Source organism: Equus caballus, chromosome 15 (assembly GCF_041296265.1).
Source record: "Equus caballus isolate H_3958 breed thoroughbred chromosome 15, TB-T2T, whole genome shotgun sequence".
NCBI lineage: Eukaryota > Metazoa > Chordata > Mammalia > Perissodactyla > Equidae > Equus > Equus caballus.
The window spans coordinates 69,572,426-69,644,514 of NC_091698.1; the positions used below are offsets into that span (position 1 = coordinate 69,572,426).

The window sequence follows — 72,089 nt, forward strand, 5'->3', positions numbered from 1 at the left end:
GGACGAGCCCACCAGCCCAGGAAGTCGTCCATTCCTATTTACTGGGCATACAACGGTGAGGAGAAGCAGACATTAACCAAACGCCCTCATTGCAAATGTAAAATACAACTGGATTAGGACAATTAAGCAATCGTGGCACTAGAGAGAGCCTGGCCCTAATGATAGCCAGCTAAATCTTAAGGAGACCTTAACTCCGTGTCTGACACTTACAGGTGATATCAACGTCTCAACTTATTTAAAATTCACAATGATTGTCTGAGGTAGGTGCTATTATTGGTCCCATTTTACAGAAGACCAAACTGCAGCATAAAGAAGTAAAATGATTTGCTCAAGGTCACAAAGCTAGAAACCAGCAAGGTCAGAGTACAAACCCTGACGCTGGGCCTCAGAGCCGGTACTTTCAAGCGCTGTGCTATGTTGCTGAGAAGTCAGGGCAGGCTTTCTTGAGGAGGTGACAATGAGGCGAGATCTAAGGATAAGCAGAGCTGTGTTTGGGCTGCCATAAGAAAATACCATAGACTGGGTGGCTTCTAAACAAGAGAAATTCATTTCTCACAGGTTTGGAGGCTGGGAAGTCCAAGATCAAGGTGCTGGTACGTTCAGCGTCTGGTGAAGACCACTTTTTGGTTCATAGATGATCATCTTCTCTCTCTGTCCTCACATGGCAGAAGGGGCAAAGGAACTCTCTGGGGCCTCTTTTTTAAGAGCACTAATCCCATTCATGAGGGCTCTACTCTCATGACCTAATCACCTCCCAGAGGCCCCACCTCCAAATGCCATCTCACTGGGGATTAAGTTTCAACATGTGAATTTTGAGGAGACACGACCATTTCATCTATAACAAGCTGAATTATCAAATATGCAACAAAATGTTGCTCTTCCCTCATGCCCACGTGTATGACAGACGTTACTAAATGACTACAGCACCCCTTTTCTCAGATGGGGACTCAAGTGCAGTTCCAAGAAGCCCCTCCTGATTGATCAGAATTGGTCCCAGAATTGAAACCTATTTGCCACCTAGCTTTGCTAATCTGAAACCAGCAGGCAACCGCAAAACCCTTTGAGGTAGTTTTGAAGCACCTTCTCTGCACCAGTGAGGCAGCCACCATTGATTAGGCACTTACCGTGTACTGCAGATTGGTTTTTCCAACATGGTAGTTACTTGAGCTGCCTGGACCGGGTCTTCATTCCCTGGGAACAGAGTGATGGGAAGTGTGTGGGGGGGGGGGGGGGGGGGGGGCGGGGACCTGGAAGGTCTGTGAGCTTCAAGGGGAGTCATCTGGGGAATGAAAATCACCTGTGGACCTGGCATCAAGCAGAGGGCTCATGTGTAATTCAAGGTCTATAGAGTGCTTCATTGTTGCACCAACTCAGGTTCCGTCCTGGGGTCTCTGAGTCCTCACTGACTCACAGCCAAATAGACATTATGCCGAGAATGGTAGTCATGGCTGGTCCTAAACATCAGCTTCGGAGCAGAGAATTCAAAACATCTGCTCACATGCTGACCTCGACACGACATCTCTCCTTGTATTCCCGCCCTGACCAGCTGCTTGCGGGCAGAGCCCAGCTCCCCTAAAAACCCGGAGCAGAGGGCAATGTGTGATGGGGAGGGGGCTGCGGCAGCCCAAACAGGGTCCTTAGAATCGCTTACACCTTAGACGGGTTCCTGCATTTTACTTAAGTCCTGCTGTTGTTTCAAGCACTCATGTTACATATTGTCTTTTTAAAAAAATATACATTTAGTGTGGTTAGACTTGTATGAATAGATCAGTATGATATAAGTGATATTTAGTAACCGATAATTACTGCGTGTTAGCCATCTGCTATTCCTGAGGGTTTCACCAAACCCTTTCATAAAAGCAAAATGATACTCCGCAGCCAAATTATATAACATTAACAGAATATTTTATATGCGAAATGCTGTATTTCTTTACTTTTCATTCAACTAAAAATGTACACAGTCAGTAACGAGCCATTTCAGCTGCATATTTATCCAAAACATTTCATAGGCAAAAAAAAGTCAAGTGAGAAAAATAACAGTTGAGCCACATGAAGGCTAGAAAAAACACATTAGAAAAGGGATCCTCATTACAATAATAAACAAGGGCCCAATTAAGGCTGCCACACGCAGGGCGGGTCCGTGTTAGGCAGGGAAAGCCTGTGCTCGGAGGTTCTGCCCTTGACTGTGAGAGCGTCCCCAGCACGCTGACCAGCATTCCCGGACTGGGGCTGCCTCAGAGGACACATCAATGACTCCAGCCATTTTGCGGCCTCTCATTTTTGGAAAGTGTTTCTTCAGTGTAAGCAGAGCCTGCTTTCTAGGCATGTCTGAGCGCCCACCTCATGGCCCTATAATCCTCACTATCCTGGAACTTGCGGCGGGCCGGTGCACGAGGAGGAGCAGGGCAGAGAGACGCAACGGCTCCACCACCCACAACATGTCCACGAGAAGACGCATCTCGACACCCGTGAATCTGGGCTCCGAGCCCCCTGGATTGGGGAGACACAGTGTGGCTCCTGGTTAGTGGCATTTGGCAAGTAAGTGTGATGTGTAGGGCCTTGGGTGGGAGGCAAGGGAAGAGCTGGCACCTGGAGCGGTGGGACGAAAGTGTAGTGTAGTGCTCAGTTACTTACCTACTTTAAGCCTCAGTTTCATCATCTGTAAAATGGGAACATAATAGCTACCTTTGGGGTTGTTTGAGGATTAAACGAGATTATATATGCCAAGTGCTAAGCACAGTGTCTGGCCCCTAAGAGTCATTTAATAAATGTTCGCTATTACTATTATTACTAAGCTTATGATCTACTTGAGTAAATAACACATAACCACATGGAATAGTAGGGAATAACCACGGAACAACATGGGAGTGAGTGTGAAACACTCCAGTACAGACTAAATTCAAGATGTAGAAAGGTTCACAGAGGGAGAATGCGAGCAGAGGGCAAGTGGCACCAAGCAAGGAAGGCTGCCTGGAAGAGGCAGATTTCACATAAGGTCTTCTCAGGGTCAGGTCCTAGAGGATGCTGGGTCATCTGCAGTCCCTGGCAAGGGTCGGTAGGCCTCTGGAGACTGATTTATTCCTCAGGTCTCGTGTTTACCCTGAGGGCTCCAGCAATCAGGTCAACAGTGGGGTCTATTTCTGGTAACTTGGGCCCAACAGAATAGGCTTTCTTCCAGGGTGGACAACAGAGGAGGGCAGGGAATTCATAGAGGCACCTGATGTCCTGGTGTCAGCAGTTTACTTCTAACTAACCTCGGAATTGCTCTATGTGTGCTTGCAAGAGCTCCCAGTTTACCTCCTGACTTCTTAAAGGGCCCAGGGCCTTTTTCATATGAACATTAAAGAACCTCCCAAATAAGAGGTAATCTATATTTAATACTGTTACTTGGCTACTTCCCCCTCCATACATATTCACACAGAATGAGAGAGAGAGGGGACATGGAGGGGAGGGGACATGTCAGTGGCGAGCCCGGGATTACCAACGGCTACCCAAGGAAGGCAGTGGGCAGCATCCTTGGCCTGAGTCTGCTCCACTGACTGGAGAGCCAGCAGCAGTGTGGCAGGACTCGCATCTCCCATCTTTTTACCCAGAAATGTGGCTCCCAGAGCTGTGGGATCCACATACCCACAGCTGCCTGCCAATCATTCAGCCCGCCTGCGTTCGGGAATGACTCACCAAGTAAGGTTCAGACTCAGGGGCAAATCTGCTGGCCCATTGGCTTGTTCCAAGATCCATTTGGTCTGCGAGGCAAGTGATGCACGAGGCAGCCTTCTCTGCAATTTGACATGTGGCTGAAAAGCTCAGTTGAAATTCAGTGTTAAAACCCAATGTTCTCATAAAGATAGTAGCTATTTAAAGGAACTCTGCTTTTCAGAATGAATAATTCATGTTAGTTTATCTGGTTCAGGAAGTCGGCATATGAGGTTTTCTTAAAGTGGGATACCTGTGTGTTGTGTATATTGTGAACACAGTCATTTAAAATAGGTGCTAGACGAAGGCTGCACCACGGATTTCATAGTAAACACCGGAGCCAAACAGATGGCCTTGGCATTTATTGAGCATTTACTGTGTACTCACCCAATGCAGGAAGTCATGGGGAACATGAAAGGAAGCATATTCCAACTCTACAGACTTCTGTCTCCTCATCTACAAAATGAGGAGCTGGATATAATGATATCTCATATACACAACTTCAGCCCTAGAGGCCGATGATTATGCGGTGTGATCTGTGCCCTAATGGGCCTCAGAATCTTGCTGGAAAGAAGTACAACGCACACCTTCCAATGAAATAACAATGTCACAGTGACTAGAGGTCAGGGAGGGAGGGGCTATGGGGGTTAGAGAAAGTCTCAAAGTCCTTTCTCCATGGGACATGGCAGGTCTTCAGTGATGGAAAAAAATCTCCAGGGAACCAGTAGAGGGTTGAATCTAGTTGGAGGGGACAAGCTTGGTGATGGTAGGGGACCAAGCGGGTACTTGCCTAGCAGGGTCATTGGGAGATTAAATGAGAGGATATGTAAAGAGGCCAGCACAGTGCCTGGTGCACAGTAAGCACTTGTCACATGTCCAAACACAACTGCTAGCGAGTGACACTGGATTACCTTCTGCTTAAATCGCGTGGGTCTAACACGGCTGAGGAGGGAGTCTCAGAGGAGCAGCTGGAGAGGTGACACAAGTGAACCAACAGGGCAGCTGCACTGAAGGGTGAGAGCCCCTCAAAGATGGAGAAGTGGGCAGCTCTGGCACCAAGATCCTTCTCCATTTAGCTGTTTTTCACCACAAACACCTGCCAGGCCCATGTAAACAGCAGCCCCGAGATCTTGGAGAGCTCTGTAGACAACATTTGGGTTAAACTGACCTCTTGGAATGGTCAGGAAGAATTTCACTTTAAAAAATAAATTTTGCACATTTTTTTGGTCTTTATTATTTATTATTAATCAGGGCACAAAGTTGTTTATTGAACGGTTTGTGCTCTTCATGCTGTTCCCAAGAGGTCAGTGGGTCCAGCAAACACCAAGCTTCTGAAGTTATCCACAAACCAAAACACCAAGAGGCCTCTTTAGAGAACTTGCCTGGCCTTCTGTGGTCAGCTCTCACCATGTTCTGCGACTCTGGATAGATTCTCAGCCAAGGACATCCACGCTGTTATCTTTCTTCTTTGAGTTCTAATTAATATTATTAAGCTAGCTATCATTTATTGAGCCTTTACTATGATCCAGGTACATTTATAGAGTATTAAATTATATTATAAGATAATTTACATTGGTCCTATGAGATAGGTTTATTATCATGTCCATTTTACAGGTAAAGAAATTGAAGCCCAGATTCACACAGCAGGCAAGTGGCAGAAAGACTGAAATCCAGGCCTGTTCTGATTGAGTCTTAATAACTATACTTGCCTGCCTCCTAGATGATGGGGCAATTGGATATCAGGAATATAAAGGGGAGGTGAGGCAGACGGATGAGAAAAAAATGGGAAGGTTTTCAATGTCACCTGGAAAAGAAAAGGAAGATAAGGGACACAAACAGAGCCAAGGATTCGCACTTCCTTGGCTTGAGGGCGGCAGACACATGGGACAGAGGAACTGAGGCCACACGCTTTGGCAAGATGTGTACCATGAACAGAGCCCACATCCCACAGTCCTGGGTATTTAGGGACCACATGGGAATGAGAAATGCCTAAACAGAGGGCACTCCCAGTTTGGGCTGTCGCAAGCGCCTGGATTCATCAGCGTCTTAGCGGAGGGAGAACTCCCACCCTGGGAGTCAAGGCCCCAGAGACAGGAGCCGGCTGCTCATGACGGGGAGTCACAGAATGGGAAAGCACTGGACGTCTGGAAGGAGGACAGACACAGAAAATAAAACCCCTTAGGTGGGCATTATCTGCAACAAAGCAAAGCAAATTTACAAGCATATTATGGAAACTGCGGGAGAGGGAAATCATAGAAACTTTCTAGTGAACAAGGAAATTGGAAATGGAAATTGGAATCTCCCAGGACAGCACCGATTCCTATTAATTTGAACTGTGTAAAATGTTATTGATAGTGTCTTTGTTACTATCTCCTTCTTTCTGCTTTTTCTTAGTGATTACACAAATATTCAAAAGGCTTCCGAGGGTTCATTCTCAACCTCCTTGCCCCAATCCTATTTTTCCTACAACGTCTTAAATTTCTGAAACCCCAGCCCTCCTACACTGGAAGTTTTCCTCCTGCCTGAAGAGAGCCTACTATGTACGTGATGTGCTCCTGGTGGGCCGAAACTGTGCTTTTCCATCTCTGGAATCCCTAGCAGGCTAAGCCTGGAATGGGCAAACAGTAAGTGCTCAATAAATACCTACCGTGTGATGAACATTTCATAGTTTTGGCTCCCCCGGTTGTGTGACAATTCTGAGACTCACACTGAAAAGTGGCAGGAGAAAGCAATTGGGCCCCAGTTTCTGCCAAGACGAGGTTGTGCACGAGGCCTGTCCCAGCGTGGGGAGGTCTGTAGGCTGGAGAGGAGCCTGTCAGGATGTGCCCAAAGTCGCTGCATTTTTCCTGGGTGGCAGAGCTGGAGGATGATGGAGGTGGGGGTGGGGGAAGCCCATCACGAGCAGGACTACGAAAATAAAGAGCGACCTCGCCTGTCGTGGACCAAGCTGACCCCCTATGAGATACAAAGATGGCTCAGGGCCTGCCTGGGAACAATTCCCTTGGTGTGGACCGCAAACTTGGAGGAAAACGGAAGAGCAGAACAATTTCCCATTCACGAAGAGAATGAGGAGCCAAGTATCTTTTCAGTGAGTCAGCTGTAGGCAAAGGGATTTATTTATAATATTATTATTTGGTAGAAAAGAACTTACTATGGCTGAATGTAAAAAGTATTTTTTGATAAGTTAAAGAGATTAAGAAAAATCGGGCCGATTTTGACAGAGAATGGTGTGTAAACGAGAAGTGTTATCAGTGAGAATCTGGCACCAGCTCCATTTTGTGATGGTGAAAAATATCAGTATTATTTACTAAGAAGATTAGGGTTGAATTGGAAGAGAGGCTGGTTGTTGTGTGCAGATGGAGATAAGATAAGGATTTTACCTTCTCTGCAGAGCCAAATGCAGCGCACACAGCGCTGTTATCTCGGGGCTGGCAAGCAGGGGGATATTAAGATGTACGTTGTAATTACCAGTGGCAGGAGCAAATTTCATAGCGACTATTTTAAACCCTAATAAAACGCCGGCCTTTAATTATACAGCTTTGAAATATTTTTCTCAGTTAATTGCAACGGGGGAAAATAAAATCAACCTCATATTTGAAACTGACTCTCACAGGGAAAGCCCTCGGCCTGGCGCTCCGGCTGCCTCTGAGCACCATGCCATGGGTGGAGAGCTGCCTTGGTGCCGAGTTTCCAGGCTCCGCCGACGCCCTCCCTCACTACCCACACCCCAGCCTTGTATGGGGGGGACACCATAAGAAAGGGTGAAGTCTTTCCGTGTGGAATTAGACACCCCCCAAAAGCCACAAGGTCATTTCTTCTGGAAATGAAATCTGATTTCTAGAAGCCGGAGGCAGGTGGGATTCAGGAGAAAAGAAGGGAGGGCTCGAGCGGACAGGGTGGGGTCTCTACCCGCAGAGGCAGCAGCCTTGGACGGTTGGACCCTCCTCCACCTCCCCAGGGGGCATACTGAGCCTGTCGCCCATCTTGGTCCACACCTCTCCGACTTTCAGGTTCTTAGATCATAGTTTCATGTCATTAACGCCTCCCTCTCCTTTGCCCCACACTAATAAAAATAATAATAGCAGTTGTCCTCGTCCTTGGAATACCTCCTGTACGCGCCAGGCACTGCCCTAAGCCTTTTGCATCCACATAAACTTCTGAGCAAGAGGCAGGTTCCTCTAGTATTTACATTTTTGCCTACATTTTAGAGTACTGTTACCGAGGTCCAGAGAAGCAGTCAGTGTCCAGGATCGCCCCCAGGGTTGCCATCCAGGTCCACTTGACCGCAGAGCCCTGCTCACCGCCCTCAGGTAAACTCACCTCTCCTTCAGCCCTCTCCTTTTCTCGGCTCATCAACCCCTTCCTCTGACTCCCCGCCCCCATCCCCTTCCGGGCACTGCGCCAACTCCACGCCCCTGCTGGGAAATTTCAGAGACCCCTCAATGCCCGCAGGACGGCGGTCAAACATCGCGCCTGCCCCTCAGGCCTTCCTCAGTGTGGTCCTGATAACCTTTCTTCACGCATCATCCACTTCTTTCTCACAAGAACCTTCTAGTCCCAGAAGGTTGACCTACTGCTGGAAGCTTCTCACCACTCAGCTCTTCTTCAAAGCCCAGTTCAAACTGCTCTGCTTCCTCAAGCCTGCCCCGGCTCGGCCCCGTGCAAGCCCCCTCTGTGCGCCAGTCCGTGGTCTGACCCGCTTTCCCTACTTGCCTTCTCGCATTACTGAGAACGTCAGCTCCCGAGCGCAGACGGTGGCTCTGCTTTGCTCCTACTGTATGCCCACTTGCACACGCACCGTTCGTCTGAGGCCCTGCTATCATTTGCTCAGTAATAATCGTCAGTTATCCTTCAGTATATTTTGTTCTGTTTCACCTGGTGGCTTATAAATGTCCTGCTGGCAGGAACTATAATGTGAATTCCTTTCACAATCCCAGCCTGGACTTGCCAGAGGTGCCCTTAATAGGAAAGGTGCTTGTTTTGCATCTGGGTCCCATGAAGTGAAAAAACCTGTGGGCAGGAGGCCAAGAGATGTCACATCCTTAACTAGTTTGTATCCCCTTTCATCACATAACCCTAATCTCGTCACATGTAAAATGGGGCCAGTAACAGCTACCCTGTAGAGGCTGGGGTGCCCAGATCCAATGACTATATGGGCTGAGAAAGACTTGGCCAGGAAGCCCACAAGCAAGGCTACCTGTCCTGTTACTAATGTAACTGTGTAACTTATATAACCATGTAACATGACTATGACTACCTCTTTTCCCAGCGGCTGCCAGATGCTTTAAAGTCCATTTTGCTGGCTGGCACCAAAAAGAAAATCTCTCCCCCTCCTCCACTGGCACCTGGGCCCTGGCTGCACATAGTGCTGTGGGTAGAAAGAGGGTACAACACCAGGGAACCATGGCCTGAGCTCTGGAGGAAGTGGGAGGGTCCTCCCAGAATCCTCCCTGGGGCTGGGGTGAGGCAGGGAGAGTCGGGTACGGGGAATCTCTCCTCAGAGGAAGGAGACGGTCCAATCAGATACTCAGCTGTTTGGACCATTTCTCATTCAGGGCAAGGGTTGGAGGCAGCCCGTCCTCACAACGAAGGGAGAATTTATCAAAGCCACCAAAGGGACCCATTAGTTTGCCTTTTGGCTGCCAAACTGTTATTTACAGGAGAAAATTGCCTTCAGGTAGAGCACAGACGGTGGGATGTCCTGGGTTCCTATGGTCCTTCTCCCCAAACTCCTGGCCATGCTCCTCGGGCAGGGTGTAAAAGGAATGTTTACAAAGCAAATCCTACTTCTCCATTAAGTCACACCTTATCGTCTCAGAGTTCTTCTATTTAATGTCTTATGGAGCCTCTCTGACCTCACAGCTCCAACCTTTCTGTCAGATACTTTGTGATCCAAAAATAGATAACGGTCTTAAAAGTACCAGGAGCCTCCTCCCCTCAGAAGGTTTTGGAAAGACTCTTTCCTACAGAAGGGAAGAATTCTTTGGTCCACAAATGTTTGTCACCATCAGTATATATGTTTATCAGCTACTGGCTAAATGTACCCATTTGTAAATTTCAATTTTTTATTACTGATAACAGTAGCCAATGCCAATGGAATTTTTTTTATGTGCAAGGTACTGGGCTCGAGCTTCATTTAATCCTTGTAAAAGCCTCTGATGTGGATACTATGATTATCCCCATTTTACTGATGAGAAAACAGAGGTTTAGAAAAGTAGCTAAGAGCGGACTGCTGAATCCAGTCTCATTCTAAAGCTGTGCTCTTAGCCACTGTGCTGTGCAGCTTCACCTGGGGCCAGCCTGCATTATTTGAGTGTGTGTGCACAACCAGGAGTATTTGATTACACATATTTAGTGCACACTCTTACATGTGTGTGTTCCCTGCAATCTCGCACGTCCCACTCTTACCGATCCCGGCCCTCTCAACTGTAATGACCAGGGCTTTGTGACTCCCCGGTTTGGGGAGGTCAGGGCCCACTCAGCCACACTGCCTGGCAGCAGCCCTTTAGCCAAATAGCAGGAGCCAGCTGGCACGTGCTCTCTGTCACAGAGGTCGGAGATTGCATCCCAAGCAGGCATCTGTCGTGGGCAGCTGCAGCTGGCCCTGGGGTTGCAGCCTTTGTGGGTGCTGGCTGGTGTTGGGGCTCTCACTGTTCGAGAAATGATTAATACTCAGACACTATCTTGATAGCTTTAGGAGACACCCCTCCGTGGACCAGGATGCTACTGGTTGATATAAAATGATATATTCTTTTCAATCTATTTCATGGTGGCAGTAATTCAGACAAGGAAATGTCTTTGCCTTCTACTGGAGCTTTATGCTGCTTAGAAAGAAAAAAAAAATCACCAAAAATGATGAAGAGAATTTTTCAGAGAACTTAATACATTAGCAACTGGGAGCTTAGAAAATGAAACACTTTCTAAATTTCCCTCCCTCCAGAACGGTAATGATTATCTCTCCCTCTTCCAAAAGCCACGCAGCCCAGGGGAAGGATGCTGAGATAGAACACAGCCGGGGGAAGGTCTGAAAATACGACGGGGTTTTTCTGATTTTTCATCCAGAAGCAGCTCCATTTATTGGTTTCCTTGAGCAATGACCCATTATTTTTGCAGCCTGCTCCGAAGGGGTAGAATACATAATTTGAAGCCATAAACAAAAACTAACTTTTAGATTGTGTTACAGCTTTGTTCCTCCCATAGTCACAGTGTTCTTCAGTTGCTTTGTCCCTGCTACAGGATACCACAACCAAAGCAGCCCTTTCAAACACCTGTTACTGCTGTGGCCTCCCTGCGCGCCGTTTTTGCCTTCCCTTGGCTGCAAACGACAAGCTGAGGCCATTGGTAATGGTAATATTTTAAGAGATTCCCAAAACTTCTGATTTTGTAGTGAACAGAATTCAACAAAATCTGAGCCACCCATTTGCCAGGGGGAGTCTGTGGTCAGATATAAATGGCCAGCAAGTAGCTAGTAGCTAGAAGGGTCTGAGACTTTGAGGGGATTTGGTGACAGAGAAACTGTGATCAGAGAACTAAGTCTGCGCATTTACTGTAAGCTCTTGTAAAACATTATTTTTTATCAAAGTTATACAGGCACATAGTTTAAAAGTAAAAAATGTAATTCTATGGGGCTGACTCCCAACTCCCTTTTCACATTCCCCAGAGGACACAATTTCAAATCTTTTAGCAGCTTCTTCCATGATTTACTTCCATTTATCTAAATAACATGCTTATGCTGTTATGTCTACATTTTAGAAATTACTATTCCAATTTTAGATCCTGCCCACTAACTTCTGAAACAGGAAGCTGAGGTTGGGGCTCTCTTACATCTCTTTTCCTCACCCCATTCACACTTGCTCACTTCCCACCAACACTTTCTCTGCCCCCTGTGCTTACAACCTAGTTAGATCATAATTTTTGATGGGGTCAATGTTTAGTGTTTACTATGATTATGAAAAGAATTACTTTCTGTGGATCTATATGTATTCTATGGTTACATTTCCTTTGTTATCTTTACTTTCCTTGTTTTCAGTGGAGTTAATAATTGCCTCTCTTTTCCTTACTTTACTATATACTTATCACTAATTCATCCCTAAATGTTGTAAATCTTGTCTTGATATGTTTAATACATTAGGAGTTTTATTAGTTTTATTTTTTCCCTGGACACTTTCGTCTCACAGCTCTCTGTCCTTCTGCTTCCATCTGGACTGGGTATTCCCTGGGCTGTTGTGCAGTTATGGTGTTGGGATCTTTTTTATGATTATCTCAGTGATTCCCTCAGCTTTTCTCTTGTACTGGATTCCTTGTTTTTGGCATCCAATATCTTCCTCTTTCTTGGTTTACACCTTCAGAAACTTCATGGTAAAAAGATATGTAAGATAAGGAGGAGGTGACTTTTTTGAGCTCTTATATGAATGAAAATGTCATTATTCTGCACTTACGCTTGATTGATAGTTTGGCTAGGTATAGAATTCTAGGGTAGAAATAATTTCCCTCCAGCTTTTTAAAGCCTTTCTCTACATCCTGGGATTGCCTACTGATTCTGAAAATATTAAACCAGCCAAATAACGTCAGTGATTAGCATAGTGATAACCTACTGCTAGATTTTAAGAACAAGGAGAGAAAAATCAAAGGGTAGGAGATCACCCTTTGGCAGGTATATATTGATTATGAAAATAGGAATGGTAGCATGAATTTACCTTGTTCAAACTCCCTTCCTTGCTTAATGACCTTCAATGTCTCTCCCACTCTGTCTACAGAGTCAAGTTTAGTCTTCTCTAAACAGCCTTCCTAGCAAGCCTACTCTGGTCCAGTCCAGATAAGTTATTCTTCTTATTATCCCCTGCTCCCTTTTCCTCTTCACCAGCCAGGAATTCTCTTCTCTGAAGGTTTCCCTCTTAACAACAAATCCTACACATTTTTAAGGCCTATTTCAAAGCCCATCTTCTCTGTGATATCTGGTTACACTGATGCGCCATACACTCTGGATTGGCTCACTCACATTCCTTCCATTCTCTTTGTTGATAGAGAGATTAGAAAGATGCAAACTACATTTCTGAAATTTTCTTGAAGCTAGTGTTCTGGATTTGAATTGGATTCTGCCTAACGACATACACTCACACAAGATTTGGAATGGAATTGAATTGATTTGGAATTTGAAATTGAACATTCACCATAGCATGTGAAGAACAAGAAATGAATGAGGCCAAAAGTAGAAGAAAAGTTTTCCTCCAAGCTGATCCTCAAGGGATCACTTTGTCACCCTTGAGGTTGACTACTGGGGTGAACCAGGATCTACTTACTTCATTCATTTAGTCACTCAGTCCTGTTTGCTGAATGAAGAAAGAATTAATGATCACTAGAAAGTCAGTAGAGATTTCAAGGACTGAGGTACTCATTAATCCCCTCCCCCAAATAAAAAGAAAAGAATGTTTCAGTAAACAGATCTGTCCTGGGGAGTTCAGAGTCATCACCTACAGTGGTGGCCACCGGGTTGACGGCAGACATAGGGGTGGATGGTTAATTCACCTAGCTTATCCATCTACAGAGTCCCTGTTCAGTTCTGCCTGGCTGGAGGCATTTTGTTTTGTTCCTTTTGGAAGCAAGTTTCTCTCCCCTCAAGCCTTCCTCACTTCATCTGGTGTCCAGTTCATTTTCCACTCACAAGTGTCATGGGAATATCACTCTATAACAGCAACACTTGTGTATTCTCCCAAATTGAGCTCTGTGAAGTCCCTCATTGTTCTTTAGGGAACTCATGCATATCCGCCATTATGTGACTTCTGATACAGAGAAGAAAAGGAGAACTCTGTTGAGAGCATTTGACAAGGCAAAGACAACATGTTCCCAAGTCAGATAAGTCAATCTTACAGCTATTCACAAGGAGTTCCTTAGAAAATGGCATAAATCTAAATACCACCTCAAATTTTATCTGTAAGGAAGCAATAAATATATGATCAAATCTATAAATAAATGTTTCAAAACTACATGCAGCAGTTAATGAAATAACCGCTAACAGTGCTCATCAGGCATCATGGGGAACCAGAAGGGATGGAGGAAAGGAGGGGACCAGAAGCAGAAGCAATAACTGAGTTACATTAAAATGTACACACATGATTGAGCAGCTACTGTGTGCTGTTTTCAAGTACATTGCCTCATTTAATCCATATCTTGTGACTCATATATTATCAACCCCATTTTTCAAAAGAGAAAACTTAAGAGTCAGAGGAGTTAAGTAATTTGTCCAAGGCCACACAGCTGGTATCTGAGCTAGGATTTGGACCCAAGCCGCTTGATTTCAAGTCCTAGGCTCAGTTTCAGTTTTTGTGTACTTATGTGGGTCCCGGAATACAAACAGATGGTGAGAACCAGGGAAGGAGTTGGAAGAGGCACGTGTCCCTTAATGGTTTTCAGATGAGTGCTAAGGGAAAGCTAAAGGGATAAGAATTGTTTAGCCTGGGAAAGGGAGTATCTTACCGCTTGTGGTCAACTCTGTACTACAGGAACATGGATGGGAGTTAGATGAGCAGAAGTGTCCTTTATCCAGGAAGAGTTATACGTATTTCTTAGGAGTCCTTTGACCCTGGAAGAGATTCTTTTCAGTCTGGAGTGAGTTAGGGAGGCTTCCAGAAACTTGGAGGCAGAGGGGGGCATCAGTTTCCTTACCTAAGCTCATCCAGAGCACCTCCATTGTAACTAATTAGGTCCATTGGTTTTCCCCATACAAAATAGTTTGAAAAACCAGGGTGGGACTGCACAGCTTTGAATCAACTGTCTCATCAAGGTTTCGGTCATTTTCTCACATGTTCTTTCACTCAGTGGTGAGTATTTATTGCGTTCCAGTTAAATACTCAGCTCTGTTCTTACCCCTATAACTCAGAAAAGAAAAGAAGCTACTTAGGCTCTACCTCAAGAAGTTTACCATCTTAGAGAAAAGACTGGAAACACACAAGTCAGTTAAGGAACAAAGCAGAGTAGAAATGATCAAGTGCCCAAAAGAATGATATTGGCTATACAAATACCATATTGTATTTATTTTTAAAGTAAATGGGGGGCTGGCCCCGTGGCCGAGTGGTTAAGTTCATGTGCTCCGCTGCAGGCAGCCCAGTGTTTCGACGGATCGAATCCTGGGTGTGGACATGGCACCGCTCATCAAACCACGCTGAGGCAGCGTCCCACATGCCACAACTAGACGGACCCACAACGAAGAATACGCAACTATGTACCCGGGGGCTTTGGGGAGAAAAAGGAAAAAATAAAATCTTTCAGAAAAAAATAAAAATTAATTAATTAATTAAATGGAATGGTTAAAATGGCAAATTATATTTTAAATATGTATATATTTTTTTAACATACACACACAGTAAATGGAAACTTATCTCTTTCATGGGAAATGAAATAGACATTTTTAGTAGAGACCAAACTAGAATCATTGGTCCTCCTAAAACCATCATGGACAGTGGCGATCTTGATTTGGAGCCCCACATTATATCTAACATGTGTGTGTGTGTGTTTTCCACATGAAACATTTTTCACAAAATGCTTGTTACACTTTTAAAATTTTGCTTTGAAAGTTATTTGGCTCAGAGTAACTCATTGAAGTTATAATTGACGATTGTTTTCGGGCAAGATGATACCCACCCAGGAATTTGGGGAAGGGGCAAAATCTAGTTTACAAATTATTTTCAAATATGATATTTTTGTGAATAGGATAAATGACAAAAACATGACATATTGTAGATATTTAATCTAGCAAATATTAATTTTTATTTTCAGGTTTTCTTTTAGAATCAAGAGCCAATATATATGTTTTCCATATGATTGTTGAAAAGAAAACATGTAGACCCTAGGATTGTATCCACGTGCCCATGGATAAAAACGACCTGGGTTTGGTATGGAGGACAAAAATAAGAGGAATGCTCTAATAAATGTAAATATAATATGACATGGAAGCTTCCTCTACTCATTTTTTCTCATCCACTGAGAGTCACACACAGCAAAAAAAGCACAGAAAGTATGAAGAGTACTGATTTCCACAGAATTGGTTCTTCACCTCACGTTCTTGGAATTACTTCTGTGTGGTGATACTCAGAGGCAGGGGGATGCACTTGGCGGCCACAGTGGAGCCTATAAAGGTCAAATGCCCATAAGAAGCAAGGATACCAATGAAGAAGGACACACACCTTACTTGGTCATTACCAAACACCCTGTAGTTTCCAGCAAAGTGACTGGGGACCCCTCTCCCACCCTTGTCCTCAACTCCTCGTCAGTTTTGGGTCCCTGTAAATCAAACTAGTATCTTCTAAAACTAGGTTTTAGATGTACCTCAATAGCACTTGCCAGCTGAAGTATATTTAGAATACCTCACCTTTCTGTCTTGGAATTACGTCCAAAATGAATGCCTCTGCTAGTCTTCGCACACTTTCAGGAAGACAGTGTGGCTACTCTCCACCGGGGCTGTGAGGCAGGTTGCTTCACAGTCCTTTCCATTTATTACAGGCAGGGACACGGAGAGAGGGGAAAACTGGGCTATGCCATGAGGCTCAAGGCTGCTTACTGTGCGGGCCCGGCTGTGCTTGGTTTGCAGACTGGAAGTAGGATGACGTGAGCTGGTGTAGGAGAGAAATAAAGGGCACAGTTCTACCCCAAGGGGGCTGTATTTAGTTGGGGAGACAGATGCAATGATTGAGTACAACCACAAGAGGTAATAAGGAAGTCCTGGATTGCATGATCGCCACTGCAATTTAGAGAGGAGAGGGATGGAGCCTCCGTAGAAATTATGGTAATGGAACCAGGCCTGGTTCGCCCCCCTCAGGCATGCTTGAGGCTGTTTATCTACCCTGTTGAATCACTCAGCTTTTCCAAGTTTCTATCTCTTTATGGACTCTTTCCTCTCTTCCCTCTCCCAGAAATATTGGCAAGCTTCTTTAGTCATTTGTGTTTCTTTAGATTATCAAGGCCAGAGGTATATCTTCTCTGATAGATAATGGCCCTCAGTTAAAACTAGCAAAAGCTATTTTGCTTGATGTATTAGCGCCCTATTTTAAAATAATCCTATTTCCTTGATTCTTTAGTATTTACAATTTTTGTAAGTACCGATTATATTTTCTAAGTCAAAGTGGGGTAAAATTAGTGCATTGTATCCTGTTGTTGCCGCTTTCTGGAGTAGTCAGTCTTACATATTTGAACAATACCACCCCGGTGTAATTTTAAAAGGTAAGAGCTTGATTCTTTAAAAAACACTTAGCCGGGCAGTGTGAGCTCTCTCTGCGGACCCTCACATTAGGAGTGTTTTACATATATCACACAAAAGGAAAAAGCGTTCGGAGGGAATCGGGGCTCATCTGAGCTGAGAGCTGGACCTGCTGAATTGTGGCAAATGGGCCTGTTTCTGCCAGCTGCACACTGTCAGCCAGGTGACATTTGAGTCCATCTTCCATTAATGGGCTTGTGGTTTGGGGAGCGACTGGCACAGGCATGTAAAAGTCAGGCCCCATCAGAAGCAATGACCCTCCTGCGTAGTCCCCAGATAATCAAGACTATGCATTTACCATGAAGTTCCTGTCAACTCTGCAGCAGCCCACGTGGGCTTTGCACCTCACTGCTTTAGGTTTTCTAAAATTCCTGAAATAAAGAATTAGTGATACACTAGAGGGCAGTGGCTTTGGGTATTCTGATACTTGAGTGGAGAAAGAGATGAGTGTGAGGTGGAATAGTCAGGGAAGGCTTCCTGGAGGGGGAGGACTTCAGCAGAGGCTGGAAAGATGACCATGATTTAGATGGGCAGAGCAGAGGACAGAGACAGAACTTGACCTTGCGCTGATGTGCTCGGATCCCAAGCATGGCCTTCACTTAGCTGTGGGAGGTCATCCCTTTGGGAACTTATTAGATGCCAGCTCCTTGTCTGTTGTGCCAGACTGATCATTTTGCTGAGTGTTCATCCAGGGTCATGGACTCTGCCCCACCTCCTTTTAAAATCTTTAATTTTAAAAAACTCATAAGAGCATAGAGGATAATATAATGAATGCCCATGTCATCCCAAACAGGCAAACATTCTATCATATCTACTCAGATCTTTCTCTAATGAGATGACTTTTACAGATAACGTATTTTTCTATGTCTTCCCCAGTTCCATCCTCCCCATGAGCAATCATTATAACGAATTCTGTTTGTATCCAGTTAATGTTTTTATACTTTTGAAGTGTGTGCATTTTTGTTGGCCTAGTCAAAGATTATTTTCCTTTATTTTTTCTCAAGAAGTAGGTGCTGTAAGCATCAGACTCTAAAATGGGGAATGGGCTGAGTGGAGGTGGTAGGATGGAGGAGGCTGGGAAGGTGGGGGCCCTTGATTTATAACGTGTCCTCCATTGTTCCTTGGGACATAGACCACATGCCTACTGAGGCTGTAGTAGGAGGAAGAAATTCAGAATCTTGGTGTGCTAGCTGCTTTTTATGCTTTTGGTAAAGTCCTGCAAGAAACAGACGGCTAAAGGCAGTTCTCAAGCGGAGCAAACGGGGAGACTGAGCAAGAGAAATGTGAAAGTGTCTTGCATGTCCCAAGTCCTCTCCTGACAAACTGGGCCTTGGCACTTAAGACTGAAACAATTACTTCAGACAGAGGCCAGTAGACTGAAGGACGGGGACCGGACATGGCTTGGAGGCAACGGTTCTCAGAATCAAAGAGTGTGTCCAGACAAGATTTTGGCTTAGGATTGTTAGCCCATGGAACTCACTGGAAGCAAATAGACAGGAATCTGCTAAGGGAACTGTATTGCCAAAGAAATGCCATGATTACTGACAACAACCTGTGACTGGATGTTCTGCCTCTCAGGTAATTCCTCGGCTTCCGAACTCCTGCACTAAGTGTAATGTGTTCTTAAAGCTGTGTTAAAGTTATTCTCCCTAATGTCCACCTCAGGTGTGGCCCTAAGGATGAAAAACAGGGAGATTCTCCAAGAGAGCAGATTTGCCAGGTGAGGTGACAGAGGCTCTCACAACATGCTCAGCATGTGGAGTCCGGAAGACTATGATCTGTGTTGTGTACCGTGGACCAGTGATTACCGTGTGTGTATGCATGTATGTTTACCTTCTTTTTTCCTTTCCTGAATAGGAGTTTTTATTGCATTTTGGATATTTCGGAGATGGATAATATATTTTAGCCCTTTGTCACTGTACCATAGTTGCAACTACCTGGACATTACACAGAGCTCAGATGCCACCACCTCCCTCCCCCAGTGGATACTGGGATATGGCGTCTGCTTCCACCATACTGAGACTTGATTGACAAGATTTACATCACCCAGAGATCCTGGACCTGGATCTGGATGCTGTAACTGAGTGACATTTTGAGTTGTCTCTTTCTTGTGAGGGGGATGAATGCATTTCATGGGGGTATGAGCATTTTGTACACTGAATGTATGGGTAGGCAATGGGATGGACTGTGGGAGATATTATTTCTTGCTGTGAAGGACTAACCAATTGATAGACAGCATTCATTCTGATCTCCTTCTAGAATACCTTCCTGTACTGCAGAGGCTGGGAGGTTAAAAATTAAATTTCCAGGAATCTCTTGCAGTTAGGATTCTGGATGATATTAGGTTCTACCAATTATTTGCACTTAATGCAAAATTTAGAAGATAGTAGTGTGGCGCACCCCTCTGCTTTGTTTTGGGCTCTTTTTCTGCTGGCATGCAAAGTTGTGGAGATGCCATGGTCCAGTATCTCTTATGTGTGTGGAGTGAGTCTTTCAAATATTGAAAGATATTTGCAAAGGTAGGGACAGCTGGACTATGTCTAATGTCTAGGCGGTCGTGACTATGGCAGTGGTTTACAATAGAAGCTTCCTGGTTCCTGAATCACAGCCATGGCTGTGTGTTCTTGAACTCAGTATTTCCCTGGTGGCCTCCTGATGCCCTGCCTTCCTTTTTGTGCTAGAAGCAGCAGCGGCTGGACCATGGTATTCTAGGACTCATTCTTAGAGCCTCATTCCTTGGCCTGCTGCTCCAACCCTCTACAGATTTCATAAACATCTAATTCTCTGTGTCAAATATCTAGAGTGGATTTTGTTTCCTAATTCCTGACTGATATAACTACCTACACATTAAACTTTCCTGCTTCTTCTTCACAGAGCCCTAATTTTGTTCTGATGTTCACCTTTTCCCCCACATTGCTTGGTGATCTAAGCCAGTCTTGACAATTCCATTTCCCGTGTAATTGGTTTGGAAAAGAACACTGATGCAATTCTGGACAAGGAGGAGGTCCAGAGGGGAGGTCTGCTGGGTGGTCTGGTTAAGGCATCTCTGCTTTATGACAGAGACGTATAAGACAGAAGTGGTCCTTCTCTTTCATCGGATGTTGTGTCTACATGTGTGCCTGGGATTGTGGTAGTCATATAGTGCTCAAGAGAGGAATTAGTCTGAGGAGAACACATTTAAGACTACTGAATTAAACGACAGACAAGCCCAAGCCCTTGATGACATATTTAAACTGCTGAATTAAAAATCTTAGGAAATTAAGGTATTGTGAAGTATGCCCCAATTCTAGACTTCTTGTTATGTTGAGATAATAAATCTCTTCATCCCTGAAGCTATTTTGAACTAGAGTTTCTGTTACTTGTGTTCAAAAGAGCCTAACTAACAGGGTATCTATAAATAACTGTATATTTTACTACACATATGTAGCCATAAACAACATATTTTGCGTTTTTTGAAATTCACTTAAATGAAATCATATGGTTTGTAATGTTACACAATTCTTTTTTCCTCTACCTGTTTTCCTGATCTATCTACGTTGATACCTTTAAATACAGTCCGTCCATTTTAACCCGTTTATGGTAGTTTGTTGAATAAATATAGCACAATTTGTTTATTCCTTTTCCTATTAATGGACATGTAGATTGCTTCGAATTTTTTGCTATTATAATGCTGGAATGAAGCTTCTTCTAACATCTCCTTGAGCACATGTGCAGGGGTTTTTCTAGGATATTTAACTAAAGATGGATCTACCAGGGCATAGAATATGCACATTTCACATTTTGCTAGATATTGCCAAGCTGCTCTCCTCAGTAGTTTTGCCGATTTGCATTCCCGTCAGCACTGTGTGAGAGTTCCTAGTTTCCATGTCCTTTACAACATTCAGAATTTATTTTCTTGTGTGTGTAAAATGATCTCTTTTTGTGATTTTGATTAACGCTCCGTGATTATATTGAGGCTGAACCTTTCAAAATGTGTTTTTAAGCTATTCAGGTTTCTTCTTACAGGAGTCACGCATTTTTCTATTTGGTTATTTGTAGTTCCTTATTCTGAATGGTAACCTTTGGATTGTGACACACAATGTAAATATCTTCTCCCAATCTACTGCTTGGCTATTAATTTTTTTATGGTGTCCTTTGTTTCACAAAGTTTTCCATTTTAACATGAAGTTTTTTCAGCCTTTTCCTTTATGCTTTCTCAGGGTGGGTGTGTTTGTGGGTGTGTCTTCTAAAAAAATCATTCCTTACTTTGTGGTCGTAAATTTATTTTCTTCAAATAGCTTTAAAGTTTTATTTTTTTAATTAATAAACTTTATTTTTTTAGAACAGTTTGAGGTTCACAGAAAAATTGAACAGAAACTATGGAGAGTTTCCATATACCTCCTGTCCCCACACATGTACAACCTCCCCCGTTATCAACATCCTGCACCAGATAATGCCATCTGTCCTCCACTGTAGTATCATACAGGACAGTTTCACTGCCCTAGAAACCCTCTGTGCTCTGCCCATTCACCCCTCTCTCCCCAGTAACTACTGACAGCCACTAATCTGTTTACTGTCTCCGTAGTTTTGCCTTTTCCAGAATGTCTCATGGTTGGAATCATATAGTACGTAGCCTCTTCAGATTGGCTTCTTCCACTTAGTAACATGCATTTAAATTTCCTCCATGCAAAGTCATGACTAGATAGCTCAGTTCTTTTTAGGGCTGAATAACATCCCATTGTCTGGATGCACTGTAATTTATTTATCCGTTCATCAACTGAAGGACATCTTGATTGCTTCCATGTTTCAGCAATTATAAATGAAACTGCAGGTTTATAATTATAAATAAATGTGCAGGTTTTTGTATGGACCTAAGTTTTCAGTTCATTTGGGTAAATATTAAGGAGCACAATTGCTGGATCACATGGTAAGAGAATGTTGGTTTTGTAAGAGATCATCAAACTGTCTTTCCAAGTGGCTGTACCATTTTGCATTCCCACCAGCAATGAATGAGAATTGCAGATATTCCATACCCTTGTCAGCATTTTTTGTTATCATTGCGTTGGATTTTGGCCATTCTAATAGGTATGTAATAGTATTTCATTGTTTTAATTTGCAATTCCCTAATGACAGATGACGTTGAACATCTTTATATGCTTTCTTGCCATCTATATATCTTCTTTGGTGAGGTATTTGTTTAGATCTTTTGCCCATTTTTAAATTGGGTTTTTCATTTTTTTATTGAGTTTTAAGAGTTCTTTGTATATTTTGGTTAATAGTTCTTTATCAGATGTGTCTTTTGCAAATATTTTCTCCCAGTCTGTGGCTTTTCTTCTCATTCTTTTGACGTTGTCTTTCACAGAGCAAAATTTTTTAACTTTAATGAAGTTCAGCTTATTATTTCTTCCATGGATCATGCCTTTGGTGTTATATCTAAAATGTCATTGCCCACCCCAAGGTCACCTAGGTTTTCTCCTATGTTATCTTCTAGGAGTTGTGCAGTTTTGCACTTTACATGTAAGTCTATCACCCATTTTGAGTTAATTTTTGTGAAAAGTCTGTGTCTAGATTCATTTTTTTGCATGTGGATGTCCAGTTGTTCCAGCACGAACTCTTGAAAAAACTATATTTGTTCCATTGTATTGTCATTGCTCCTTTTTCAAGGATCAGTTGACTATATTTTTGGGGGTCTGTTTTTGTGGGTCTATTTCTGGGCTCTCTATTCTGTTCCATTGATCCATATGTCTATTCTTTTGCCAATACCACACTGCCTTGATTACTGTAGCTTTATAGTAAGTCTGAAGTTGGGTAGTGTCAGTCCTCCAACTTTGTTCTTCTTCACTACTATGTTGGCTAGTCTGATTCTTTTGCCTCTCCATATAAATTTTAGAATCAGTTTGTCAATATACACAAAATAACTTGCTGGGATTTTGATTGGGGTTGTGTTGTGTCTATAGATCTAGTTGGGAAGAACTGACATCTTGACAATATTGAGTCTTCCTATTCATCAACATGGAATCTCTCTCCATTTATTTAGTTTTTCTTTGCTATCTTTCATCAGAGTTTTGTAGTTTTCTTCATATAAATCTTGTACACATTTTGTTAGATTTACACATTAGTATTTCATTTTCGGGGTGTGTTTTTGAATGGTAGTCTGTGTTTAATTTCAAATTCCACTTGTTCATTGCTGGTATATAGGAAAGCAATTGATTTTTGTATATTTACCTTGTGTCATGCAACCTGGCTGTAATTGCTTATTAGTTACAGGAGGTTTTTTGCCGATTCTTTTGGACTGTCTACATAGATGATCATGTCATCTGCGAACAAAGACTTAAGTTTTCCTTCCCAATCTGTATATCTTTTATTTCCTTTTCTTGTCTTATTGCATTAGTTAGGTCTTCCAGTATGATATTGAAAATCAGTGATGAGAGGGAACATTTTTGTCTGATTCCTGATCTTAGCAAAAAAGCTCTGAGTTTCTCACCATTAGGTATGATGTTAGCATAAATTATTTGTAGATGTTCTTTACAGAAATTGAGGAAGTTACCCTTGACTCCTGGTTTGCTGAGAGTTTTGATCATGAATGGGTGTTGGATTTTGTCAAGTGCTTTTTATGCATCTACTGATATGATCACATGGTTCTTCTTTAGCTTGTTGATGGAATAGATTGCATTAATTGGTTTTTGAATGCTGGACCAGCTTTGCATACCTAGGAGAAATCCCACTCTGTTTGGTGTATAATTCTATTTATACATTATCCAATTTGATTTGCTAATATTTTGTTCAGGATTTTTGAATCCATGTTCATGAGAGATATTGGTTGGTAGTTTTCTTTCCTTTAATATCCTAGTCTGGCTTTGGTATTAGGGTAATGCTGGCCCCAGAGAATGTTAGGAAGTAGCTCCTCTGAGTCTATCTTCTGGAAGAGATTGTAGAGAATTGGTATACTTTCTTCCTTAAATGTTTGGTAGAATTCACAAGTGAACCTATCCAGGCCTGGTGCTTTTCGCTTTGAAAGATTATTAATTATTGATTTGATTTCTTTAATAGATATATCCCTATTTAGATTATATATCTTTTCTTGTGTGAGTTTTGGCAGGTTTTGTCTTTCAAAGAATTGGCCCATTACATCTAGGTTATCAAATTGGTGGGCATAAATTTGTTTATAATATTTCTTTATTATCCTTTTAATGTCCATGGAGTTTGTAGTGACATCCCCTCTTTCATTTCTTATATTAGTAATTTGTGTCTTCTTTTTTCCTTATTTAACCTGGCTAGAAGCCTGTTGATTTTATTGATCTTTTCAAAGAATCAGCTGTTGGTTTTGTTGATTTTCTCTATTCATTTCCTGTTTTCAATTTCATTGATTTTTACTCCAATTTTTATTATTTTCTTTCTTTTTCTTACTTTGGATTTAATTTGCTCTTCTTTTTATAGCTTCCTAAAGTGGAAGGTTAGATAGTTGATTTTAGATATTTCTTTTCTAATATATGCATTTGATGCTATGACTTTTCCTCTAAGCATTGCTTTCATTGCATCCCATAAATTTTGATAAGTTGTATTTTCATTTTTGACTAGTTCAATATATTTTAAATTTCCTTTGAGACTTCTTTCTTGACCTACGTGTTACTTAGAAGTATGTTGTTTAATCTCCAAGTATTTTGGGATTTTCCAGCTATCTTTGTGTTATTGATTTCTAGTTTAATTCCATTGTGGTCTGAGAGTGGATAGTCTATGATTTTTCATTTTTTTAATTTTGTTAAGACGTGTCTTGTAGCCCAGAATGTGGTCTATCTTGGTAAATGTTCCATGTGAGCTTGAGAAGAATGTGTATTCTGCTGTTTTTGGATGAAGTAGTCTATAAATGTCAATTATCTCCAATTGATTAATGGTGCTGTTGAGTTCAATTATGTCCTTACTGATTTTCTCCCTGCTGGATCTGTCCATTTCTGATAGAGGGGTATTATATTCTCCAGCTGTAATAGTGGGTTCATCTATTTCTCCTTTCAATTCTATCAGTTTTTTCTCACATATTTTGATACTCTGTTTTCAGGTGCATACACAGTAAGGGCTATTATCTCTTCTTGGAGTATTGACTCTTTGTTATATAATGCTTTTTTTTATTCCCAGTAACTTTCCTTGCTCAGAAATCTGCTCTGTCTGAAATTAATATGGCTACTCCCACTTTCTTTTGATTAGTGTTAGCTTGGTGTATCTGTCTCCATCCCTTTACGTTTAATCTATATGTGTCTTCATTTTTAAAGCAGGTTTCTTGTAGACAACATATACTTGGATCTTGGTTTTCAATCTACTCTGACAATCTCCATCTTTTAACTAGTGTATTTAGACTATTGATGTTTAAGGTTATTATTGAAATAGGTGGATTAATAACTACCATATTTGTTACTGTTTCTGTTTTTTGCCCTTTTTCTTTGTTCCTGTTTTTGTCTCCCACACTTTATCTGCCTTTAGTGGTTTTAATTGAGCATTTGCTATGATCCCAATTTCTCTCCTTTCTTAGCATATCAATTATACTTTTTTTTAACATTTTTTAGTGTTTACCCTAGAGTTTGCAATATACATTTACAACTAATCCAAGTCTGCTTTTAAACAACACTATTCTACTTCATGGATGGTGCTAGTACCTCATAATAACAAAATACTCCTAATTCCTCCTTCTTGTCTCTTATATCATTATTGCTCTCATTCATTTCACTTATATATAAGCATACATAAGCATATACAGATCTTCCTCAACTTATGGTGGGGCTACACCCAGATAAACCCACTGTAATTTAAAAATATCATAAGTAGAATACGCATTTAATATGCCTAACCTACCAAACAGCATAGCTTAGTCTAGCCTACCTTAAATGTGCTCAGAACACTTACATTAGCCTACAGTTTGGCAAAATCTTCTAACACAAAGCCTGTTTTATAATAAAGTGTTGACTATCTCATGTAATTTATTGAATACTGTACTGAAAGTGAAAAACAGAATGATTGTATGGGTGCAGAATGATTATAAGTGTATTGGTTGTTTACCCTCATGATTGTGTGGCTTACTGGGAGCTGTGGCTCACTGCCACTGCCTAGCATCATGAGAAAGGGTATCATAGTCCATATTGCTAGCCCAGAAAAAGATCAAAATTCAAAATTCTAAGCATGGTTTCCACTGAATGCTTATCACTTTCATGCCATTGTAAAGTCAAAAAATTGTAAATCAAACTATTATAAGTTGAGGACCATCTGTGAGTACACACACATATATACATATGTAATCAAATACATTGTTTCCATTCTCATTTTGAACAAACTTTTATCTGTTAGATAAATTAAGAATAAGAAAAATAAGTTTTTATTTCCTCTTCACTTATTCATTGTCCCATGCCCTTCCTTTCCTTATGTAGATTTGAGTTCTGACCTATATCATTTTCCTTCTCTCTGAAGAACGTTTAATATTTCTATTAAGACAGGTATGCTGGCAACAAATTCCCTCAATTTTTGTTTGTCCAAGAAAATCTTTATTTCTTCTTCATTTTTGAAGGATAATTTCACAGGGTAGACAATTCTGGGTTGGTGGGGTTTTTTCTCTCAACACTTTAGATATTTAACTCTACCGTTTTCTTCCTTGTATGGTTTCTGAGAAGTCAGATGTAATTCTCATCCTCGCTAGGCAAGGTGTTTTTCCCCTCTGGCTTTCTTTTAGGATATTTTCTTTTTCTTTGATTTTCTGAAGTTTGAGTATGGTATGCCTAGGTGTAGTTATTTTGGTATTTATCCTGCTTGGTATTCTCTGAGCTTCCTGGATCTATGGTTTGGTATCTGAAATTAATTTGGGGAAATTTGCTTCAGGTATTGCTTTTGTTCTTTTCTCTCTTTCTTCTTCTTCTGGTATTTCCGTTACACATTTTGTAGTTTTCCCTCAGTTCTCTGATATTGTTCTTTCTTTTGTTTCAGTCTTTTTTCTTTTTTTTTTTTTTTTCAGTTTTGGAAGTTTCTATTGTTGTATCTCAAAGCTCAGAGATTCTTTTTTCAGCCATATCTAGTCTACCAATGAGCCCATTAAAAGCATTCTTCATTTCTGTTATAGTGGTTTTGATCTCTAGCATTTCTTCATGATTCTTTCTTAGAATTTCCATCTCTTTGCTTACATTATCCATCTGTCCTTCTCTACTATTTCCATTAATATCCTTAGCATACATATTAATCATAATTTTAAAAAATTTCCAGTCTGATAATTCCACCATTCCTGCCAGTTTTGACTCTGGTTCTAATGTTTGTTCAGTGTCTTTAAACTCTATTTTTTTACTTTTAGTATACCTTGTAATTTTCTGTTGAAAGGTGGACCTGGTGCACTAGGTAAAAGGAAATGTGGTAATGGGCCTTTAGTAATGTACTGGTAAGCTGTGGGGGGAGGGGAAGCATTATATAGTCCACCCATTAGGTCTCAGTCCTTTGGTGAGCCTGTGCCCTGGACTATGAACTTCATCAGTGCTTCTCAGAATTGTTTCCCCCTTAGGTGGGAAAGAACGGCTGGAAAGGGCTGGAAAGTGCATTTCTCTTCTTCCACATGGAAGTCCAGAGTTGGGGGGGCATTGGGTATTTCCCTTCCCCCAGTTAGGTTAGACTTTGATAAAACCCTAGTGGGTTAGGCTCTGGTAAAATAGTTTCTCCTGAGGCCAGGCTTTGTTAAGAAGAACAGAATGCTCTGGTGTATTTCAAAATGATTCCTTTTCTCCTCCCCATGCCAGAAGCACAAGAGGATTTTTCTCCAGTATTTACTATGAGAACCTCATATAGCTCCTGGAGGTAAAATTCACAAAAGTGCAAGGGTCCCCCTACGACTGGGTCTCCCCAGAGTTTCTATCTCTCAGACTTGTCTACACTGAGCCTCCAGCAATTCATCAATTATGGTTTAGGTTTTCCTGCCCCAGTACTGGTTCCCATGGATGTTTCTGCTCCATGTGTTGTGATTCTCTGTATCCATCTGTCTGTCTCTCCAAATTTGGGGGAAGCAGTTTGCCCTGTGATCTCATTTCTCTGACAGATCTAAGAAGCGTTGTTGATTTTTTAGTTTGTTCAGCTTTGTACTTGTTGTCAGGATGGTGTGAAGACTTCTAAGCTCCTTATATGACGACCAGAAACTAGAAGCCTAAAGTTTTGGTTTTTATTTTTAGCTCTTTAATAAATCTGGAGTTAAATTTTGTGCAGAATGTAATATAGATATCAAATTTTATTTTATTTGTATGTGGTTAGCCAATAGGTACAACACCAATTATTGAATAGTCCATTCTTTCCCCATTTATTTTTCAGGGCTAGCTCTGTAATATATCCAGATCCTACAAATATTTGAATCTGTTTCTGAGCTTTCTATTTCACATTGTTCTTTCCATCTTCTCCTATACCAATGCCACACTATCTTAATTACTATATTTTTATAATAATAGTTCTAGGTTAATATGCTGGCAATCAATTTACTGAAAGCCATTTTTTTCCATTTTTCACAGCTTCACTGAGTTATAATTTATATACTGTAAAATTCACCCATGGAAAGTATACAATTCAATGATTTTAGTAAATCTATAGAGTTGTGCATTCACCACGATTCAGTTTAAGAACACTTTCATCATCCCATAAAGTTCCTTCATGCCCTTTTGTAACTAATCCCCACTCCTACCCACCCCCTCAGCCTAGGCAACAACTTCTCTGTTCTTGCCTCTATAAATTGGCTTTTTTTAGATATATCATATAAATGGAATCACACAATATTAGTCTTGCATCTGTGAAAGCCAATTTTTAAGTCAATTTACCTAATGTCCAATTTGCTAAATTTATGGTATTTACTATTTTATCAAAAATTTTAAGAAATAGCCTTCTTGAAAATATTAAAATATACAATATTCTTCTTGAGACTATTTTCTCAAATATAGAATATATACATATATAGTCTAAGTTACATTTTTCTTAGCAGCCTTTGAAGAAATGTTTAATTTGCCAAAAGTTAATTTATGAAGAATATATTCCTGAATATATTTAATATAGTCTTGAATATACCCATGTATAAATTTGAGATTTTCTAATGTATATTACTTATAAGAATATATTAATGAAGACTACATTATTATGAAGTCATTGATTACATTCCTGAAGAATGTATCCCTGAGGTATACAGTCTCGAATATATCCTTGACTATATTTACTATGTTGAATACATTCTTGTTTAGAATTCTTATAACTAAAGTCAAGAATGTTGCTTAAAACACATTTGTGGCTACTCAGTACATCTTGTAAATTCTGTAAATCAGTCATTTGTGGAATTAATTCTTCAGCAAATTGGCTTTTGGGAAATTGGCTTTTGACAAACTGGCTACTTATTGAATTGGCTATTTGACAAATTGGCGTTTGGTGAATAGGCCAACTTCGTAATATGTCTTGATAGCTTATGCAGCAAATCCTTTATCTTGCTTCTTTTTAAAATTTATCTTGGTTACTTTTGCACTTCTACTTTTATGTATGAATCTTAGAATCAGATTAAGTTCTGTGAAAAATCCTATTGGAACTTTGTTTGGATTTACACTAAATATTAGGTCTTGCCTAATAGGTTATTGTTGTCTAGAAGTGCTAATAGCTCAGTGAAGTGGTTAAAAATGGAATATTTTTGTGTGTTGGTGCTGCACCCAGCAGCCTTGCCAAATGCTTGGATTAGGCCTAAGAGTTTGGCTTTTGGATTTTCTATGGAGATAATTGTGTCTGTAAATAATAATTTTTTCTCTTTCTTTCCTTACAGCTAATTTTTAACTTGTGTTATTGCATTCTCTAGGGCCTCCAGTGTCATCTTGTGTAAGAACAGCAATAGAAGACATCTGTGTCTTTTCCTTGACATCAAAGGAAATCCTGTTAAACTTCAAACATTAAGTAAGATGTTATTGTAGATTTTTGGAAGATATTCTTTATCAGATTAAAACAGGTTCCTTCTATTTCTAGTCAGATAAACATTTTCTTTTCTTTTTTTTAGTTAAGAAAGAGTGTTGAATTTTATTGAATATTTTCTGCATCTACTGAGATGATCATGTGTTTTCTCTTTTAATCTAATAAGTGGTCACTTACACTGATATATCTTCTGCTATTGAGTGACACATTCCTGGGATAAACCCTATTTGGCAAAGACATATGATTGCTTTTAAACACCTCTGAATTTGATTTGCTTTGGTATTTTACATCTATGTTCATAAATAACATTGTCATGTGATTTTCTTCCTTTCTTCCTTCTTTCTTCTTTTTTGTCCTACGTTTTTCTATTATCCTATTATCTTTGTCCAGGTTGAATATCAAGCTTAAACCAGCTGTATTCAATGACTTAGTTAGCTTTCTCTAACTTTCTATCCTCTCAAACAGTTTGTTTGATTATGGACTTAAGTACTGCTTCAATTTATTTAATAATGATTACAAGTCCCTTAAAGTTAGCACATTTCCTTGAGTCAATTTTGGTAATTATCCATTTATTTAAGTTTTCAAGTTTAATGGCATAAAGTTGTCCATATACTATTTTATGATTTTAAAATTTCTACCGCATCTGTAGTTATGTCCCCTTTCACCATCCAATATTATTATTTATACATTCTCTTTATTTTCTCCTTAGTCTATTAATCTGACAGAGAGATACTAAAATCTCTCCCTGTAATTTTTTTTAAAAAAACTTTTCCTTATAATTATGTCAGTTTTTACTTTGTATATTTTGAGACTATCTTATTAGGCACATACAATTTCATGATAATTATACTGTATTTGCGAATTGTTCTTTCCATTATGCAATATTCCACTTTATTTCTATGTTATGCCTTTTGTCTTAAATTATATTTTGTCTGATACAAAGTTATTTTGATTAGTATTGCCTTGTATATATGCGTATCTTATTTTTTAAAATGAATGGCATCATACTGTACACATAGTTCTGCACCTAGCTTTTATGAAAAAAAGTTACTGGGGGAAATAACATGCACATAGAAAATGCAAAAAACATAGATGTAATAATTATAAAGCGTACACCTGTGTAACCACCACTCAGATCAAGAAACGGAACATGGCCAGCACTGCTCGTGTCTGCCTCTCCTTCGTCATCCGTTCCCTCCCCCGCTGCAGAAGGAACCAGTATCTTGACTTTTGTGATATTCATTTCCTTGTTTTTCTCTACAGTTTTGCCTCCTCTGAATGCATCTCTAAGCAATAAAGTTTAGCTTTGCTTGTTTTGAAACTTTATAGTAATGGAATCATATGGTATATATTATTTTGTGTCTTGCCTTTTCTTTTTGCTCAATATTATATTTTTAAGATTTATACATGATGTTGCATGTAACGGACTTGGCTTTTCCCACTTATAAATATATCTTGAGGATTGTTCCATAGCACTGTCTGTAGGAACAATGACTTATTCAACTAGGCAGGGTCAGAGAGAAGTCAGGTGAGGGAGCGGCGGATGGGGGATTTCAGGGAATCCTCTGGATCCCCCTTAACAGGCAAAGGTTGACCGTGGATGGTTACAGCTCTGGAGGCATTGGCTGTTACTCTGTCATTGACATCTCATCTGCTGTGTGTCTCCTTTCCACTCCCTGGGTGGACTGGAAAGCTCCTTGGTTCTTAGAGACAGAGAAGATGAAGAGGAGAGGGAATATTTACCTGCCTTTCCTCCTAGTGCCGTGTAAGTTGGGATTTTTTTGGTTTTTTTACTGTTAATAACAAACCTATTTATATTTATCACTACTTCTCCTACATTACAGAACTCTCTTCCCTGCCCCCCGGCCATCACGGGAACATTAGAGTAATACTCTTTTCTCAGTTAACCTTTCCTTCCAGGATAGTTTATTTTTGAGAGGAAACATTTGATAAAGCTCAGAGTAATTTTAAACACATGATTTGCCATGTTAACACTTGTCACTTATCATATGCACTTCAGTCCGACCTCCTTGCCATTCTGTTAACCTTCAGAGGCGCTGTTAAAGCAAGCCATTTGCAGTTGCCCTGTGAACACTCTGCATTTAAATTGCTTTTCCTCCCTTCCCCAAATTTTCCATAACTATAAATAAATTTAATTACCATTCCAAGAAGTGTAAGCAAATCTTCTATTACATTTTTTAATCTTTTATCTCCTTCTTGTCCCTCCACCAAATACACAGTGTATCAGGCAGCCTCCCTGCTTCTAGTGGCACTCACTCGTCCCCTCTCAGCTCCCCTCCCTAATAAAAATCTGAGTCTGTTTTCCCTCTGTCCAGTTGGGTTTCTGAGAGTTTCAGTCCAACCTAGCACTCAGGGCCAACTGTGCAGACACAAGCACTGCCGTCAGGCAGACTGTGGGCCCAGCATCCAGGTCTCCTAAAACACCCCTTTGCACCTCCCTCAACCGGCAGCTACATGGGGCACGTCCAAGACTGTGTCCTCATCACACCACAAGTACAAATTTCCTTCTGTCACCATGAGGTTGGGTCCAAACAACGTCTTGAAAAGGCACACTGAGACCAATTTACCTTGAAGGCTTTATTCTTTTCAAAGCACTTTTGAATGTGTTATTTCATTTGTGGTTTTTTTCCAATTATATAATAGTGTCATCAACTATAGTCAATATATAATACAGTGTTATCAACTGTATATTTCTTCTCTTGACAAGATCTTCATAATGTAAGAAGGACAGGCATTTTTCTTACCCTGTGATGCAGATGGGGAAACTAACGCACCCTCCTCACACACACACACACACACACACACACACACACCCGGTCTCTATCTCCAGAGATGCTTCTCTGACTCCCACCCTCTACCCTTTCAGTGAATCATCTTACTCTGTCCTTCCTTAGTTACATTAAAAGTTCCTCTATGGTGGCAGCCGTGGGGTTTAGAGCAAGGCCTGCTAGACTCTTTCCCCAGAACTGCAGGGGGCAAAGCAAGTGTGTCTGGATATGCATCCTGGTCTCTGGAGCTTTCTGTGCCTGCTGGTGTCTCCCTCAGTTTACCCCCAAGACCCTCCCTGCACCTCATCTCCTCAGATTATCACATAGTCAGTCAAGGGTCTAGACTGACTTCCTTCTTTCTCACCCTCACCACCAGGGTCATACACCATCCCACAACTACCTCTCTCCATGAGCCCAGGACTCTTGGAGAGGTGATCTGGCTGTCTGACTGCCCACTCTCAGGTTTATGGCCCACTGGACCTTTAGGGCCTGGAACCCTGGAGTTGGTCCTTCTACAATTGAGCAGAGAACGGGAGGAAGCTGGACATGCCACTCAGATGGGAGCAGGAAGACCTAAGCAAGAGAAAGACTGAGAAGGACTGGAGAGGACCCAGAGCCTTCATTCGAGGCAGAGCAACAATGGCAGAGTTGGGGAACCATTCCAGATCTTCTGTCTACTACTGGCCAACTGAGTGTAAGATAAATTCATGCATGGCCTTTGGGGAAAGCTGTCAAAACTGCTGCCTGCTCATGGCTAATAACAACAATAATAGTAATAATAATAATAACTATTGGGTCCCAGGTACCCTTTTAAGTGCTTTATATGTAATGACTCATTTAGTCCTTCAGCAATCCTATGCAGGAGGGAATATTATTATCCATATTTGACAGCTGGGAAAATGGATGCACAGAGAGGTAAGCACATTTTCTAAGGTCACACAATTAGTAAGTTGTAGAGTGAGGATTTAAACTCAGGGTTCTGGGCTCGAGAGTGCACGCTCTTAACCATTATACTGGAGAATCAATGATGGCAGGACAAAATTTAAACCTGGGTTTGACAGATTCATAACTTGGGATACCTTCAACTGCAAGTATCAGAAACTGTCTCAAAATTACTTATGTATACATCACGGATGAACCTTGAGGACATTATGCTAAGTGAAATAAGCCAGTCACAAAAGGACAAACACTGTATAATTCCACTTATATGAGGTTCCTAGAGTAGTCAAAATCAGAGAGCCAGAAGGTAGAATGGTGGTTGCCCAGGGCTGGGAGGGGAGGAGGGAATGGGGAGTTAGTGATTCATGGGTATAGAGTTTCATTTTGGGCAGATAAAAGTTCTGGAGATGGACGGTGGTGATGTCTGTACAACAATGTAAATGTACTTAATGCCACTGAACTTAAAATTTTAGCCACTTAAAAATGGCCAAAATGGTAAATTTTATGTTATGTACATTTTACTGCAATTTTTTAAAAGAAAAAAGTTGACATACAATAAGGAAATTTAAAATTATCATCCAACAGACAAAGTCCAGAGGTGGGGCAGCTCCATAGTGTGTGATCAGTGGCTCAGTGACATCATCGAGGACCCAGAGCCATTCCATCTTTCTGCCCTGCCATTTCTGGGTGTGTAGCTAGCTCTCCTTATGGCCCCCAGATGGCTGCTGCAGTTGGACACATCACACCCAGACATGACAAATTAGAGAGAGAAGAGACCATTTCTTCCTGGGGAGGAACGGGTTTCCTTAGGAGGGAAGGAACATTTCCAGAAGTCTCCTAGCACATCTGTCCACATTTCATTGACCAGAATTACATTTCCTGCCCATGCCTAAGGGGACCCAACTGACCGTCGTGGACCTATCAGGATTTGCCCTTTGGAGTTGGGACCAGAGCCAGCTTCCTCTGAAGCATAAGGCCACAGGGAGTAGGGTGGAACCTGAACAAAACAGGCTCTGTTAGTAAGGTGGGTGGTGGTGGAGAGGATGCTGAAAAGACACCCAACCGTGTCTGCTGCGACTTTGTAAAATAACACTTAATAAGGTCGTTTATTAGTCATACTCACCATGATTGTGTCACACTTACTGAAACAGGTGTCAAGGATACCTGTTAGATTAAGCTATTTTAAGTTTTTTAAAAAAAATACATTGCAACACTATCTCTTCTGTAGCTCATTTGGTACAATCACCTTCTCATAACAGCTTAAAAATATAAAAGCAGCGGGGGTTACCACTGCAATTTTCGTAAAACACTGCCAACTTCCTTTTCATCGGAGAAAGTTTAGGGCAAGGGAAGAAGGGAGGAGATACATGGAAGAGGTGAACATCGATGAAAGAGTCCTAAAAGAGTCATTTGCTGTCCCCTCAACCATGCACACACACACTGGACCATAGTGGGTGAGAGTCTTGGCTACAAAGCCAATGTCAAAACCTGGCTAGGACAAAATAACAACTGCTTGACTTTGGGCAAGTGACTTAATCTTTTCGAACCTCAACGTCTTTACTGTAAAAGAGGAATGAAAGTAGTGTCAGACTGTCAGACTCGTAAGGAGTTGTGAGGAACTGAGGTCATCCCAGACTCTTCCATTTCCCTCACCACCACATTCCTTCAGCTGCCAAGTCCTCCTGATCCCTCTCTAACACCTGGGATGTTCATCCCTCCTCTCCATCTTCATGTGGCATCACCACCCTGTACCTGGACCTGCTGAAATGGTCCCTAACTGGCTTCAGGTCTCTAATCTTCAGTCTCTCCAATTCATTTGTCCTGCAACTCTAAGAGAGACTTTCAGAAACACACATCTGATCATGCTCTCCCTCTGTTGCCAACAGGATAAAGCCAAACTCTGTGGCATGGGCCACCAGGCCCCCAGGGCTGGGTCAGCCTGGCTTCTTGGTCACGCACCTGCCACCTGTTCCCAGTCCCAGCTGTTCCTGCACTTCTGGGATGCACTTCTGGCCCCTGTTTACACTTCTCCCTTCATTAGAAATGCTGTTCCACTTGCCTGACAGGCAAATACATCCTCCTTTTTAGTGGAACTTGGAGTCAATTGGGTCCAAATTCTAATCTCAGCTTTACCACTACCCAGCTGTGAGACCTGGGACAAGCAGACTTACCCTCCGAGTCTCAAGTTAGCAGTGGGTCCAATGCTGCTTACAGGGTTGTGAGAATTAGACCCGGGGCCAAGGAAAGTGCCCAGGACAGTGCCCTGGCCCTGGTAAGTTCTTCCAAAAGAAAGTTGCTATTATCAGCTTATATGTCCCAGCTCAAGTATCACTCCCTTTAGGAAAATTTCCCAAACCCCTGGGCCAGAATAGTCCCTTCTTCATTTCCACACGGAACGCCTTCTGTAGGCCTAATCCAGCATCTGTAACGCGTTTGGAAATGAGTCGAACACTAATTTGCATTCAAGGTTCTCCCCCATCCACATCCCCATAGACCAGAAGCTCCTGGAAGGTGGGAACTAGTTTATTTATTTTTAATCTTCAGTGCCTGGTCCAGAGTGTTCCACAGCGCAGGCACCTGCCTAAATGTGTGTGCATCCCAGACCACTTATCAATCCATCAGCAGCTTTTGTGGAACATCACTCTTGTGCCCAGCCCCATGCCAGGCTCTGGCACAAACTTCTCCAGGGAGATGCTGGCATCAGGGCTGGTTTTGGGGGAAAAGCCCATTAGGTCTAACAGCCTTGACTTCCATCAGTCCACGACCCCTGGGTAACCTACTTGGTCCCCCAACATGCCTGAATGCTCTCAAGGTCCTCCCTGCCCATTAACGTCCGAGGCCAGAGGTGAACTTATTTAAACACACAGGCAAACACCCAAATTGCTTTCCCTCTCCCCTTTCCTCTGGTGAACAGAAAGTAACATTCCAGGACCATTGGGTGTGCTAGATATCTCCCGAGTCAATTTGTCAGGCTCATTTTCAGATGAGGCAAGTCCTTAGGCACACGACGAGGCCTACAGAAAGGTCTCCCGGCAGGTGGGGCGCGAGGATCCGGCTGTGACGAGCAGGGGTCAGATTGTTGGATGGGCTCCTGAAAATAGTCTTCTTGTCCACCACTTTTTTTTTCCTGAGCCTATGGACAAGGCTAGACTGAAAGTCTGGTTTACCTCCACTCCTCCCCCAAAGCCCACTCCATTTTTATATTGCTCCGAGGTTAATAGCCATGTCGTGTGGGGTCATAGAAGACATCTGTGTCTCAGATAATATGCTTACGGTGATTACCACACATAATTGACTGACCTTCCCTCATTCTTTCCCTGCTGCAGGCCGCGGCTGATAGGATGAAGCAAGCCACAAGAGTTTATTTTCCATCACACACCATTGTGCTGCTGAGCAAATATTTTAGCAAGCTTTGAATGAACCACCTTTTCAAGCTCTAGGTTTTCAGAGTTAAAATAGGAAGCCATGACCAACCTAATAATAGAGATTTTAAATCAGCTTTGGGCCATCCTACTTAGAGCGCTATTGTGAGTCTCCTGGAAAACCAGGTTTGGGGCATGAACATTGCAAGATCCTCTTCTCTTCAACTTCATCCTTCTTCATGTTGCCTTGAGGGGAATAGGGAATCTTGATACTCCTCATTCCAGTGTCTAGGTGTTTAGAGGGATGGAAAAAATAGCCCTTGGGTGCCCAGACAACACAGGTCCCAGAGGCAAGTGTAGTCCAGCCTTTTGAGGTCAGCTCATCCCATTACATCTCTGGCCACATGAGGCCCAGCCACTAGCTCCTGCATCCACCTGCCCGCACAGGGCCACCTGGTCTCAACAAAGAACACCCTGAGCTCTCAACAAATGGATCCTTGCTTCTAGAAAGACGACTAAGGCTTCTGATCCCAGAGAGAGTGGAAAACTAGGAGACTGAAATGAAAAAATTCCCCAAAGCAAACTTCAAAATGTTACATTAAGATTTTAAAACTTTTTAATAATGTTTTACCTTAGCTCTATTCCATCTATCTAGCAATTAATCCATCAGCCTTCACACAATACACACCTACAGGAGACAAGATTACATGTTTCTGGGCTGCATTCCACCGTGAATTACTAATGTGTTAACACTTGGGAATCCCAAGCTCCCTTGACTTTTGGCCTCCCGTCCCCCCACCGCTCCCAAATAAGGATGAGGCTGGGGCCCAGTGACTCCACGGGAATTTAGTCCTAGCCCCAGAGAACCTCTCACTCCCGATGGCACCACCTCATCCAGATCTAAAATCTCAGTGTTTGCTCTCTAAAACTCACATCAACTCCCCAACCTCTACAGTGCTGTGTCTCAGGAGGATTAACTGAAAGCAAGTGTCAACAAGAAAGTTTCCTGCCACAGTTTATCACATGAGTGCTGCTTCAGAGTCATTTTAATTTGTGCAATAATCTAAATTGGGTTCTAGTTGCCACTTAGAGAAATCCACCTGGAATTGTCCATTCACCAACATTTCACGTAAGTCATCCATATCGTCTGTTGGCAGGGAAGGGACCAAAAAGAAAGGCTGGGGGAGAGATTGCAACTGCTTAACAGAAAAATTATACATATTCTAAACATATGGGTGATCTTTAGAAAATCTCAGCATCATTTCATAATTATATACTACAAGTTTTAATTAACTAAAGCTCTGCAAATCATAATGCCTTATTAAAATGCAATTAATCCTTTGATTAAAAAACAAAAAGCACAAGTATTTACAACAAAAACACAAGTAGAATAATTACAAATATCATGTACCCATTTCTTTTATTTGGGTGTCACTTATGATGTTGCCTGCTCCCTTCATTAATTCAAACACACACATTATCTCACATCCACAGCAGCGTGAGTGACAGTGGCCACCAAACACACAGCACTATATCCTATTGATTTCGGCAAATCCTGAACAATGCCATTTGCATGCTTGTTTCTGTAATAATAAAGATATGCCATTCAGAATTAAAGCCCGGCCAGGCTAGTGGCAACTAATTGTGTTGTATGTAATGAGTACAATTTCAATTTGATATCACCCTCAGCTTTTCTTGCCGCACTCGCTAAGTACTTTCAAGTCTTTGTGGGGAAATAATTGATTTTTTTGTGCTGTGGGCACAAGAAAATTATTATGATCTTTTGAATAATGCCAAAGAAAAGACCATGAATGATTTAAATTGGTGTATGAAGAAGGCTTCGCCGTGGACGGCGGCTTGACTGACATCCTGCTAAGGCAGTGTCTAGATTAGCAGTTTTTAAGGAGGCAGCTAATGTGAAACTAGTAAAACAGAAAAGGTTGCTACCCGGATTGGGGGTGGGGGTGGGGTGTGTGTTGGTAGTGAGGGTGGTTGTTCCATTTTATTTGCTATCCGGGGAGGACCAACAATTTGGGGATTTAAGATATGACACGATTACATAATTGCCTGGCCCTCACCACCGAGAGTATGTTTCCACTGATAAATGACACACGGGAAATGGGCAGATAGGGGAGGGCTGAAGCGGGGTGGCCGGCGCCACTGTAGTTCAGTTGGGTAGACCCACCTGCAGTGGGCGGATGCCCGTGTCTGGAACATGAAAGTTAGTTAGCCTGTTTTTCTGACATTCAACTCCAGGAAGAAATTGGGAGTAGGGTGGTCAGGGAGCTACTTTATTTATCCCTTAATCTTCCCATTAGGAACAACTGCTCAGTCCCACTGTGAGCATGGCTTGGGTCTAGCAGAAGAGCTAAAGTCCCCCTTTAACTTGGGATGATAACAGGGAAGGACATCTAAACCTAAGGCAGGTTTCCTTTGTGCCCATGAAACCTGGGATCTGCACACCCGACTGGGCCAACTGGTCCCCCTCCTCTTTCTCCTGCCTCCCCATCCCCCAGCTGAGCTTTCTCCAATGTGGCAGCCTGGAGTTTAACAACGAGGAAATAAGCACCTTAGAAGGATGGATCACCAATTCAAAACACAATTCCACCTTAAAATGCATCCACCTTCCAAATCTCATTCTTCAGAGGAGGGAGTGTTGTTAATTTAGTTGGTCATAACTAAATAGTTTCTAATCTGGAGCAGGAGGCTGCTGGGAATATTGGACAGTTTAAAGGTTAATCACCATCGCCTGGTTACACAAGTGAGGCAGAACTAATTCCTCCAAAGGCAAATGGCTTGCAGTTTTATCAGCAGTGCAGATTAGAAGTGTTAATATACAGAACAGAATGGACGCTTAAGGGCCGGTTTTCCCCTTATCGGCAAACTTTGCAACAGAACTCAGCTCCTGCACAACCTCTGCACTTCTATAATAAGACCCCTTATTTTGCCTCTCGAGCAGAACTATCAAACAATCCTGTCCAAACCACTGCCACCAAAATCAGGGTATTACAGACCACGGCTAATTGGAAGATCACTATAATGAAGGAAAAGATAAAATACTTTGGCTGTTGGCCTAAAATGTGGATCAACACAACATAGGAAGCTATCTTTCTATGTCACATTCTGAGAGATTTACATAAACAATAAACTCAATCCAACTGCCCCCCCAAAATACATCTTTGTTTACAGTAAATGCAACCTAAAGCCAGACTAGAGGAGGCGGGAGAGGTACTTTACATGGGCAATATGATTAGGGCCGCAGTTTTGCAACTGTGCAGGAGAGCAGGACTGTGTATATTTCCTCTCTTGCAATCAGCAGGGAGAAAATGGTTTTTAATGTTCTCCATGCTTCCTATATCATAGATATTTAAATATTTGGACCACTCAATATGCTAAAAGGCTTGTACCAGCCGCACAAATGGACTTCCACATTTCTGCTAGGGCTGCAGGTGCCTTTCCAGGGGAGGAGGCAGGGGAGGCCACGGAAGAGGAGGATTATAGGGCTGCCAGAGGCTGGTACCCAAGTGACTCGGTGGGTTTTCCTCTGGAGACTGGAAGGAGGAGGGTGAATGCAGGGTGAGAGGGTGGCGTTTCAAGAGAGCAAAACTAGAGACAACCAACCTCACTGAGCAGGGACTGCAATGCTCCCTTGATGGGAAATCTCTTACTACAACAAGACCAAAGATTCCAGACACACGAGGAAGAGGCTTTCTGGGGGCATGCACTAAAAACAGGTCCATCCAGGTGGTGCGTTCTGGAGTCAGGTTCATCTTTTCCCCAGGTATACCAGGCAGCCTGGATGAATCCATCTCCCAAGCATTATTCAGTGATTTTTCACCTCTGGCTGCCGGCTTTCCCTTGGACCCCAAAACAACTATCTTTCCTGAGCCCTGGGGTATCTACAAAAGGGAGGTCCCTATCTGCTGGCAAAAGGCTTCTGTCACTCTCTTATTCAATCTCTCATTCTTTTATTGTGCCAATTCCCTACAAGAAGGAGCCATGTCCTTTGTCTGAATGGCCCACAGCACCTGGAAGAGTGTTTCCAATAGGTCCTTCGTAATTGATACCAGCTACCTAATGTGCTCAATACATATTTATTGAATGCTGTAGAGGGTACAGGCTGCCGACAAGGAACTAGCAAGCTTACAGGGAAAGGCCAAGACTAGTACCTGAGAGTTAGTGCACTCCAGGAGATAAAGGGCCACGTGATAAAAGGGAAAATGTGACATGGAAGTGAGGCTAAGTGTCAACTACCTAGCCAAGGCAAGAATTGCAGTTGAAGAGGGCAAGGGCCATGTGGTCAAAATGATCAGGGGCCTTGAACTGGGCCTATAATTCATTCACACGGCTAGTCATTTGTTCTCTCAACAAACACTTATTCGGCTCCTACTATGTCTCTAGCAATGTTCTAGATACTGGGCATGCAAAGATGAGCAGAGCAAGACCCCTGCTGCCAAGATGCTCACCGCCAGGGCCACCCTGGTGGTGTAGTGGTTAAGTTGGCATGCTCTGCTTCAGCAGCCTGGGGTCCACCAGTTCGGATCCTGGGTGTGGTGGACCTACACGCTGCTCATCGAGCCATGCTGCAGCGGCATCCCACCCAAAAGAACTAGAAGGACTTACAAGTAGGATATACAACTATGAACTGGAGCTTTGGGGAGGAAAAAACAAAAAGAGGAAGATTGACAACAGATGTTAGCTCAGGGCCAATCTTCCTCACCAAATAAAAGCATACCTTAGAAAAACAAAGATGCTCGCCATGGGAGGTGAGGAAGAGGGACTGACACATAACCAAATGATCCCAATACATTGGGTCCTTGACACGCCAGGATTTAATATGTGAAGCTTGGCTCCCATTATGAGTCAGCATTAAGGTCTATGACATGCAGCATTAGTGAATGATGGCTACAGGAAGGCCCAAATATGGAGGGAGACACCTGGCAGATGATAGGACCTGGCCAATTGCCAGTTTAGCCAGCAGAGGAATGGGGCAACAGCTGAGGCCTAGGGAGGATTGATTGATTGATTTACTTACTGACCGACTGACTTTGCTGAGGAAGATTGGCCCTGAGCTAACATCTGTTGCCAATTTTCCTCTTTTTGCTTGAGAAAGATTGTCCCTGAGCTAACATCTGTGCCAATCTTGCTCTATTTTATACATGGGACACCACCACAATGTGGCTTGACAAGCAGTATGTGGGTCTGTCCCAGGATCCGAACCCCAAAACCCGGGGCCACCAGAGCGGAGCATGCGAACTTCGCCACTATACCACCAGGCCAGCCCCAGAGGGAAGATTTTTAAAGGTGGGAAAATTCACAGGATGTGTATGTGCTGACAAGACTCATCCAGAAGAGAAAGAAAGAAATGGTGGTGCAGGAGCGAGAAGACACAATTATGGGAGCAGTGTCCCCAATTACATGAGGAGGTGGAATCCAGGGCACTGTGGGAGGTAGGGTGACTAAATCATCCTGGTTTGCCCAGAACTAGCCCACTGTTTGCACCGAGAGTCCCACCTCCCGGGAAAACCCTCAGACCCAAGCAAACGAGATGGTTGGTCACCCTAGTGGAGGCTGGGCCTTAGATACTGGGGCAGAGGGGGTGGGGGGCAGAGCAGGCGAGGCAGATGTGGGTGGGTTGGTTGACTGGTGACAGTATGAAAAGGTGGTTCTCTTTTGATGCTTCTATTTTTTTTCAGTGAAATAAAGAACATTGTGTTAACTGAGAGTGATGAGCAAGGAAAGGGGGTTGAAGGTTTGAGGAGAGAGAGAAAGGTGGGAAACATCCGTCTGGAAGAGGGGAGAGGGAAGAGCCTGGGGAAATGTTAGGGCTTCTAGACAGTGCTGAGTGCCCACCTGAGATCTGTGGTGATAAGTTGAAAGTGAGACCAGCCAGCACGGCCGCCTGCTTTTCTCCAGCCACGTTCAACTGTGGAGGAGCAGGGATCATGTAGGAGAGGGACCGCATTTACCCAGAGTGTATAATCCCGGGTGGGGAAACTGAGGCCTCACAGTTAAGCAGTTCATGCAGGAGCTGAAGCAGAGGCCAGGCCCCTGTGTTCCAATTTAGTGCCCTCTATCTGCCAGGAATTGGCACTCAGGCCTCCCGAGCCCCTTGTCCAAAGGTGTTTCCATCATCTTCAGAAAGGCTGCCCCCCATGCCCGTAGGGCCCAGCCTGGGTGAGCTGCCAGGTTGTGCTGGGCAGCAGGGAGGAGGAAGGCCCCAATGGGCAGTCACGGTACAGGAGCATCCAATTGGCAAGCCAGAGGACCTCAGGAACATCTCCCTGTTCATAGGAACAGTAGTCTGCCAAGGGGTTGTATCTCATGTGCCTTTGGAAGCACCCGAACATCTAATTATGGCATCTCATTCTTCAAACCAGAGCAGAGACAATGAGACAGCAGCCTGCTCCATCCCTGCTGTACCCCTGCCCAGCCACAGCTTTCCTTGGATTCTTTCTCTGAACTCTCTAGCACAGGCCTGGTCATTTCCTGTACCTCTTGTTGGGGGAAAGGGCTTGGAGACCCCTAGGGGCATCAGAAGAGGAATCCTGGACAAGAGAATTTTATTCTTTACTACAGGGGAGCCATGGAGCTGTGGTTGAATAGAGGGGATGCAATAAGTCAACCAGCATTGATTGAGTACCTAGTGTGTATGTGGCACTGTGCTGGGGACCGTGGGAAATACAGAGAAGAGCAGAAGTTCACAGCCCACCCTACCAGCAGCAAGGACAGCTGAGGAGGATTGTGTGGGTCCATTGAAGACAGAGCACGAGAGATAGACTCGGTGAATCTTGGTCAAAAACCTAAATAGTGGCTTCCTGTGTTCGCCGGTGCATTTCCTGCTGTCATGAACTACTAATAAATTCAGACATCGATTTCAGTTACTCTCGATCTGAGGTTTCCGAAGAGGCCAATGAAACTCTTAGTGATGGGCATGCTGAAGTTATTTCAATATTTTTAAAATCAGATAGAAATCATATATTTAACTACCATAAGCAGAGTAAATAGCCAGTGTCTTTACTTTTGGCTGGAATTGAGCAACTTCATGCAGCATTTCTTGGTGGCCAGGAGCTTGATTGGCAGTTCTGTGCCTCTAATAACAATGGGGAAGTACTTACTTAAAATGCCATTTGTTTGATGGAAAGTAGCTTTTAAAATATATGGCCAGGGAGTAAACTAATAAAAAAAGGGAGACAAAAAGTTAGGAAAGCAATGAGCTGTATGTGTGGCTTGTTGTCTAAGCTATTTATTTGACTCAACGGTCACAACTAGAAGTTTTGGTGTCATGTTAATGAAGCAGATTCTTCCTCAGCACTTTTATGTAAGTAAGTTTAATTTGCACACATGCAGCTCCTTCCATTTCAAGGTGGGACACCTCCCTGTCCCCTCACCAGCTCAGCTGACCATCTGAGGCCTAAAACTTGGCTGCCCATGCTGTGAGTGGCCATGGATGCCCCTCCACTGCAAGTTAACGGTTACCTGTGCTTACCTGTCTGCAGTGACGAACGCTTCCAGATCCTGCCTGCTGTTCACGCCTCTCTCCTCGGTTGGATCCCTTCCTACAAGCTCAGCCTTGGACAGGACCAAGACTGATCATAGCAGGCAGACTTGTAGGGAATCAGAGAAAGTCCCCACTTGCTATTAGCCCAGCGCAGACTTTTGGAACTGGGTTTCCTTCCTGATTCTATGATTCTTTCATCAGATAGTTATTGAGAGAGCCAGGCGCTATGGCTGCAAAAATGAATAAGTAATAATGCTCTCTTCCCCCAAAGAGCCCTCATCATTTGGGGGCGGAGCACACATAAATAATGACACCCCCTGTGTGGCAAGGGTTCTAATGCCAAAGAAGGCTGTGATGTGCCTTATGGAGAAAACATGTATGTTAGATAAGCTTTGCTCAAGCATGGGTTATAGGACCGTTGGCCATGAGTCAATGTTAATGAATCACCAGTGTGTATTACACAAGGTCTCTTTAAACAGAAACACACGTAAAACAAGGTTATGTATTGACCCATTAAAGACAATGTTGTGGTAGAGGCTTGCAGGCACCTAACCCTGTATTTCCCATGGAAGCAATGGCTCAGTATTTGCTAATTCAGTGTTCAGGTGACTTTATAGAACATAAATACTGTGAATAACAAGAATTGACTGTAAACTGGATGAAGGATTCATGGAGTTAGATAGAAGCCCGAGGCACTTTGGAGCTGGAGCTGGTGTCCTGTAAAGCTTGCAGGAAGTGGTTTGACAATAGCTACCCCTTTAAATACAGACTCAAAGTGTGTGGGGCTTTTGGAAACACTTATAAAGATGTCATTTATTGTTTTCAAAAATATATTCTTTTCCTGTCTTTAAAGGAGAAGGCCTAAGTTCTTGGCCTATCTTGGCCCCCAGTTCCAGTTATGGGATCCATTTGGGTGAGCCCTTGTCCAGTATTTCCAGAACTAGAACCCTGCTTTGACTTGGCCAGTTCCCTTCTCCCTTCCGGCCCTTTCTTTTCTCTCAGCCCAGGGAACCAGTTCTCTGCCAATCCTCTTTTCAGATGCCAGTTGCTCATCTGCCCAGACTCCATGTGTAAACTGTGCCTGATCTTGTCTAGCTTCTGCACTGGCTCTGTCCCTCCAGGGCCTGGTCCACTCCACAGGGCATGTTCAGTGGCAGAGTCCAGCCCTCTCAAACTGCCCCACCCTGCCACAATGGCTGGGGTCATAGTTTGAATCAGAGCTCAAAGGATGCAAGAAACAGAATCTTAAAGAACAGGATGATTCCTAAAAGGATATGGAAGCATCATAGATATATAGTAAATTCAGGCCTCTTGGGAACTGAAGCTGGTAATGAGGAAGCCACAGGGAGCCCAGAAGATTCCCTGCCCTCTCTGTTTCTTTCTGTCTCTCTGCACCTGCTTTGCCCTCTTTCCATCCTCCTTCCCTCTTTTCCCATCTTTCCTCATCCTTAGCTTCTCTCTTCTGCTCTGCTTTATCCTCTTTGCAGACCATCTTGCTCTGCTTCCTCTGCCCACCCTCTCCCCTCTAATTCTGGCGTGCATGCAGCTTGGGTTTGCCCTGGCATTAATTCCAATTCCCATTCTACATGGCCTTTATCTCAAATGCCCATCCCCAAATACTCTTAGTTTGCATACACAAAGGAGAATCTGATTGGCTGAGTTCACTAGCTCATATGAGCTGCTCTTAAGTCAGGTGCCCACCCCTGGTCCAATCAGTTAGAGCTGGAAGGAAAGCAGGATGACATAAATCATGGCCATCTAAACCTGCTCCTTCAGAGGGCCTGTGGGAAGAACTGAGTTTCTAGAAAAGGGGGCAGAACCCCAAAATATGGTATCTATAGTCATTTCATAACTCAGGCCATGTTCTGAAAGACGAGGAAACTTTCTGGTTGGTATTAGGGATCCTTATTTAGTCTTCCATGTTGCCTCATTGTTTAATGGCTAGAGTGGGCAAGTAATTTATGAAACTTAACTTTGGGGTTTAGGACTGACTCCTGGGAACGAAAGTTCAGCACTCTGGCCAAACCCGTCCTCTCCTGTCTGAGCTCCCCACCGTCTTTCATCAGCACTCCAGGAGGAGGGGCAGAAGTGGCAACCAGGAACCACTGTCTCCTTCAGGGAGGACTGAGGTGGATTAAGGGCATCCCAGGGAGCGATTTCAGAGCTCCTGTGGCACAGAAGGTCAATCTAAGAGATGGAGGGGCAAGGAAGGCAGCAAGAAGACTTTCAGGAGGTCCCTCTGAGTCAAGGCAGATGAATCTCAGAGCAGCAGAGATAAGGGATGATTTGGACCCCAGGTAGGGATGAACGAGGTCATGTCTCCAGGCCACACTTCAGTCCTTTCTTTCCATCAGGTCTGGAATCCCTGGTAAGGGAGGAAACTCCTCCCTTATCCCCCCATGTTTCTGCCTCTGTCTGTAGCGGGGACAGACGTTCTCTCAGCCTTCTCCTCCAGCCCAGTGGGTGCTGGGGGAACATCCACGCTCCCCTGTGCAAGTCCTCTCCTCACAGGAGGAGGGGGCTCTCAGAGCCTAACAGTCCCCGTATGTAAAAGGTTCATGAACACTCTGCCGGCATCCTCCTGCACTTCCTGCTCACCCAGCGTGGCCGTGGGATCTGGGTAACCCAGCGAGCTCATCAGCTGGGCATTGGTGGCACTGACTCATTTACTATTTCGTCTTGCTCTTTTTTCTCTACAAGTGTGATGTAAATTGCTCTTTCCTAGCACTGCATCCTTAGGTTCTAGGGAAAGAATAGGCAGAGATTTGGGGGAAAAAAATAGTAGTTGCCACCTTGACCTGAAGCCGAAGCCATGTTTTCCAACCCTGGCCCTGTGAGAGCCCTGCTTTGGGGGCATCTGGTTTTGGCCCAGAGACTCTGAAGGCTGTATGTTGTTTCACAACTGGCTACTGATGCTTGAGCTGCTGCTCAATCCATCAGAATCTCAGAGAGGGTCAGACAGAGAAAGATAAATACCGGATGATCTCACTTATGTGTGGAGAGTAGATCTTTCTTTTTTTTTAAGATTTTTAAAAAATTTTTCCTTCTTCTCCCCAAAGTCCCCCAGTACACAGTTGTATATTTTGGTTGTGGGTCATTCTAGTTGTGGCACTTGGGATGCTGCCTCAGCGTGGCCTGATGAACAGTGCTCGGTCGACTCCCAGGATTCGAACCAGCAAAACCCCAGGATGCCGAAGCAGAGCACACGAACTTAACCACTACGCCATGGGGACAGCCCCGTGGAGAGTAGATCTTAAAAGTTCTCATCACAAGAAAAAAACTCATAACCATGTGAGGTGATGGATGTGAACTAAACTTACTGTGGTAATCGTTTCACAATACATACATATATGAAATCATTATGCAGTACACCAAAAACTAATACAATGTTATATGTCAATTATACCCCAATAAAATTGGGAGGGGAAGAATCTTGGAGAGGGAGGAGGAATGTACTCCTATACTCTTAGGAGACCCAGAATCTAAATGTGGAATGCGCATGGAAGGTAGCTTGTTTCACTGATGATTTTATCCTACATGCTACCTGAATTATCAAGTCAAAAGGTGGGGATGCCGTAAAGACTTCTGTCTTCTTTATTCCTTGATGGAGGAATGAAAAAGTCAAGAGACAGACATGAGGATAAAACTGTTTCGTTGTTGTATTCAAAAACTTTTCCTAATGCTTATCAGCTTCATCAGAAGATTTTCTCTGGTGTAACATTAGACAAATTTGGGTTATGCAATTTACCTCTTTACCCACCTGCCGTTCTCTCATCCCCTCTACCCATCACCCTGGCAGCATGATGACAGTCTGGGAGGGCTTCCCCCAGAGGCAGTGGGGCAAGCGATTTCAGGCCCCTGCCCTGGTGGGCTTCTTCCCTTTCTAGGAAAGAGAGTGGGGGTCTCTGAGACCCTGAATATACCCTGAAGGCTTTCTAGAATTGAACCGGACTCTCTACCAGAGCTGCCTGTGCTATGTAATGAGACTGTGTCTCCTGATCTTTCTAGAAAGTGGAGTCAGCCTTGCTCCGCTGCACTTGACACCGAGAAACGGCCGAGCTAGAACCTGATGGGGAGTAGACCCCTCCTTGGCTCACCCGCAGCCATACACCTGGTTTTCCCCACTTGCCCTTTAAAAAATTTGCTCAAGTATACATTCATTATATCATTTAAAGTGCAAATAAGCAAAAACCACTACCTGAAACCCCTCATGCTGGCTGGCCACTGTCAACATTTTGATATATATCCTCTCAGACTTTTTTTCTTTTAAAGATTGGCACCTGAGTTAACAACTGTTGCCAATCTTTTTTTTTTTTCCTGCTTTTTCTCCCAAAATCCCCCCAGTACATAGTTGTATATTCTGGTTGTGGATCCTTCTAGTTGTGCCATGTGGGACGCCGCCTCAATGTGGCCTGACGAGTGGTGCCATGTCCGCGCCCAGGATCCGAACCAGTGAAACCCGGGGCTGCGTAGCAGAGCGCACGAACTTAACCACTCGGGCACGGGGCCGGCCCCAGCCTCTCAGACTGTTTTCATGCATAGAAATGATGTATATTTACAAAAAAAAAAAAAAAAAGAATGATATTATGCAATGCTCTTTTGTAACCGGCCATTTAAAATCTAACAATATATTGTGAATATATGTCCACAATGATACCCATGGGTCCACAGCATCATTCTGAATGCTTGCACACTACTCCAAGGCGTAGTTGGGCCCCATTCATTAAATGTACCCATCAGTGGATGATTAGGGTTGCTCCAGAGTTCAGACGCTGTTATAAACAACAGTGCAATAAGCCAATCCTTGTACATTCACCTTTGAGCACTATTTGGTTATTTCCTGTCAATGCATTCCTAGAAATGCAATTGCTGGGATAAAACATATATACTTGTTTATGGCTTTTGTTGTGTATTGCCAAATTATGCCCTCGCCTCCCAAAGCTTACCAATTTACACAGCTACAGCGGTGTACGAGAAGGCCCATGTCCCCATATCCATGGCAACATGTGGCACCATCTCTGCTCCCACAAAACAGTGGCTGAAGAATCACACAGGCCAGGGAGGAGGTAGGTGTGGACGGGGAATCAGCTCCACCCCTAGCAAGTCCTGGGTCTCCCCCAGGTTCCCCTTGTAAAAACACAATAACAAGTGAGTCCTCCAGCAACATGGGCCTGAGACCGTGGGCCTCCCCAGACATGGCCTGGCCCCACTCTGAGAGTTCAGGCTCCCAAAAATGACCAAGGCTCGGGCCATTGCTCCTGCCTCCCACCCAGATTGCACCCCATCTCCCTCCTCTGGCCGAAGTCCCACAGCCCTCTGGGGTAAGTCAGGGCTGGCCAGGCTGCAGCAGGAAGCATTTGGAAAGAGAGAATTACTAATGCACGAATCTTGGCCGCTTCCCCAGAGAGATGCGCTTTCAAACACGCTTATGGCTCCCTCGTGGGTCCCAAAGGGCTTTCTGCAGTAGGTTTATTGGAAGTTTGGAGCTTCCTTCTCAGTAAGTTTAGAAAAAAAATCTGTCAAATCACCCAACAAGCCACAGAGCTAATCAGAGACCACAGAACCTGAAGGAGGCGGAACAAGGTAGAAAGGCAAATGCCCCCACTGTTCGCCGATCTGTTTCTCCCTTTATGCTGCTCTTTCTTATCTAGCTCCGCAAACACAGTGTCTCTCTCCAGCTTGTGAGGAGGATAGCTTTCCCGCCAATCTGCATACGATGGCCCACATAGACTTGAGTCTCCACAGGGAAGGCAGTTGGTTCAAGGAAGGGATCTTCAATCAGCTCCCTCCAGCCTTCTGAGGCTCTCCATCACTCTGTTTGGTTCCTAATTCATTAATCCCCACCCCCACTCCCCCATCTCCCCAACCCCCGGCCTGATCTGATTCTCTCACATATACGAGCGTGGTCCCTTATGTCCACTGCCTCCTCATTTGATGATAGGCGCCCCTGTACCTTGTACCAGGAGATGCGAAGGGGCCGACATGGGTCCTTCTCTCCGCCACAGGGTCTTGCCTGACTCTTGGGGACGCGAGGATGAAGCAGCAGGAAGAGAGATGACGATGAGGGAGAGGTTAACAGTCTCACCGGGATAGGGAAGCTTCTCATTTTCTGGTTCTTTTTTCATTAGAGAGAAGTTTTCAAGCTTCTCCCAGCGGCATCTTTGGAAAATGCTGTAGCGTTAACAGCACCTCCGGGGTCTCCGTTCTTCTGTAGGATAATGCAGCAGAAGATCTGTGGGGGGAGCCGCCTCGTCTACACGACATGTATGCTTCACTCACGACGTGCTGACCAAGAGCTTGCCAGAGCCCTGGCTGGCATTTAGCCCACTTTAAACCAGATTTGCTAAACTCCAGAGCAGGAAAGGATGTAAACATTGTTCTTGTCCAACTGCCTCATTTCTTTGTTCTCTCACTTCTTTTTCTTTTCTTTTTCTCTCCCTCCCTCCCTTCTTTCTTGTTTTATTTTCATAGCCACCCAGAGAAGTGAGCAGTGTAGTGAAAAGAACACTGGCCTTGGATGCAGAATGCAGGAGCCTGATACCAGCCAGGGGAGTGTGCTAACTGGGTCAGAGAAGAAGGTGAGAAAGCCCCAGGTGGGCCCGGAGGGCGTGTGGCTTCCTGAATGCAGGGGTGAGGGGCCCCACCTCATGCTGGGGTCCCCAGTCCTGAGAGTCCCCATGGTCCAGATTTTAATGGCAGGGCGGGATTTGGGGAGCTATAAAGAGGTCCCAATGAGGCTCTGCCGATCCACAACAGCCCAGAGTTCTCACTCAGGAGAAGGCGGCCAGGCCCATGTGGGGGTCCCGAATACATGAGCTCCGCCTTTGACCCCCACCCTCTTGTTCCCTCTGCCCTCACCTGCACTTTCTCTCCCAGCACCCTTGATCATTAGGCCAGACTTCTCACCTCTCTCACGTTCACCACTACTCAGCCCTGCCTTGGAAGCCCATATTAGGCCTTTGATCCCACCGCCTCCATGCAGACTTCTCTGATTACTTCAGCCTACACAGCACTTTACTTGCAGCACTGACAGGCTCTTTAACCAGTTATGGGTGTCTCTCTCTGTCCACTCTGGAAGCAGGCCTCACCCCTCCTTCACTTCTAGGCTGAGTGCCTCGTCCTCTGAGCCTGGGGGACACAGACTTCTCTGCTGCCCTAGGGGGTTGCACGTCTGCCTGCCCTCGGGCCACCAGCTCCCTGGGGTCAGAGCCTTTGACTTTTCTCCTCTGTGCACAGTGCCTGGCACCTGGTAGGGTTTTTAACTTGTGAAAACTATAAGATACAGACCAGAGTTAAGGAAAGGTTAGAGAGGGGGAAGCTACAAAGTTGAAAGAAGCTTTGGGAATCTTAGAAGTGTTATTTCCAGTGTTAGCCAGTACTACCGTTCTCGAAGTGTGGTCTGGAGATTCGTGGGGGGTCTCCGAGACCCTTTCAGGGGGTTCTGAGGTCAAAATTATTTTCAAAATAATAATAAGATATTGTTTGACTTGTTCACTCTCTTTCTCACAGGAGTATACATTCCCATTTTCCAGAAGCTACATAATGTGTGATAGCACAGAAGACCGACCGCAGAAGCAGGTACAAGAATCTAGCTGTCTTCTATGAAGCCAGACACTAAAGGGATTTGCAAAAACGCAAAACAATACCACTCTTCTCATTGATTATTTTTTTGCTTTGGAAAAGGATAGCTATTTTTCATAAGAATATGCTATTTATCCTAACATGTAATGGGCTTATTATGGTGATATTAAAAATAAATTAATATTTTAAACATTTCTCAGTTTTAATTTCTAATACAGTAAACATCATTAGCTATAACCCACAGAAACAAAAGCTCTTTGGGGTCCTCAATAATTTTTAAGAGTAAAAAGGGGTCCTGAGACCAAAAAGTTTGAGAATCCTAGCACTAGAACGTGAATATTATTTGCTTGTCTGGTAGTCAGTGCCACTGTCCCCACCCACCCAATTTCCATCTCTCTTATTCCTGGAGCCTGTGACGGTGAATTTTGGGATTACTCTTAGCTCTGGATAATCCATAAAGTGTGCTTCCCAGTGGCCCTCAGTGCCGGCATGCTAATGAGGACAGAGCAGCTGTGTGAGGACGGGAGCTCAGTGAGGCCCCCGGGTGCCTCCCAACAACGGCCGGCAGGCCTTTTCTTCTTCCTCCTTGCAGAGGCGCATGGTCTCTCACCACTTTAGAGATTACCTGTCTCATTACACAAAATGTGACCAGTCCAAGCACCAGCCCATCTCAGCCCACAGACCCTTTTCCCAAAGCAAGAGCTGAGAGAACGTTTCTCCAGGCCTACCCTTCAGCTGAATCCCAATTTTTACTCTCCCTTGGCAATAGCAGGGGGGGTGGGAGAGGGAGGAAGAAGGGGACATCCTTCCCCGAAGGCAGCTCCAGGGCTGAGGGTCCTAGGGCTAACGCCCCACTCCATTCAGGGATACACACCCCAGAATCCCCAACACGGTCTGACCCAGGAAACCGTTTTGAGCCCAGACTCTAGCATATACTGGTGAGCCAATGTTGCCACCAAAAGTGGAACAGCTCGCTGCTCAGGATCAAATCAATTAAAGCATTACAAACCCTCGAGGGTCAAGTCAAAAAGGAACTGAGATTTATCTGGAGGATAGAAGGCAGGAGGAAGAATTCAAGGGTACAAACACCGCCACCACCCTCATAAATAATAACAACAGTAATGTTTATGATGAACACAAGCACACTGATGTATTTTGCTCATGACAACTCAATGAAGCTAGTGCATTATCAGTGTTATCTCTACTTTGCAGATGAGGAAGCCGAAGCTGAGCAAGTTGACGTAACGTGCCACCTACTAAGTGGAAGCGCTGGATTCTGGCTCCTCGATCTTTGCTCTGAAGTACAGCTGTGTAGGGAGTAAGTATTCTGGAGAGATCTGAACAGGCAATTGGTTTGCTTTGCTAAATTATTGTGCTAAGGAAGAGAGAGAGAGTGACTCTTCTGAAAACCACACTCACCGATTGTGAAATGTCAGCTTCACATGCCATGGGGTTACGGTGGAGTTCATTCCTCCAGCAGGGCATCCAGAGGACACACCAGGAAGCATGGGCAGTCTGGGCAAACATTCTCGAATTCCTTTTTGGCAGGGTGGACTGGGGGTGGAGATCTAGTTACACCTGCCTTACACCTTTTTCAGGCTAGACGGTTGGGCGCACCACCTGGAGTCGACCCCAGGTGCCTGGATCACTGCGAATTTGTGCGCTAGAGCCAATTTCAAATGCTTTCTGAGGAAAAGCCTGGTAGAGTGGAGAATCCCCCTGGGCTCACCTCCAGAAGAGGGATGGCTGGCTAGAGAGGCGAGTCCCCAGGCTCCTCAGTTTCCATCGGGGAACAGCTGAGCCTGCTCCCCGCTGGCTGCCATTACCTCGCAAGGGAGGAAGACGTCGGTGACCCTCCCAGGCACCTTAGGGCAGCCCAATCCCCCCCCCCCACCTCCTCCCTGTATTTGTCACAGGAATAGTTTGCATTTCTTTGCTTCAAGGACATATGGCCCCTTCCTCCCTCTGTACAGAGACCTGAGGGCCTGCCCTGCACCAGGTGGGATCCTCATAGAACTGCTTTATGACCTGGGTCTTGCCAGGACACCATTAAAAAAACTAGTCACTAGCTGGTGGCAAGGCTGTCTTGAGGAGGCTGTTGATTGCATCCTACAGCAGCAGGACAAGGGAAGCCCCCATGTGAGTCAACCTTATGGAAGACAAGTTTAGGTAAAGAGCTACACAAATGCGGATTGGAAACAAAAGCCCCCTCCCACAATCTCTCGGTGTCTCTCACACACACACTCACTCTCCCAACCCTCTGCTGCACGCCCCCCCCCCCCCCCCCGCCCCCGCCGCCCTGTACAGACCCTCTGGAGCCAGCAGGGCTTCTGGGGTTCTCAGTCCCAGGTCCTGGGCTCTTCCACAGCCTGGATGTGTTTCCACCTGGGGACACTCATCACGCCGTGAATTATCAAACTCACCTGCTCCTTTCTGTATAGGTCTGGCCTTTAGCGAGCTTAGAGATAAATTAGGGGCTCCCTAGAGCAAGAAAACACAACTTTGAGATATTCTTCCAAATCTTTTTTCTATTCACTCCCTTTTATTAACTTAAGAAACTTTTAAAGTTCTGAAAAGCACATAAAATAATATTATACTTGGTACCTGCCATACAAAATTGACAGCTGTTCATATTTTGTTATATTTGCTTCAAGTCAATAAAATATTACACATAAAGTTGAAATGCCCATTGACCACCTCCAGGGCTATTTCCTACCTCCCAACCCTAGCAGTAACCACGAACTTAAATTTAGTTCAGATCGTTCTTTTTGAAATTTTAATAAATGTTTATATGTACTTACAGAAATTTGTGGGCAGACTTTTTTTTGGTATGAGTTTTATAAATGGTTCACACAGTATGCATTGTTCTGCAATGTGCCTTTTAAAATTCAACAGTACGTGCTGGCGATTCGTTCTCACTCTTTATGTGAAGTCTCTGTTGTGTTTTATGGTTCCTTATTAGCCACCATATATCCTTTTTAAAACAAATCAGAGTTCAAGTAAGGAAGCAATTAATAAGATAATGATCTTCTAGCATGATAGTTATTATCCTCAGTAAGAGCTGGTCATCTGCTCGCCATCTTCATGCAAGCCCCAAACCAAGGAAAACAAGTCAATGTTGCAGCAAGAGAGACTTGAGCTAGATACCAGGAAGCCTCCCCTATAATGTAACAGGCATTCTAGGGAAGAAGTGTTCTCGGAGATGGCTTTGCTTCCATTCTACATGGAGGCAAAGAAATGGATGAAATGAAGTGACCCATTAGATTTTTAATCAGCTAACAGATCCCGGCAGGGAGCTAGAGGGCCAGCTATGGGGTTAAATGCCAGGGAAAATAAAAGAAATCTAGAAAGGGCCCACTTGTTGGGAAGATAAGTCAGGCCAGTGCAAGATAGTGCAGGAGCACGTGGGCAGCGTGCTGGAGAGGTTAAGGGCAGGGAACCCAGCTTCCAGGGTTTAAATCCCCACTCTGCACTTGATAATTTGATGAATTTACTTCTTTTTGCCTCCGTTTCCTCATCTGTAAAATGGGAATACTAGGGTTGTGTGAGAATTAAATGTGCTAACATATGTAAAGCTATGGATACAGCACCTGAGACTTAGCAGGCACTGCATACGTATTTGTTAAATAAAAATAAGTGTTTAAATGGCACAGATCATAAGCTGTAATGGTCCAGAGGGGCTTTGAGCTGGGGACGGTTCGAAAAAGCTTCCCAGAGGAGGTATCAGAGGGAGCTTGATTAAAGGCCCGAGCAATTCAGACCTCTTAACCAACGAGACCTTCTTCACTAAAACTTGCCCAACAAGCGTGTGTGGGGCATGGTGAGGAAAGAAGTCAGACAAGACCATGGGGTACCGAAGAGAACACTGGAATCTATAATGGATGGGGAAAGGCTTGATGTCGAGACCAAAAGTTCAAGATTAATCCTGTAACAAATAGGGAGCCAATGAAGGTTCCATGCAGCCATGACATGTTGCCAGGAAATGTATCAATCAGGACAGGGTGCCTCACAAACACACCCCCATCCCCACCCCCTGTTCCTCAATAGTGTAGAACAGCAAAGTTTCTTTCTTGCTCACAACAGATGTCCTCTGCCAGTCAGCTGAGCCTCTGCCCCACGCTGGCTTCACTTTGGCACCCAGACTGAGGAGACAGCTTCTGTCTAGAACATTTCAGGGTCATTGCAAAGGGAAAAAAGCACATGGCAACCTGTCTGCTGGCTCTTAAAACCTCTGCTGGGAAGTGACACAGGTTTCATTGGCCGAAGCAAGTCACCTAGCTGAGCCTGCTGTCAGTGGGGCAGGACGTAGGTCTTCCCAGGAAGAGGCAGCAAATATTCGTGAACGATAATATAACCCTTCTGGGGGAGTTGTAGGACCCTTCCTAATATTATCACAAAGGTTTCTGCTCTGACATTCCCTCTGTGCCAGGAACAATGGTATCATGCATTGTTATGAATTTTTCCTTAGACCATGATGCTTTAGAATTTGCCTTGAAATCAATGTGGACCTCACCCCCACCTCAGGATGCCCCATTAGCTGATTAAAAGGAAAGGGTTCCTCTAAGAAGCATTTTTCCCCCAAGCCTGAGCAATGACTATAATGTTTCCGCTGTTGAGTTACTCAGACATCCGGTTGAGGTGAGCCTGTGTGTTCTCCAGTTTGCCTAGTCTTATAATTTTGTAGCCTGCTGCGATTTCTGGCCTATTGATTAATGGGTCTCTCTCTCGCCACCACAAGCGACCTTAATCTTTTCTTAATTGCTTTACTGGCTGTTCGGCTTCCCTCTTCTGCCTTCCCCCACAACGTTGTTGTCGCAAAGCTTTTGTGTCTTAACTTCATTCCCCCACCGAGGACTGTGCCAGCGAATGAAAGGTGAATTCTCTCTTTGTTTACCCTCTTTTCCTTGTTTTTCTCTCTTGCTTTATTTCTTCCTCGACTGTTTTCACATTTTTTAGCCAGCGTGGGGCATTGTCTGAAGTAATTGGGCACAAACAGAAAAATACACAAAAATATAATGAGGGAGGCCAATGCCGACCACCCCTCCCCCCAACGACCCCTGCCCTTACTCCACGGGCATCAGTCTGGACACGGTGCCTCCGGTCTCTCTTCCCTGCCCTCCAAGGCCAGCGACCAGGCAAACCACTCCCCTCCCCACCACGCCCAGGGTGCCTGCGTCTCCCCAAAGCCAGTCTAGGGTAGAGGGGGCCCCGGCTGCCTTTCACCTGGCCAAGTTTGGGGCTCACTTCCTCCTTAGGAACAGAATTCCTGGAGCTTCCCTAAATATGCTTCATTCATTCATTTATTCATTTATCCACAAATACATTAAATGCTTACCGTCTGCCTGGCACTGTGCTAGGTATCATGGGAAAGTACAAATGAGGCCCAGATGCTAAGCTCACATCACTCACAGATGTAACAAACAGAGGTGGAAGACTAACTAAGAAAGCAGCTCCTCAGGATCCCCTGAGAGGGCTGGACAGTGAGTATGGGAGGAGTTCTGAGGTGGGAGGCCATGCTAGGCTGGGGATTGGGGCAGACTTCCTGGAAGAGGTGGGCTTTAAAATGAGCCTTAAATGATGGCTAGGATAGACAAAAGAGAAGGCATTTCTGGAGGTGAGAGGAACATAGGAAGGAGTTGGGGAAAGTGAGGGCATAGAAGTGGGAACCCTGCCTCCTTTGTGCCCTGGGCCTTGCTGCCATGGCCTGGAAGGTTGGGTGTGGTAGGGGAATGCTTCGCTGTGTATACCATGCTTGGGGTCTGCTTGCACCTGCAGGAGACCCATTTTTTCATTTGGTTCCCCACTATTCTGAGAGGAGAAAAATGATAGGAATGGTTAGAGGGTGCCATTTTGAAAGAGAGAGTAGGAGGGAAAGTATATTCTCACTCAACGAGTCAGAAAACAAAATTTCTGGAAACTTCTTGGGTGGCCCTACAAAGTCTGAAAGGATTCACATGACGCCCATGCCCTCCACATGACCCTGGGCCACTGCCTTCATAACAGACCCATTGGGATGTCAAGGCTACATTAAGGCATCTCATCGTGTTCTGTTTGCCAGGCATCCTGACCCACCTCCTGATGGACCCCACAGGTGTTAGCGAACTCCTGGGGGCAGGCCGAGGTCCTCTTTTGTACAGTAATGGACAGGACCCCGGAGCTTGATAGAACAGCTATGCCAAATGGCTTGACACCAAGCGAGCCAAGGGACTCACCTCTACTCTTATTAATAAACTCTTAGAGGAGGCAGAAAGAGAAAGACCGTTAATGTCAGCAAATGAAAGGAGATGCAGAGTGTGTGGTTCAGGGTCAGACAGACCAAGTTCAAACCCAGCCTCTTCAAATCCGCCTCTTCCCAGCTGGGTCACCTTGAGGGAGTTAGTTAATCCTCTTTTCTTTTCCCAAAATGTCGTAATTATGAAATATTTCAGAGAAATATAGAACAGGCACTTATATATAATCTTCACATCTCTATATAACAAGTACTCACATATCCATCACTAGCATTAAAGACATAAACATTGTATCATATTTCCTTCATATCATCTTTTTTTTAAGGAAGAAATGAAATGTTAACAACTAGCTAAAACTCTCCTTTCATCATTTCCTCTCTTTCTACTCCAAGGTAACCAGTGTCCTGAAGTTGGTCTTTATTATTCCAGTATTTTTTTAAACTTTTATTACCTATGTAAGTATCTGTAAATAATATATTCTGTAATAATATATGCTGCTTAAAGTTTTACATGATGGGTGCCATATTTTATGGATCCTTTTGGAAACTCCTCTTTCCCCACTCAACATTCTATTCTGAGATTTACCCCTGTTGATGCCTGTGTGACTGCTGTATGGTATTCTGCTCTGAGAGCGAGCCATTGTTTATTTACCCATGTCCTAGAGCTGGGGTCAGCCATCTTTCTCTGTAAAAGGCCAGAGGGTACGGATTTTAGACCATATGGTCTCTTGCCACCATTTAACTCTGCCATTATAGAGGGAAGGCAGACATAGACAAGTATGAGTGTGGCTGTGCATCAGTGAAAAACGTATTTCACATAATTTTTTAAATTAAGACTATTTTTTTGGAGCAGTGTAAGGCTCACAGCAAAACTGAGGGGGAGGTACAGAGATTTTCCATAAGCTCTTTGTCCACACACATGCATAGCCTCCCTCATTATCAACGTCCCCACCAAAGGGGCACATTTGTTATAACTGGTGAGCCTATATTGACACATGATAATCACCCAGAATCCATAGTTTACACTAGGGTTCACTCTTGGTGTTGTACATTCCATGGGTTTGGACAAGTGTATGATGACATACACCTACAATTATAACATCATGCAGAGTCATTTCACTGCCCTAAAAATCCTCTGATCTCTGCCTCTGTTCTCTCCCTACCCCCCACCTCTACCCCTGGCAACCACTGATATTACTGCCTCTATAGTTTTGCCTTTTCCAGAATGTCAGATGGTTGGAATCCAACAGTATGTAGCCTTCTCAGATTGGCTTCTTTCACTTAGTAATACACATTTAAGTTTCCTCCATTTCTTTTCATGACTTGATAGCTCACTTCTTTTTAGCACTGAATAATATTCCACTGTCTGGATGTACCACAGTTTATTTATCCATTCATCTACTGAAGGACATCTGGTCGCTTCCACGTTTTGGCAATTATGAATAAAACTGCTATAAACACATAGTCAGGTTTTTATATGGACATAAGTTTTCAGTCATATAGTTTTCACGTCACAAAATATTATTCTTCTTTTGATTTTTTTCAACCATTTAAAAAGGTTCAAACCATTCTTAGCTCGCACACCGTACAAAAGCAGGTGGCCAGCCAGACTGGGTCTGCGAGCCACAGTGCCAACCCCTGCCCTGGAGACTGGTGGGTTGTTTCCATTTTCTTCCTGTTACAATCAGCACTGCCATGTTCACGCTTCCCTGAGCACTATATGAGCATTTCTCCAAGCTAGACCCCAAGATGTGGAATTGCTGTGGCACAGGGTGTGTGTTGTCAGCTTCACTAGGTATGGCCGAGTTGCTACCCAGAGTTATCACATACTTATATTCCTACCGGCACTACCTCTGTCTCCCCACATCTCACCAACACTTAGTGTTGTCAGATTTATTAAGTATTTGGCCAAACTGATGAGTGTGATAAGTGATATCTTATTCTTGCTTTAATTTGCAGTTTTCTGAAAGGTGGGGAATTTTTCCAAAAGTTTACTGTCCAGGTTTCTTCCATCCTGAATTGCCCATTATTATCTGTTACCCATTTTCCTATTGGATTGTTTATCATTTCCTTATTGAATTCTAGGGGTTCTTTATATATTCTGGGTGGTTACTTAAACCCTTGTAGCCCCAGTTTCCTCATCTGTGAATGAGAATATTAACAGCACCTACATCATGGAGTTGCTGTAAGGATTAATGTCAATGAGCATCACATATGCAGAGTCCCAGGCTTTATCACACAGAGTAAAGATAGACGGGAAATCGTGTTCCCCAGAATTCCTCTTGGGGAAAGCACTGGATCTGCTTGGAGGAAATATTGTGCTAGACAATATGGAAAGAAGGGTAAAGCAGGAAATGAACACTCAAGAGCAAAAGATGGTGGCTAATTGGCTACATATGACAAAGCGCTGGATTCACATCACCCTGAGAGGAAGAGGGAGAAGAAAGAGAGGGTGCTCACCACATGAGGAAAAGGAAAGATTTACAAACTAAAAAGCAACAAAGAAACTCTAACAAGAGACTCTGGAGGAGAGAACCATCTCCGAGGATTTTTCGGGGGGTTGTGAAGCGCTGGGTTTAACTTCCCTCCGCTGTTTCTCCCAAGCAAAGTCTCCCTTGCTCACAAACGCTGTTGTGTGAAAGAGGACTCTTCTGGTACCAGACGAGGTGCGAAGCGTGTGCACTTGGGCTGGAATAGGGATGGAAACAGCACCCGTACACATAAACACCCGAGTTTGAGAGGAAAGCTGACAGCTCAAAAGCTGCTTGCCAGTTTTATAACATCAGGTGCTGCAGCCGGTCCTTTCCACATATCACCTCCTTGAATCCTGGCAGTGGCTTCCTGAGGCCTTAATATCATCCCCATCTTACTTGAGGGACTTGAAGCTCAAAGAGGTAAAGTCACTTGCCGAGGATTATGCAGCCAGTGAATAGTGGGACAGGATTGCATCCAGGCGTGTCTGACTCTCAAACTTCTGTTCTTGAAGACAGAGAGAGAGAGAGATGATAGAGAGATAGAGAGAGGGAAGAGGGAGAGAGATGGAACCCATTGCTGATCCTTTTGGAAGACCCTTGTTGAAGGAAGGGAATGCAGGGCCCTGGAATTCCAGCTGCTCACAGGCAGGGTTGCCAAATTCAGCAAAGAACAATATAGGAGGGCCAGCTCAATTTGAATTTCAGATCAACAATGAATAATCATAATTATACCCCATGCAATTCATGGGACACACTTACACTAAAAGAATTTTGCTGTTCTCTGCAATCCAAGTTGAACTGGTATCCCATGTTTACTCTGGATTCCCTCCATGAGAGGCATCTCAGGTCCAGTACAAGGAGGGACACGCAGCAGCATCTGGAAAGAGGCACCAGGACAGCACTTTTCTTCACTTCCTAATGTTTGAGATTTTAAAACAAACACATCCCAGGTAGCAGCTGCCTCTTTTCAGAGCACCCACCTCTCAACCTTCTGAGCCATCAAGCCTTCCACCACGGCGGGAATGAAGAGAGGTAGGGAATTATAGGAAAAGCCATCAAGGCCACATCCAAGCTGCCCATCAAGCCTTGACAGGGGCATGGACAAATTGCAAGGGTCCGAAAGTTTGCCTTTGGAACATCTCACTTCTCATTTCTCCATCCTTCTCCCTCCTCCCAGTATCCCCTCTCTAATCCAGGTTCCATGCTGCTCTGCTCTTGCCAAAGTGTTTGATAAAGTAGTCCATGCTGAGGTCGCAGGGCCTCCATGTGAGACCCCTCCTAGGAGAGTGTGCAATGGAAAGGAAGAGCCTGAGGAGGAGATGCTTAAGCCCAAAGCACAGAACTCAAATTGTGGGATGTCAGTCCTCGTGATAAGTGCTGGACGGATATTTGGGAAGAGATATCAGCTATGTAACCACCTGGTCTGCCAGCCCTGCTGGAATGAATCGATAACTGAACACAAGCACGTACTAGAATCACACTCAACACAAAATTCCAGTCTGAATCAGATCTCTCTGGGGCTTATCCTGCTTCAGGCTGCTTCTTCCTGCCCTGGAGAGCAACCCTTCAGAGACTGAAAGGCTTTCTCTGTGCAGGCATTGCCAGCACGGCACACCTGAGAGCCTCTAGCCCCTCTTACTCTCTCTTTCTCCATCCTCTTGAATGGTTTCCCACCCAGAGAGCAGACAGTTCTGAGTAATGCTCAGAGGCCAGCTCACAGAGAAGGGGCTGAACGCCCAGAAACTCCAAACCAGACTCTTCACACATGTACCTGTCCTTGGCTCATTGTTGCTCCCTCCTAGAAAGAGTATTGGGCCTCCCACCCTGGCCCTCCCACATCTAAACAACCGCCAAGTGCTGTTTCCATGACAACCAGAGGCAGTGCTGTAGTTTCACACCTATACACAAATCCTCCCCACCCCCAACATTTTACCCCCACAGCCAGGATTCTTGTCAAGACCCTCTTCTGGTCACATTGAGTACATGCGTGCTCTGTGTAACAGACCCCTTTCTGTCAGCTCCTAAGAATGTTATTCCCGTGTTTACTCAAAGACGTCAATGGAGGCCTTCCCTTTGAATACAGATTGTTTTTCATTTATGGTAAATTAAAAATGTAACAGAGTGTGGGCAATTACAAACATCTCTGGTAGAGCTGAGGATATGATAGGAGTTTCTGAGATGTGAGGGGAGAACGTGGCCAAAAGGCCTGTGTGTGGAGATGGGGTTGTTCTTCAAGTAGGAGCTGGTGGGGAGGCAGAGCTCCAAATATTTCATACAAGGATTACAGCCAATTACTGGATTATACAAGAGGCCAGCATGCTGGCTCCCCTTTGGCCATCCCCACATCGTCAACACGTAAATGGCAAGGAATAAGGGGAGCCAAGAGAGGCTCGGGCTGAGGGCAATGAGGAGTGGAGACCTCAGAGAGGAAAGGCCCGTCCCTTCACTCGGCCTCTCTGCCCCAGCTCTGATTCTGCTCTCAGTCGGGTTCGAAGAGTCCACTCCCTACCTCATCCAGGTGGCTTCCCAACGATAGACTTGGCTTCTTTGTAGCACCCCACCCCCCACCGATGCCATTCTAACTTTCTGTCCCATATGTCACCAGCAAAGCACGATTCCCAGCAAACCTACCCGTTACCCCAATGTGGAATGAACATAACTTTCCACCAAGGGAAGAGAATGGAGAAGTAGGGATTATAAAACCCCATCACCTGATTTCTTAGACCTTCACCAAATAATCATATTTTGTCAGTTGAGTCAGAGAAGTCCTGCCTGGGAGGGGTCCCCGAGATCCAGGAAGGGGAAAGTTGATGTCTTTTGGATTCAGATGTCCGGATGGCTGGGACCTGGTCATTCTCTGGGCCTTCCTGAGGGTTCAGAAGTCTCTAGATGGTTTCTCTGTGCCCACCAAGAGGCCCTCCTGATGGGGCAAGGGCTGTGGGGCTTAATAGTCCCCACCAACCCTGACCTGACATCTTCCCTCTATAGAAGGAAGGAAAGCATCCTCCCTCTCTCACCTCCCTCTCTTAGCCCCTTCTTTGTTGATTAGGTGGCCAGAGAGCAACTCACATGTCAAGTTTTCTATATAATCCTATAAGTGGCTGTAATCAGGCAATGAAATTTCCAGGGACTTCCTCTCAGGTATCTCCTGACAGTAAAATTATTTTTTTGGTCATAAATTCTAAAATACAACCTAAGGATAATTTACTCCCGTGTCACTCTTCCCTGCAGAGATGGGACAGGATGGGACGTTAGGTGATGAGATCCCCTTAGGGTATTCTGTTTCAGCCTGAGCCCTGGTGTTTGGGAAGTGTGGGGGTTTTGTGACGAGTCCCACAAGGCAGGCTGAGTCCCCCTGGACTGCCTGGCACCATGTCAACCAGTTCCCACCAGGTCCTCTCAACTGAGTGACAGCCAAAGTAAAGCTGGGATTTTAGGCTCAGAGGCAAATTCATTTCCTATTCCAGAGGGGAGCAGAGCTTTTGAAGAATAACTCAACCTGCATGGCGCCCCTGTACGTTCCAGCCTCCCCACCCCACAAATGTCTCTGGAAGGGCATCCTCTGCCTTGTTCACTTTGGACCTATTCCAACTTGACTTTGGATGATATCCGACTTCCTAAGCGTGCAAAGCGCTGGACTCTCCCTCAGTTCCTGCACCTCCCCTCCTCCTGGCCAGCTACTAAAGGAGACTGCCCTCTACACTTGGAGCACAAGGGACATTCAGGCCCTGGAAGGACACAGACTTTTCAATCCCTTACCCCAAAAACTTCCTAAGCTCAAGATGCCAAGAGTGGATGCTGAGTAACTCAGACATCTGTTTGTGTGACCTCTCTGCCCTCCTCATCCTCTGGGTGAAACTCCAAACTTTTGAAAGTGCCTTTGAGCTGCCTGGCAGCCACAATCTCCACTGTATGCTCCCGGTCACTCCATTCCCAATGGCTGCTACTCACAATGCCCTGGGTGAACTGCCACCACCTCCCGTCCACCGCCTCTCCCCTCCTCCATTGTTGTGGCTTTTCATCAGCCCAGCTGCTTCTAAGTCTGCAAAGCTAAGGTTAAAAAAAAAAAATCCCCAAATCAGCAGACACATAAGTAATTGCGTCCTGGCAAGATTAAATTAGGTGAGTTAGAGAAGCAGCAGGGGGTGATATAATTCAGTACTTAGGAGGATAACCACGCAAGTCAACACCAAATGAAAGATTCGCATTTCTTCTGGTCCTTTCTGGCAGCCCCGACCCTCCAGTCCAGTTTGGTCTTAGTCCCCAGTGCTCCTGTTCCCCAGCCCCAGCAGACTCCTAGTCAAAGTGGCAGTGACCGTGCTCTCCATCTGGATGCCCTGCCTGGCCTTCCTCCCAGGAAGCCTGAGGTTCATCTGATGAAGAGAACTCATCCCAGGGCTGTCCCTCCAGTGAACTCAGAAGGACCTCCGGGAGATCAGAGAGCGCCTCCTGCCAGTGCCAACTGACAAACAGGCTTATGGGGAAACCGAGTCAGGTTCCTAACTAAGTCTTGTTCTCTGGGTTAGAGAACAGTCAAGCCCAGAAGAATCTTCAGAAGTAAGAGTGTAATAAATTCCATACATCAGGATGGTTGGCCTGCCACAGAGCAGGGGCACCCTGTGTGTCAGCCTTTGGGGAATGTCTCAAATGATCACAAGCAGGCATATGCCCAGAGTGAAGGGCTTGGGTGCCAGGATTAGCAGAGCCAGAGTGGACACCTGAAATATTTTGACACCAGAGCAGAGCTGTCTGAGAGGAGAAACTGTAAACGGCACAAACTGCAATTTCAAATGGGAATTAAATTGCTGCAGGTATAGGATTATTTTCCACTTGCATTTTTAAGATTAAAAGATAGCAACTCAGCTCTGGAAAACCAGTTTCCTACCCTCTCCTCAGCATTTCAGAGGATTCTGGTGATGTGACAGAACACCTAGTTAAACTTGAATTTCAGATGAATGATGAAGGATTTTTTAGCATAAGCATGTATCATACTAAAGAAAAGTATCTGTTGTTTATCTGAAATTCAAATTTCACTGGGCATCCTGTATTCTCTCTGATGACCCTCCCACCAATGTGTGGGTAAGTGAGGAGGAGCGACTTCCTAAGGAGCATTCATTGCAAAATTCCCTCAGCCAATAACTGTGTACCCAGCACCCACCTAGTGCCTGGCATAATGTTCAGTCCTGGGGTAACAGACCTAATGCCCAACCTCAGGGAACCTACAGCCCAGCTGGGGAGGCAGTGGAGCAAAGTGGCCGTGAAAACATAACGCGGAACATGTCATGAGCAGGATTATCTAGGGCCAGGGAAATCAGAGCAAGAAATGACATCTCGGATGAGCAAAGAAGCAGAGGTCACCACCAACACAGAGACACCATGAGGCCCTCCTGGCCATTTCTCTGTCGTGGCACCTCCGTCTCCATCAAAAACCCATTCATTCATTTATCCATTCAACTGACATTGGGGGCCTATCACGTACCAGACACTGCACAGTATGGGAGAGACAAAGATAATCATGATACAGTCCCTGTCCTTGAGGTTGACAGTCTGGAAAGGGGGTCAAGACATGTTCAAAATCATGGTGACGTAGGGGTCATTCTAGCAGTGGGGATAAAGCAATAGGGGAGCACTGGAGGGGTGTCACACAGCATCAGAAAGCCAATGGACATCATAGCCATACAACTGTGTTTTCAGGTCCAAGTCCCCATCAATGTTTTGAGTGACTCTGATCAAGTCACTGAACCTCCCTGAGCTTTGTTTTCTTCACCTGAACAAAGGAGATATTAATAACAGTATTTGTCTCACAGGCTTGCTATGAGAAGATAATGGAACAGTCATATAATTGTGTTATAAAAATGATTATTGTTTGGCAGGTCCTCAAAACGTCAAACACAGAATTACCCTATGATCTAGCAATTCCACCTCCAGCTATATACCCAAAAGAATGGAAAGCAGGGACTCAGACAGACAGTTGTGCACCAATGCTCCTAACAGCATTATTCACAATAGCCAAAAGGTAGAAACAACCAAATGTCCACCACAGAAGAATGGATTTTTAAAAATGTGGTATATGCATACTATGGAATATTATTCAGCCTTAAAAAGGAATGAAATTCCCATACATGTTACAACATGAATGAACCTTGAAAACATTATGCTAAGTGAAATAAGCCAGACACAAAGGACAAATATTGTATGATTCCATTTATATGAGGTACCTAGGGTAGTTAAACTCATAGAGACAGAAAGTGGACTAGAGGTTCCAAGGTACTAGGAGAAAGGGGAATTACTGTTAATGGGTGTAGTGTTTCTATGTGGGTTGATGAAAAGATTCTGGGGATGGATAATGATAATGGTTACACAACATCGTGAATGTACTTAATCCCACCGAACTGTGCACTTAAAAATGGTTAAACAATAAATATTATGTTATGTATTTTTATCACAATTTAAAATAAAAATGATTATTATCCAGAGAAGGCTAGAAAGATCAGGGAAGGCATCACAGAAGAGGTGTTCCTGAGTAGAATTTGGCTGGAGGAGATGGGGGAAGAACGCTTAAGCTGGAGGAGACAGTAAATTCAGGAAGGGCTGGGCTCCATGGGTCTCCCAGGGCCAGCAGCTCCTATAGGGAAAGTACAGGCATGAGCTTGAGATGCTTCGACACCATCTGCTATGGAGCCATCCTGCAGGCTAGGGAAGAAAGTATTTATGATTGCAGAGTGGTGCTGGAGCAAAGGAAGCGGGTGGAATGTGTCCAGCACAGAGCCACCACCCCAGAAAACACTGGGCAGGGAGGGAGACTGCAAATCATTCAAGAAAGTGTATCCAGAGGATGAGGAGCTGAAAGAGTAGGAGGAGTGGCTCACTGATGGATGGGGAGGAGGAGCCAGAAGCTGCGTCAGCACACGTGCGGGTGGGGGTGGCGGGAACGGCTAAAGCGAAGGTGACTGGAGATGGAGGAAAGGGGACCTTTCGAAGGAGACATGCCTAAAACCCTGGAAGAGTCACATGGGAAGGTTGGTTGGGCAAGTAACCCAGGCAGGATGGGCTGAATCCAGCCTAAGATGGCGGCCACACCAAGCAGGGCCTTTCCAAGAAGCCGGAGTGCCGATCCTGGGATCTGCTCTTCTAGCGCACCATCCCTGGGCAAGAAAGCGGAGATAACAGCAGTTCTAAGCTCAAAGTTTCAGTTCCCCCCGCCAGAGGAAATCTGGTTTTCCTCTGATTCAGGTCCAATTTTAGCAAAATTATAAATCCAGAGAGGCTACATTGCCTTCTTCCCACGTTGTACCCCTGAGCCTCCCACCCTCATTCTCAGAACACGGTTCAGTATCAGGCATTTTACACTTTTTTGTTAATTCAAACTTTACAGTGTTCCTTTGCCCAAAAGCATTTGCAATTTCAGCCAGATCTATTGTTAAGAGATTTTGAACAACATCAGGGAGCAGGCTGGCAGGATTTTAGAGACAGGGTGGTCTTTCCAGCTGCCCCCCAATCACTCCTTCTTCAACTATAAGAGACACTCTCTGGATGAAGGGCTCACCTTCCTCACCCCCGCAGATTGTCACCTCTGCCTTCAGCTAGCATCAGGCACTGGCTACACAGCAGGGTTTTCATTTAATAATAAAACATCTTAACAGCAAACAGAAAATTCTCTATAAACAGAGATCATGTAAGATGACAGTGGATTAACATTTTAATTAAACATGGCAATTCCAATCATTTTTATCATTATAGAATACCCAACATTTTGACACATTTCAGGTGTAGATTGCTGGTTCCAGTCCGACGGCAAACTGAAATAATTTTTCAGGTGATATTTGTAAGCCTTCAGTGGCAGCAAGAGATGATATTCAACAGTCAAAGCTATAGATTCTAGACATTCCCGCTCAAAATACTAATCCTGAAGCCTCTCCCTCCATAGACAGCTTTACAAATTATCTCCCCAGACGTCACACATACTGTGATAAATTAATTTGATGCTTTATGTTTTGCAAAACTCACACCAAAAGGTACTTGTGTTTTCCCTGGTAGAATGTCAAACTTTGTTCTGTCGTTGAAAGGCATGGCAGGTAGGACCAACATGTGTATGTGTCTTAGCAATTACTGATTTATCGAGTACAGAGGATGTGATTTAGCATCATGCTACTCGCAGGGGGACCCTGCGAGGCAGCTATTATTGTCCTTACAGAGGAGGGAATCCAGGCTCAGAGCAGATAAGTAACTTGGCCAAAGGCACAGAGCTAGAAAGTGGCAGAGCCAGGACTGGAACCCACAACAATCCAGCTCCAAGAACTGTGCTCTTTTGACTACTATCCTTCTCCCCCAAATGAACTATGCACAGCCTTTGCTGAAAGGGGACTCAATCAATATTTGTTTATTTGTTGTATTTTCCCTACATTCTAGACCAAAGAACACCTCCCAAAGCTGTATCACCTCAGCATATTGAGACAAGTTCTTGGTCACATTTCCTCTGTACCTACTCTCTCACCTCCAAACCACCACTACCATCATCATCTTCTTCAACGTCAACATCAGATTTTATTTGAAAGAGAAATATTTTTCAAGAAAAAGATAACTATTTTAACAGATGGTTCACACTTTCTTTTTTTTTTTTTTACATGAAACAACTTTACTCTTTAAAATCTAGTTTCGGCTCCATGTACTCTTGGCGTCATCACTCTCATAATTACCCATCTAGTGTGCGGAACCCCTGGTCTCACAGTCACCATTTGCCTTCAAGTCCCTGAGAAACATGCACAGCTCTTCCAGCAAAGTGAAGCAATTTATAACCCCGGGGAGCCTCCTCCCACCTTTCACAGCCACGTAAGCCGAAATTTGTTGAAAAGCTACAGAGAGAATTTCACCCTGAAATAAGAGACCTCCTCAATATAAACACCCAAAAAAGCAAACAGGCTGAACAAAGTTTTACAAGTTTTGAAAACTTTAGAACATGTCAGAGAAAATGAAATCACTGAGAAAAATAGTACAGTAAATAGTCTCACCCCTTCTAGTCTAATTACGACGGCTAATGTTGCTGAGAAATATTCAGCAATACTATGATGCTTTAGGATGATAAAACTGAATACAGTTTATTAATAAAGTCGATAAGTAATCTCTGACTCAGTTGTTGATGCCCAAGGCACATGTTTGACCCCTCTTAGATTAAAAAAATGTCTTGAGGGGCTGACAGTCCCTTTTCACCTTTATAACCCCCAGCAGAGCTTAACCTGCACCACTCTTGTAACAATTTGCTCAATAAATGTTTGTTGAATGACTATCAGTATTTAATAACTATTCTACAAAGACTTGCTGGTGATTCTGCAACTGGGAGAAATTATGACTAAAAAATAAACTACAGACACAACATTGTAAATGTACTAAATACCACTGAATTGTATACTTTAAAGTGATTGATTTCATGTTATGTAAATTTCACCTTAAAAAAAAAACAAACCTGCAGAGACCAGGGAATTGCAACCTAATAGTTTTCACTAAAATTCAACACAGTATAGTCTCATTTTCATACCAAATATAAAGTACAAAAGAGCCCATAAACATTTTTTATCAGAAAGTTTTAAAAATATCATTATTAAATAGACAAAATTTAAAAGTTATAGAAGAATTTCCAGAAATTGTGAGGCAAATAGCCTGACGTATTTAAAGCACTCGTGGCTTGATGAGAAGTATTCGCAGAGTTTTTCAGAGTTCTCCCTGGCTGCCACTGTTGGCTGCCCTCCTGGCCCCCATCATGCTGTAAAGGGAAGGATGGAGCTCCGGCTTGCCGAAGAAGCCCTGGGTTTCTTCCCCATCCGAGAAATTTTCCAAGTACCTCCGAGAAATATAGCACCATCCCCAAACCCCCATCCTTTCACCAGCTTTAATTACAGTGCCAAATTCAAGGAGATCGTTCTAAGAACTTCAAACTTATAAATAATTTCCAAAATGAGGCTTCCCTCCTTAGACGACAACGGGATGACATAATGCTTTTTTTTAAGCAGTACAGAAAAAGCCTCTTATTTAAAAGGTTTAACAATCTCACTTTGGTAGGGTTGAAAATATAAATGTAGTTTCCACTGGTTTAGAAAGCAATATTTTTTCTGATTATTGACAAAACAGTTTTTCTTTTCCGTTAAAGGGCCGTTCATGGAGATAACCGTCTAAGTGCACAGGACATGGTCTGAAGTTTTCAAGCTATATTTTTATTTGTAAAAGGCCAATGATTACCCACTTGTTCCCAAGAAGTTAACACATTTCAAGTAAGCCGCAGCTTGGAATCTTGTCTGTATCAAATTTTCCTTTCTGCTTTCTGATAAATCACAATGTGACAGCCTCGGAGCCTTCCTGCCTCTCTGTTTTGCTTGCTCATTAGGTCTTTAAAAGAAAATGCAAATCCTCATCTCTTCATTAACCCATCTTAGAAAATAACTCAGATGTTCCTAATTTCTCGTCTGATTTATCAGACCGGTCTCTGATAACTTTTGAAAGAAGTCTATTCAACATTCTCAAGGACAAAGGACACTTTATAGAAATAAATAAAAAGAAACGCTCACATAAGCACAAGAGGAGAAAAACACCGAGAAGTTTGGTAAATGTTGCTTGCTTGCTTCAGAATTACTTCCACTTCTGCCCAAACGGATAAACACATTACACTGAAAATGTTTTATTCAAAAACTTCTCTGATATAATCTATGAAAATAACTAAAAGACTCTCCGTTTCACTCTACATTGTAGGTGCCTGGCAGGTTAAAGGAAATCAACAATCTAATGTAACCTTCCTTTTAAAAGAAAATAACAAGAAGTATAGCAACATGATAGAATCAAAACTCGGTTATTCTTAACTCCTGAAAAACCTTCTCACCATGTGGCTGTGTGTGTGTATATATATTTTAATCTCTGTAAAATTAAGTATTTTTTCACATCCCGATACTAACTAAATCCTAGGGTCTTTTCAGAATGTCTGCCCATGATCAGGTGGCTTTAAAAAGAATTCTATTTACCAAAATCATTATGACACTGTTTATTTTCCTCAGAGGGGGGCCAGAGGGAGGGCAGGAGAGGAAAGAAAAGAAAGCTGGTGAGTTTTTTGGATACTAAGTGACCCCATCATGGAAATAAACAAGCCCTTCTCTCTCAGGATATGTTACCAGCCATCTCCAACTCCAACTGCAGTTGTCAGCTCCTCACCAGAAATAGAACTACTGACCCCACGAAAAGTAAAGAAGACCTTTCTCCTTCTGCCCGAGACACAGGGAAAAGAAGGGAGGCTGGTGTGGGAATGTATTCTCTTGAACACTGAACCAGACACTTTCTCAGCCGTTTGACCACAATCTGGGTGCCTCCCTCTTCACCTTCTC

General features: G+C 43.8%; 1 long non-coding RNA gene across 2 annotated transcripts; it reads left to right on the forward strand.

Moving 5' to 3' along the window:
• Nucleotides 1-2,181: 2,181 nt before the first annotated feature.
• On the forward strand, nt 2,182-31,180 carry LOC138917871 (uncharacterized). 2 transcript variants are annotated; one of them, XR_011426463.1, is made up of 4 exons: nt 2,182-2,538; nt 6,088-6,317; nt 7,902-8,003; nt 29,745-31,180. It is a non-coding gene; the product is annotated as an uncharacterized lncRNA (long non-coding RNA). The 2 variants fall into 2 exon arrangements; XR_011426464.1 differs by lacking the exon at nt 7,902-8,003 and having other exon boundaries at nt 2,208-2,538.
• Nucleotides 31,181-72,089: the final 40,909 nt, after the last annotated feature.